The 50,805-nt window shown below is 42.1% G+C and overlaps 4 protein-coding genes and 1 non-coding gene across 5 annotated transcripts; 2 read left to right on the forward strand and 3 right to left on the reverse strand.

The window, feature by feature from the left end:
- Window positions 1-4,980: 4,980 nt before the first annotated feature.
- LOC144541772 (beta-galactoside alpha-2,6-sialyltransferase 1-like) lies at window positions 4,981-19,253 on the forward strand. Its single transcript, XM_078286701.1, has 7 exons — window positions 4,981-5,187; window positions 6,109-6,471; window positions 8,018-8,282; window positions 9,422-9,519; window positions 12,915-13,016; window positions 15,299-15,473; window positions 18,539-19,253. Exons 1-7 carry the CDS (start codon window positions 4,996-4,998, stop codon window positions 18,808-18,810), a joined length of 1,467 nt encoding a protein of 488 aa, XP_078142827.1. The 5' UTR covers window positions 4,981-4,995; the 3' UTR covers window positions 18,811-19,253.
- A 5,242-nt stretch (window positions 19,254-24,495) lies between these two features.
- Window positions 24,496-28,829, reverse strand: LOC144541725 (uncharacterized). The gene is made up of 4 exons (XM_078286430.1): window positions 28,269-28,829; window positions 27,513-27,718; window positions 26,768-26,888; window positions 24,496-25,177 (listed from the first exon to the last, which is right to left on the reverse strand). The coding sequence occupies exons 1-4, from the start codon at window positions 28,761-28,763 to the stop codon at window positions 25,022-25,024; spliced, it is 978 nt and encodes a 325-aa protein (XP_078142556.1). The 5' UTR covers window positions 28,764-28,829; the 3' UTR covers window positions 24,496-25,021.
- Window positions 28,830-30,572: 1,743 nt separating this feature from the next.
- LOC139933534 (uncharacterized) lies at window positions 30,573-36,961 on the reverse strand. Its single transcript, XM_071927642.2, has 4 exons — window positions 36,372-36,961; window positions 33,883-34,088; window positions 33,575-33,695; window positions 30,573-31,497 (listed from the first exon to the last, which is right to left on the reverse strand). The coding sequence occupies exons 1-4, from the start codon at window positions 36,864-36,866 to the stop codon at window positions 31,342-31,344; spliced, it is 978 nt and encodes a 325-aa protein (XP_071783743.1). The 5' UTR covers window positions 36,867-36,961; the 3' UTR covers window positions 30,573-31,341.
- A 6,467-nt stretch (window positions 36,962-43,428) lies between these two features.
- Window positions 43,429-43,825, forward strand: LOC144541775 (histone H2B 1/2). The gene has a single exon (XM_078286716.1). It carries the CDS (start codon window positions 43,442-43,444, stop codon window positions 43,814-43,816), a length of 375 nt encoding a protein of 124 aa, XP_078142842.1. The 5' UTR covers window positions 43,429-43,441; the 3' UTR covers window positions 43,817-43,825.
- Window positions 43,826-49,614: 5,789 nt separating this feature from the next.
- trnav-cac (transfer RNA valine (anticodon CAC)) lies at window positions 49,615-49,687 on the reverse strand. The gene has a single exon. It is a non-coding gene; the product is annotated as a tRNA-Val (tRNA).
- Between the last annotated feature and the right edge of the window lie 1,118 nt (window positions 49,688-50,805).

The raw sequence follows: 50,805 nt of genomic DNA on the forward strand, positions 1-50,805 counted from the left end.
CAGAGGGGTCGTTAATATTAATGAGCCTTAAAGACACGGCGACAGAAACAGCCTGTTCTTGGTAAGGCTCAGAGAGATGCTGGAAAATGAACGTGGAGAAATGGATTGAGAGTGTTTTTGGTTCATGACACCACACACACAGCTTTGAATGGACCTCAAGACACAAAATAAAACTCTGGAGAGTGGAGGATATGGACCTTTAAATATCTACACACATATCTGAACCCAGAAGCAATTGGTGGAAGAACAAGTCATACAAACAAATAACACAAATAAACCATGTCACTGGTTAGTTCAGTTCAGTTCAGTTCAGTTCAGTTCAGTTCAGTTCAGTTCAGTTCAGTTCGGTCTGTCGGCTCAAAGCAACAATGTGCTGAAGGAAAGAGGAAAGTTGGCAGAAGAGGCAGCAGCCTGTCGAGCCTCTGGCTCTGTAGCTGCTGCCTGTATATAAATAATGTAGCAGGAACATATTGATTTTAGAAGTCCTCTGCACCAACATGCCCAACCATGTGTATGTCAACATGTGTGTGTGTGTGTCTGTGTTTGTGTGTGTGTGTCCGTGTGTGTGTGTGCTGTATATGTAACTAAGTGAGGAAGAGTTGCTATATAAACCCATAGACAAGTGTTAAATGGACCAGAAGTGGGCCAGAATTGATTGAATTCATCAATCATCAGAGCCTATAGAGTGTTTGATCGCACATACACACACACACACACACACACACACACACACACACGTTTGTACTGTACTTGTGAGGACCTTCATTGATTACATTCATCCCCTAACCCTGAACCTTTAACCCTCACCACTACATGCCTAACCTTAACCTTAAAGCTACAGTATGCAACTTTTTGATTTTAACCTAACCCTAACCCATTATGATGTAGAATGGCATTATGGAATATAGGCTAATTTAATTTTTAATTTATCAAGTGTCTTTAGTGCCTGTTTAAAAACTAGCAACAACATTCAGGATCAGTTTCATTTCAGAGTTTCATTTGAAGACTTTATTTTCTTAGAATTTATTGGATAATATAATATTGAGTGATCAGTTTCATGCAGCAAAATACAATAAATAAATAAATGAGTATATATCATTTTGGAATGAACCTCTTTAATTTTGCGTGGTGATTTTTGGGGGATTTGTAGCATTTTTCTATCCAACGCAGTCTGCTGCTAATTCATGTTGTCAGCTATAATTTGTAATGTTACTGTTACTCTGTCTTTATGTGTGTGTGTGTGTGTGTGTGTGTATCTGTCTGTCTGTGTGTGTGTGTGTGTGTGTTCAAGCAGGCAAGTCTTCTATTTCAGCACATGATATCGTTTACATATTATTTATATTGGCTTATGGGTGGAGAGTCATTTTGCACGATGAGAACAATGGTGTAACGGTTGCTTTTGTTCCCAGCTGAAATATGCGTGTGTGTGTGTGTGTGTGTGTGTGTGTGTGAGATGTGACTTCCTATACGCCTCACTCAGACTTGGCCATTTCTAACAACATCCGCTCCCTGCAGTTGACCCCAGTTGATCTCTATTCTTGTAATGAAAAAGCAGCTTTGCATCAGAGGCCGGCACGTTACACAGTGTGCGGCTTTTTAGTGCTTTGTATTATTAAAAACCAACAAAGCTGCCAGGGGAAAAAAACCCCCAAAACTAAACAAAAAAAAACATGTCGGTAGCATTGTTTTTTTTTGTTTGAGAAGAACAGTCGCCGGGTCTGAAGCTCAGAGGCGAGCAGTCGGCCCGGCTGGAAGAGACGGAGCAGAGTCGTCATGACAACAGCAGACAGGGAGTCAGACATGTTGGAGGATATCAGATCCAGATTGAGGGGCTGTTATCTTCTGTAGCAGGAACATGGATTGTAATAAGTTGACTTTACTTAAAAAAAGTCAGGAAACCGATTGCCTCAAAATTTCCAAGTAAAGTAGATCATTAATTTTAAGTTGGTAAAGCTGAAAAGAACTGTATTTAGGCAACTCATGTCATGGCAGTAAACTTGAGTATAGTTAACTCCAAATCTTAGGTTGACTATAAAATGTCAATTCAGACAACTTAAAGATCTGAGTTATGTTAAGTAAGCAGTACTCATAAAAAAAAGTTATCCTTACAGTAAACTTGAGTATAGTTAACTCCAAATCCAAATCCTCTCCGCACTCGTTTAGCACTTTCAGGCACATTTTTACGTTGTTAACATCCTTTTGTGCACCTTTGTGAGAGACACAGCGTTGGGAGGTGTTAGGACAGACCTCAGATACTATCCGCTCAGAGCTGAAACTGTGTGTTACCAGCAAAACAATTTCATCATGACTCAGGGTTCTCATCTTGGCCACAATAAAGTTTAGTAGTTAATCTTCTACTATCACTTTACCATCATTACTTCTGAATATATCCGGTTTAATTCGAGAGAACGCACCACCCGCAGCACGCCGTGTTGCATCAGCCGCCATCTTGTATCAGATCAATCACTGGACTCCTGTCACACAGCTGTTTACTGTGTGAGGGAACAGGACTGTGACAGAGTGTGTACTGTAGTACAAAGGGTATGAAGATGCTCAGATAAGCGAGCCTCACACATGCTGCTACAAAAGCTTTGCATTCACAACTCTGTTGCACAGGAAGCCTACGTCACTTCAAAAAAAGCAGAAAGCAATAACAGCAGTAAATCAATAAACTCCATGTCATCCCTTTTACAAATACTAGTAGTTGTCAAGTTAAGTTTATTTATGTGGCCCCTTTTCCCACGGCACAGTCAGTCAAAATCAAGTCACCATCATTGCCAACTTTTGCTAGCAATGTCAGCCTTTTACCCAGAAATGAGCGTAATTTCTCTCCAACAACATCCCAACATATTACTCTTACTACTCTTAATACACTTATTTACTATTTCTTCATCGCGGTTTGAGTAAGCGAGTGAGATTAAGCAGCGCTGGGCATCACCAAACCGCCCACCTCCTGTTTCCTGTTGTTGCAGCGCAGCCGGCTGAGCATCGCTGCAGGGACGCATGCTTTCAATTCTGAAAGATCTCAGTCTTTTCTGATCTGGCAATTTCTGCTAGCTGTCAAGAGATCAAGTGTCAAAGTGGCTCTAAATGTCAGAACAGGTCAATGAACGGGGAGTCTGTAAATATACATTAAGATCCGGTCAAAGCCGGCAGTTCTCAGATCAGACTCGGCTGCGGTGCGTTGGTGCGATGTTTTTAATCCATTTTTGTCATGGGAAATAAAGGCAATTTTTTGTCTGTGAACTGCTGGTTTTGACCGGATCATAATGTATATTTACAAAGGCTTCCCATGCATCAGCCTGTTCTGACTGTTGCCGGTCAACACAGAGTCAGTATCATCTTTTCATCACTTCTTAAAACACACTTTTATAATCTTGCTTTTATCTAATTGATTTTTGGATCTTGCCCACTTTTAATATTGTGTTGTTGCTCATGTTTTGTTTTATCTGATTGATTGATTTATTATTCTCATAATGTTTCTTCTTTCTTCTTATTTTTATCTCCTCATTATTCAACTATCCATGTTTTTATGTCTTCCTGTAAAGCGCTTTGTAAACTCTGCTTTTAGATCATTTCTATATAAATGGAGGTTATTATTATTATTACTACTATCCTTATTATTATTATTATTATTATTATTATTATTATTATTATTATATCATTACCCTCGAAGAGAAAAAGCTGCATTTACACTTTGATTTTCTGTCTCAGCCTCATTCACTTCCATTCAGTCTGACCGGCACTCTGCTGCGTGCCTTCTGCATGAACGCAAAGGATTGTGGGATAAAAGGCAAACCGCTGATGCCTCCTTGGTCTCTGCTCAGACAGCGCGGGTCTCTCTTCTAATCCCTTCCCCCCACCGCTCTCGCTCTCTCTCTCTCTCTCTCTCTCTCTCTCTCTCTCTCTCTCTCTCTCTCTCTCTCTCTCTCTCTCGTTCCTCCTCTAACAGCTCGGTCTGAATCAAATCATCCTCCACTCTCCCTCCATCAGCGATCGCTTTCTTTCTTTCTTTCTTTTTTTTTTTCTTCCCTCAGAAAGACCGCCCTCCTCCTCCCTTCTCCCTCGCTCCATGCGTCATTTGGCCCGGGGCAGTCGAAGCATGTTTCCCTTTTTCTTCTTCTTTCATTCATTCATTCATTCCTCCATTCCTTCGTTCTTTTCAGTCTTTTCTTCCCGTCTCAGTGGGATTCGATGTTTGTGTTTTGCAGAGTTCAAACTGCTGAGTGGTTTTTGATCTCATCTTGTGTCTTGATGAGGTAATCCCCGTGTTCTGGGGGTTTAGTCCGCAGATTGGTCGTGCGGTGTCACACCGAACGAGCCTGCATGCTGATCCATTGCATAACAGCAGAGGATGAACTGATGACCTGAACTCTTCTTCCTCCCATCCATCTCCTTCCCTCTCCTCCCTCTGTGATCTTCTCATCTTTTCCCCTCTGCTTTGCACTTCTCTTCCCCTTCTGCCCTCTTTCTGTCTCTTCTCTCCTCACTTCTCTCCTCTCCTCCTTTCCTCTCCTCATCCTCTCCTCTTTATTTTCCTCTTTACTCTCCTTTGCTCATATTTCTCTCTCTCTCTCCTCCTCCTCTCCTCGAGTTTCAATCCAAGGTTTTTTGGTAACACTTTATTTGAAGGGGGGTGAATAAGGCTGAGAGATATGTCCCTTTGGTTAATGTCAAGTTGTCATGACAGAGACATCTAGAACAGTGTCAACTTTGCATTGAAAGTGACATTATCAACCGAATGACACTTAATGACAACAGTCGTAAACATTCATAAAGTTTAATTCATGACACTGCATTAGAATATCACCAAGTGCGTTGCTTAGCTTTGATCTTTGGATGAAAGCATGAAGTATGGCCGACATCAGCTCAAACTAAAGGACAATAACAACAGACCCAGTACTAATAAATTGTTGATTAATGTTCAGGAAGCCCAATTATTCCCTTCTGCACCTCTGAGCCTGTGCGTCTGTCCTCCAGATCCCTGGGGCGGCGATGGACAGAGTCAGCCTGCTGTGGCGTCTGAGGCGCCGGGCTCGCCGTGGAGCGTTCTGCATGGCCTTCTTCTGCGTCTCCATGGCTCTGCTCTACGCCCTCTGTGCCGAAAACAGCGTGCCGGTGACCGACGCCATCTTCGGCGTCCGGGCGCGGACCCGGGCCCAGCCCCGAGCGCACTCCGTCATCAAGGTCTGTAATGTAATCTGATGCAACGGGCAGCTGCTTGCAGTGTGTCATCATCCTTGCATTTGACCTTGTAGTAATATTATATATTAGAATATATTGTAAATATTGTAATAGAGAATCAGTATATTAGTATGGTAAGAGAAAATTGTTGCAGCAGGAATCAGGGAAAAATGGAATATAAGCACGCACATAGAATACAAAATAAACAATTAAAGCAGTAAAAATCAGAAGTAATATATAATATAAGCAAGTGTGGGATTTTATAAACATACAAAGTAGAATGTATAGCTGGGAAAATGCAGCGAATATGGATTATACATACAGTATATAGATTTGCATACAGTTTAGTGAATTAGAATATATTCAATGTATGCTGTAATTAGTAAATATGAATATATTGTAATATGTGTGTGTGTGTGTGTGTGCAAATAGTATCTCTAGGCCTGTAGCTCTATATCTGTACATGTGAAGAGATGACAATGTCAAAAGGCTGATACACACATGATGAGTACATGTGTGTATGGTGTGTGTGTGTGTGTGTGAGTGTGTGTGTGTGTGTGTGTGTGTGTGTGTGTGTGTGTGTGTGTGTGTGTGTGGTATGACTTAAGTCACTTTCAGGGACACACACCAGACTTAAGACCAGTTGATTGGGGACAAAAGCCGTGTCCCCAATTGGTAAAAAGCAGATTTTTGGGTCAGTGGTTAAGGTTAGGGTTAGGGTATGTCTCCAGGAAATGAATGTAAGTCTATGTAAATACCCCAAAAGTGACTTAAGTAAGACTATGTGTGTGTGTGTGTGTGTGGGTGTGTACCATAAACATTATGGTAAACAGGCACACACACACACACACACACAGAACTCTTACAGTCAGCAGTGTATGAGCCTCACACCTGCTGACCTCGTCTTCCCTCCGTCTCCCACAGGTGCTGAGAGGCGGGGCCAAGCCCATGTACATTGACCCTCAGAAGCTTCCAGGCGTCGTCCCCGGCAACCCTCACCGTCCAATCCCCGTCCTCTCCTCTCCCAACCGCACCCAGGAAGCCCGGGACTCGCGCTCCAAGCGGAAGTCGAGGGAGCGGGAGTCCTCGGGGTTTTTCGCCTGGCTGCTGCCGCGCCCTTTCACGCGCGCGTTGGAGACCCTGTTCGGGGGCCGGCGCCGGGGGGAGCTGAGCGGCGGAGACGCGGCGTTCTTCGGGCCTCACGGGAGTCTGGGAGAGGTGTGGGACGACGAGATGTCCAGCAGCATGCTGGGAAGCAGACTGAGGAAGGTGGTGCAGAACTATCAGGTGAGGGAGCGAGGTGGGGCGGAGCAAGGTGGGGCGGAGCAAGGCACTGACAGTCAGGGTCGGGGGTTCATTTCCCACTGAGGCCCCCATGATGGAAACATATGCAGTTAGGATAAAAGTGCATGTTATTGTCATGTTTTAGTATTTCATTTGGCCTTTGGAGATGGGGGGAATGGAGGAACAGTTACAATCTTATCTTATTCATTCATTTATATGTGCTGTCCTGTCCTGTCCTGTCCTGTCCTGTGCTGTCCTGTCCGGTCCGGTCCGGTCCTGTCTTGTCCTGTCCTGTCCTGTCCTGTCCTGTCCTGTCCTGTCCTGTGCTGTGCTGTCCTGTCCTGTCCTGTCCTGTCCTGTCCTGTCCTGTGCTGTCCGGTCCGGTCCGGTCCTGTGCTGTCCTGTCCTGTCCTGTCCTGTCCTGTCCTGTCATGTCCTGTCCTGTCCTGTCCTGTGCTGTGCTGTGCTGTGCTGTGCTGTGCTGTCCTGTCCTGTCCTGTGCTGTGCTGTCCTGTGCTGTCCTGTCCTGTCCTGTCCTGTCCTGTGCTGTGCTGTCCTGTGCTGTCCTGTCCTGTCCTGTCCTGTGCTGTCCTGTCCTGTCCTGTCCTGACCGGTCCTGTCCTGTCCTGTCCTGTGCTGTGCTGTCCTGTGCTGTCCTGTGCTGTCCTGTGCTGTCCTGTCCTGTCCTGTGCTGTCCTGTCCTGTCCTGTCCTGTCCTGTCCTGTGCTGTCCTGTCCTGTCCTGTGCTGTCCTGTCCTGGCCTGTCCTGTCCTGTGCTGTCCTGTCCTGTCCTGTCCTGTCCTGTCCTGTGCTGTCCTGTCCTGTCCTGTGCTGTCCTGTCCTGTCCTGTGCTGTCCTGTCCTGGCCTGTCCTGTCCTGTCCTGTCCTGTCCTGTGCTGTGCTGTGCTGTCCTGTCCTGTCCTGTGCTGTCCTGTCCTGTGCTGTCCTGTCCTGTCTTGTCCTGTCCTGTGCTGTCCTGTCCTGTGCTGTGCTGTGCTGTCCTGTCCTGTGCTGTGCTGTCCTGTCCTGTCCTGTGCTGTCCTGTCTTGTCCTGTCCTGTGCTGTCCTGTCTTGTCCTGTCCTGTCCTGTCCTGTCCTGTGCTGTCCTGTCCTGTCCTGTGCTGTCCTGTCCTGTCCTTTGTTTCTCTTTACTTCTCTTTAATTGTCTTTATCTCTTTTCTTCCCTCAGATCTACATCTTATTCCTCACATTCCTCTCTTCCCTTTCTTGTCTTTCTGAATCTGCTCTTCATCCTATGTTTTTTTTACCTGAGGCAATGAATAATTACAGGATTGAGTTTTCTGGTCCAGTCATATCCTCCCTGTCTTCTCTCTTCCTCTCAATGTTCTCCATCTATTGTTTCCCCCTCGGGTGCTGAGTAAGTACAGGGTGATGTTCTCCTGTCCTGGTGGTGTGTAATATCTTTATCTTTAAATTGGGGTGGGGAAGAACAGGAAATCATATAATTTCCTTTCTTTTTTCTCTCTGTTCTCTCTGTTCTGTTTCCTCCCTCTCTCTCTGTGTGCTCGTCATCCTCCGCTCCCCCCAGGCGATGAACAAGTATGGGGTGGAGGTCTCTGGCCCAGGCGGTGTGTCCAGCAGGCCGAAGCTGAGCGGTCCGCAGCTTCTCTGCCAACTGAAGGACAAGGTGGAGGTCTCCACTTTGACCCCTGACCTCCTGCCCTTCTCCTCGCTGTCCTGGGCCGCCCAGCTGCCACCCAAGCCGCTGACCTCCGACCTTGGGCCGTACAAGAGCTGCGCCGTCGTGTCGTCGGCCGGATCGCTCCGCTACTCCGGACTCGGCAAGGAGATAGGTGAGATATTCAGCAGCCAAAGGGTCGGTTCTTGCTACCAGTGTTGGGGAAAGTTACTTGAAACTAACTAGTTACTTTACTTTGTTACTTGCCCTAAACAGAGTTAGAATTTATTAAAGTAACTTGTTAAAGTACTTTCATGTCACCCACTTAATATCATGCCTTTAAAATACTGTACGTCTTCTGCTGATGTCATCACTATTATTGTACAGAAATCATCACTAGTCATCAGGTTTGGGACTGAGCCTTAAGTAACAATCTACTGTTGTCTAAAGAAAACATCAAGGCAGCTTCCAGTCACCTGGTTCCACAGTAAATACTCAGATCACGGAAATGTTAACTGATCCGGTCTGGTCTCTAAATAAACGGCAGACTGCGCTCACAAGCTTTCAATTCATATCTTAGGTATGACAGTGAAAGCGAAACTGACAGTTAACAATATAATGTTCTGACCCTTTTCTTTGATCAGTTCTGCAGTTTATTGTTGTTTTCATTCTGAAAGCGAGTCGTAAACAACAGAAGTTGCTGGAGACAGTTTCTTTAGAGTTCCAAACCAGTTACCATAAACCCAAGTCTTCTGAAGCCAAACGGTTGCACTGCGGGTTCAAAGGTCCAATATTCACCTCAACATGTCCTAGATGTTCCGTGCCAACCGTCCCTACAGTAGCAAGCAGATGTTGCCTTCAAATGCTGTCGGAAATATTGAAATTACAACTAGAGTGCGCTTGAACGACCCAATGAAGTTGTAATTAAGAATCCAGTTAATTGACTTTTTTTTCAGTTGTTCTTGTATTTTGTTCTCTAAAGTAAGGCTTTATGCCAAATGTGCCTTAGCTGTTTTGAAACGTAATTCTGAGACAAAAGTAACTCCACAGCGATGTCTTTTTGAGTAATAAAACACAGGTAAAGCCATTAAAGCTGTGTAGCGTGTTACCTCTGACAGTTTACACAGTAGGAATCGATAAGGGAATCGATAAAGAATCGGATCGATAAGAAGATTCGAAAATGCCGCCGGAATCAGTGAAATCCTGACGATGCCCCGCTCTAACACTGAGCATGTTGTTGGTCAGCAGGTTGTTTACAGACATGGATGCACATGTCTCGACAGTCATTTCTTTTCCTCTCTTCCTGACTGGCAGACTCTCATGATGCCGTGCTGCGGTTCAACGCTGCGCCCACGGTCGGCTACGAGAAGGACGTGGGCTCCAAGACCAGCATCCGCCTCATCAACTCCCAGGTAGACACACCTTACCTGGCACATTCAGCTGCAGCAAGATAGTACTAGATCAGGGGTTCTCAAACTTTTTCAGACAGAGGACCTCTTATAAGGGAGAATTTTTTCCCCCTCTTGACCATAACACCGAAAAAAAGATCTCCCTCAGAACCTTTGTTTTGCTTCACATTTCGGCCTCTTCTTGCAGTTTACAATCACAGCAGCTGACCTTGTAAATGAATGAGTTGTGTGGGCCGGTCTGTCTCTCACTACAGTTCCTCAGTTCCTGGAGTGATGGATGACAGACTCTAAGATCATTTTCCACATGCGAACGTGCCCTGTGTTTAGTCTTCATTGCGGTCAGAGTGGAGAATGACGACTCCGCTCTCAATAAAGCCAAACTCGATATAGCTGTCATCGTATTTTCTTATTTTAGCCAATCTGGCCTCAGTGTCGCCTGACAGGCTGTGACTCAAATACTTTTCCATGGCTAGTGAAGCGAGCTAAACAGCGGCATGGCAGCGGTGTCCTAACCCACGTGTGATTGATCGACAGCAGCAAGATCGACATGAAGTGTCACAACGTATCAGAATCTCTATTGGCTGGAAACGAACAGGTGGGAGTAATTGGCTCAAAGGTACGCTTGTTTTATTGCACAGCGTGGCGCAAGCAGATATGCTCCCCACATGCAGATATGGACTTTTTTTAATGACGCAGCACAATTTTATCAATTATTTATCAGTTTGATCAGTTATTTTGCGGATCCCCTGGCCATGTGTCACGGACCCCCAGGGCTCCGTGGACCCCACTTTGAGAACCGCTGTACTAGATGATGTCTTGGTGACACAATGTGTTTATCTTATGTTTACAACATTTTACTCTGATTCTGATTCCTAAACCATGATTTTCTAAACTTACAAAAAACACAGAAGCAAAAACAAAACGTAAATGTCATCTCATGTTGGCATTTTACCTTTGGAAAGCTGAACCTCATTTTCCCAACTTTTTAGAAGGTGGACGACATGTTTGAAACACTGACAAAGCTAATTTAAAATGTAAAACAAGCATGAACACACATCATTACTGTCCAGTTTGACCTTCAGATACATTTATGGTGCATTGAGATACAGTGAAGGTCATGTAGCTCAGTGGGAAGAGAAAGGTAGGAACAGGCAGGTTTGGGTTCGATTCCCTCCGGGACGAGCCAGACTGAACATGCAGGCGCTCATGACACTCTAAGACATTTTGGATAAATGTATCTACTGAATGGCGTATGTATGAAGAGCCATTTATATAAATATAAAAAAAGATCTGATTGGTCAAAGTCACGTTCCAACCACACTGATAGTTCCCATAATGCACGGCTAGCTGGTTGCTGTGCTAACCTTTATGTAGTCGGTAATCGTCTTGCTTTCTCCTGTTCCTGTTCTTATGCATCCTCACTAATTTGGAGGAAACTTTTCAGGCAGCGGCAGCCATTTTATAAATAATTACAACACATATTACCCTTGAGGCTGTTCTTCAGTGTGATTATGGGCATCGAGGGACGTGTTACCAAACAATTATCTAACTTTTACCGTTTGAAACTCTCATCTGCATTTCATAGCTGTTCTAACTGCATCGGTCCCCTTCGGCTTATCTTCCAGACATTTTTCTGTAAGCATATTCTACAGCTTTTTTCTAAAAATGTCAGCTGTTTTCCAGACAGGTTGTACAGGTGTGTGAGCACACGCTGCAGCAGGGAGAGAGCTGTGGGCGGCGGCTCTGACTCGGGTGTTTTAGAGGTTTGTAGGCGTTCATGGATGAAAAAGTTTCACAGTGAGTGCGAGTCGTCACACCGACCTCTGGCCAGGAAAGCTTTTAGCCAAATGTGGCACAAGGGTTCGGGCACTTAGATCATTTTCAAACTCAAAGGTTTGTCGTGACTTTTCAAGCACCCTTCTTGTGTATTTATTCATGGTCAAAACTAAAGCATTCAAGCACTAAAGTAATCTGATTATTTAAAAAAAAACGTTGTGCTGTATTCAACTTTCCTGCAAGAAAAATTGCTGTTTTCAAAGTTATTTCTGCATTGGATTTTGCCACCATGATTCTCCATGATTTACCGGCTATTTCAGGATCCATGAAATTTTAAGAATGATAAACCAGAGTGTCTAACTCATAATTTTGACGTATTTTGTGGTTTCAGAGTGAAGAGTGGTTTTGAGGATAACAGAATTAATCTCCTCCATGTGCTAATGCTGCACTTGAATGCACTTTAATGGAGCAGAGATTATTTTTAATCTGGGTGCATTTAGCATTAAAGAAAGTTGTTAATGATCTGACTGTCCCAGGCCAGAAGAGTAACAGACTGTGACGTTTTAAACAGGCCGGATAGGGAGAATCTGCATTAGTGCTTTCTTTGAGTCAGCATGGGCCAACCTGGTCCACCATTAAAACAGTTTTATTGTCCCATGGTCTACGGGCTGTTTCACTCTGCCAGGACTCAAGTGGAAACACTGATTGTGTTCAGTCTGGGTTTATTTAAGAATCGCTGCAACAAAGGTCAGAAAGCTGGAATTATGTGTTATTTGGTCTGATGAGTAGTGAGTCGGCTCCCTGTCTGGTGCAGCAGCTGCAGTGTGTTGGATTATATTGTTACCTGGCTGCACCCAGTTCTGGCTTTACCAAGTAGTACCCATAATCCTTTGTGTTTTGGGGTGGTTTCCTGTAGTTGGTTGGATTAACAATCCTATTATGTTTAGGGTCAATTTGACCCCATTCAACATTTAATGTCTCCTAAGACCATGCATGATTAACATTATTTTTCCAGCTTGATATTTCATAACTTTCCCTAATTTCAAGGGGAAACTGGTAAAGATAAAATTGAATATGACGACGTGTTTTCAAGCTCCGGTACACACTTTGTATACAGCCGTGTTGTTTGGGGTCATTTTGACGCAATTCAAAAACGTTCCCATGCTTTAGGGTTTGAGTTTTATCTCACCTGAAGATTTTCTGCCAGTGAGGTCCAGTCAGCTCTTTGAAAGACTATTTTGGTGACTAATTTATTTTTTATTGGTGTTTTTAGTAGTACTGTTACAGTACAGTAGTACTCTTATACACTTTATGAATCCCGTCCCCCTCAATGATTTTAAATCAATGATATCTCACTTTTTCTACAATGTTTGCGATTACTTTTTATAATTTATGTTTCTGTCTGTTGTTGACTGACATAATTATACTGTGTATTTTCTTCATCATCTTTGTGATCCTTTTTTTATTTTTTTGTAGTTTTCTTTTGAGGTCTTGAAAACAAGACATAAAAACAAGACCTCAATCTCAATGATATCATAAATAAAGGATAATGAAATGTGTTGCAGTAGTAGTGATAGTATTAGTAATCATTAATAATCATTATGGATCATCTTGTCTTGTAGGTGATGGCGTCTGATGACCATCGTTTCCTGTCCAGCTCTCTGTACAGCTCAGGTGTTCTGGTGGCCTGGGACCCCGCCCCCTTCTCCGCTGACCTCACCCAGGTGACGCCCGTCCTCTCAGCCGTCTGACAGAACAACATGAGGTCGAACCTTTCTGACAAACCTTGTTTTCCTGTCAGTGTGTGGAGGGGAAACACACAGAGCCACAACATTCAACCTTCAACTCAAACAAGAACACAGTTTTCATAATATGTTGTTATGGCCCAGTAAAAAAACCAAAAAAAAAAACATATTAAAACAGATTTGGAAACAGTTTTGAAGCTCCACATGACAGTCGGTTACTTGTTGGAGGAGTAGACAAACCTCCCAGCTGCAGACAGATGTGACCGGCTGTGGCTGCAGGATGTTTTCCCTCCTCTTCCTCGGGGGCGTATAGAGCATACAGCTGTGCAGCTAGGCCTGTACATTTATATTTTAGGCATTTAGCGCTTTTTAATGCTTGTGTCCAGAGTGACTTAACAATGAGCGAGCAGCAGTGGCTTAGTGTCTTGCTCAAGGACACTTCAACAGGACGCATGCAGGGTTCTGTTCCGTTTTGAAATATCCCCAAAATCCCCAAGTCCAATGAATCCTCTTCTCGGATCCCCCGTCACCCCTGATTGCATTGTTGATTTTGTTATTTTCATAGGATTTGTTGACGGTAAGAAATGCATTAAAAAACACCAGCGTTATCCTTTAAGAATACAGTGTGATGCAATATCTGTGGCACGGGCCTGTGGGCTAAAGAGCGATGAATAAGCACTTATCAACCCAGCATCATGTAAAAGTTATCGAGTGTCGCGCTTTTGACATTTTCTTTGTCCTTTTTTCCCCAACAAATTATGTAAAAAAGTTACGATGAAGGATTTGAAAGGATTGAAATTTGATAAGCAGATTCCTTCCTTGATTCACATTCGATGAGATACTTTCAGACCCCAGACATCACTGTTGATGGACACAGTGACTGTTTGGAGGGTTTGGAGTCTTTCAGTTACAGGACGGCCTCCAGCTTGCCGTCCAATCACAGCACCAGTTAGCAGTGACTCACACTGGAGGCTAAACGTCTTCTTTCATCCTCACTTCTCTCATCTCTCTTTCTGTTTCTCTTCTGTTCCCCTCCATCGCTTCCTCCACTCTGTTCAGCCTCAGTGCTTCACTCCGCCAAAACCCTTTTTAGTGATTGCATTTAACGTTGAATTAACTTTTAATTCAACTTTTAATTAATTGCCTCAACTCATTAATTACCTTAATTATATAACTCAGTTATATAACTGATGTGACATGTTTCTTTTTCTGACTATTCCTCTCTTTACTGAAGCCTTTTTATTGTTTTTGGAGTAAAGCTGCACAATATTGAGAAAAACATACTGCAATTATTTTCATTCATTAGTATTTGGATTGTAAGTTGATGAACATTTGAGTTAACGTCTCTTATTTCCTGGTTACAAGGCTAAAAGCACATTCATCAGAATTAATATGCAGTATCATAAGAACCAAAACACTTTTCAAAAGTTGGTTTAGTGAAACTACTGAAGCAACTGCTGAACAATACAACCTTTGAATGACAGGAGTAAACCCAAATAGAGTAAAATGAACACCATGAAAAACATAAAATACCAAAAAAAAACAAAAAACAAAACTGAAATAGCTCAGAATATATTCTAAAATGAATGGACACAGCAGAGATGCAGATCAGCATAACAAGGTTTCTTGGTAGCATTGTGTGAAAGTGAATAATCTTTATACAAATAACAGCAGGTTACATATCACACACTGCACACAGCAACTTTCAGTTTGAACTTGTTTGACGGTTCAGAGTGAACCTCAGCTCACTTCCTGTTTGCGGGACAGATGAGTTCAGCTCTGTCGCCCAGAGGTCAGACATCTGGACTTTATTTCTACATGTAGCCTGATTGCTGTATGTTTTTGGGAGTTTCATGGTTTTACAATAGAGGCATTTTAGATTCAGCCTCTGTCTTTCTCCTCACTCTCTCAGTGCAGAGACTGTAAAACAAATGGAGTAGTGAGTGTGATGTCACCATGGGTTTATGAACGGCCGGGTTTACGATCGCCGCCATGTTGACATTTTTTGTGAGGCCGGGGGTCGACACAGAGCCGCAGCTCCACCTGCTATTGGTCTGTAATCGGCGACCTGTCGATCAGGAAAACAACCCCGTTTTATATCCATTATAGGACATACATTAGAAGAAGTGAAATTAGCTCTCTATCCCAGACTACAGACAGACTACCCAACTTGAGGTTTTCAAGTGTGTAGTAAGTAGTTTTATACTCTTTGATCTTAAGATGTGTATTATCCTCTAAAGAGTGACCTGTCCCTCCCACAGTGGTACAACAGGACAGACTACCCCATCTTTGTCCAGTACCAGCGGTACAGGAGGCTGCACCCCCTCCAGCCTTTCTACATCCTGCATCCCCGCTTTGAGTGGCAGCTGTGGCAGAGAATCCAAGACAACATGGCAGAGCCCATCCAGAAGAACCCGCCCTCCTCCGGCCTGCTCGGTATGTAAAGCGTCGACGCTCTTTTCACCTCTTTGTTTGACTAATTGTGCTGTTGCGCTTTATTTTTAGCATCTCATTACACACCCAAGGCACACAAAGGACAGATTACAAGGGACAAAAGCAGTGTGGCCCTTCATTAATTATCCTCTGGTCTTATGACTATTACAAATGAAAGGGAGGGTTCAGTATTTTGCAAGCCTGTCCTATTAATCACTAACCAAGCTCCCTGTTAGGAGATTCAGAAGGCTTCCATGTCTTTATTGTCTGTATTTTGTTTTAGAAATAAATGCTCATGTTAACCGAGGACTGACAGAAGTCTTACATATTTCCTTCAAGTACGCCTTCACCTCAAAGTTATATCAATATCTGCCTTTCTTCTGTCTTTTCCTCCCTTGTCAAATAAAGTGAAGTTTACTTACAGTAATGGATGCTATAAAACAGGACTGCCCCAAAAAGCTTTACAGAAATCAAAGTACAATATAACAAAAAAAAAGAGAGACACAACGAGTAGAAACTCCAAGAAATGGGTTTTGTGTGTGTGTGTGTGTGTGTGTGAGAGAGAGAGAGAGAGAGGATATGAGAGCACCTGGGAAAACCAGGACAGTCTGCAGAAGAAGTAAGTGAATGACAGACTGCAGGGAAGTAAACAAAAAGAAAGGAATGGCTGATAAAGTGGGACGGAGGCAGGCTGTGGGCTGCGCTGCTTTAATGGGACAGAGGAAGCCGGCTATTGGCCATACTCCTGTTAAGGTCATATTTGGGTTAAAGGGGAATTCCGTCTCTCTCTCTTCAGGAAGTACTGTGATCACAGCAAAAATACTGGTGGATCTGTGTGAGACAAAATAACCGTTTCTTTTACAAAACAGTCAACACTTCAAGATTATTTGGCTCATTTGGATGGAGACGCTCAAATCAGCTCTAAATTTGATTTCAAATGGCCAGGTTCAGGTCTTACATCCAAACTTCCATTAACATTGCATTGGACTGAAAAGTGGGCGTGCCAAATTACCATCCAGAGTATGTAAGCTGCTCTGGCTCCGGAACCAAATCTAACTATTTGCCTATGATCACAGCACTCTCTGAAGGGTGGAGAAAGACATATTTTACAACTAAAAATGGGCCTTTAAAGGTCCCATATCATGTAAAGCAGGGCTCCCCTCTCCTCTGTGATGATAAAGGAGTTGGATGGTCTATCTAAACATGGTGAAAGTATCAAAACTAAATCCACACAATCCATATTAGAAAAGCGAGCCTCTAAACGAGCCGTTTGGACTTCCGTAACTTTGTGGCGTCACAAAGGTTCGCTCATTATCATTTCTGTAAGAAATAATAGACTAACAAAGTGTTTTTTTCAAAGCGGTTGAGCGGTTGTCATTGTTTATTACCGGTAGGGCTGCACGATATATCGTTTCAGCATCGACATCGCGATGTGAGCATGTGCAATAGTCACATTGCAGGACGCGCGATGTCAAGTAAGGCAATAACTCAAACACGTCATGCTACAACTTTTTTGCTGCTTGATACAAAAGGAAAACTCGCAAGGTTCTCATTTTCCATGACTAATCTACAAGAAAAGTCTGTCTGATATTACATAATTTAAGGGTTCTTGGGTACACGAAGTTTGATCAGTTCCCAGTGTGCTCTGGTGAAGGGGTGCACTTCATCAATTTATCATACAACCAAAGCAGGCCCCACTAGTCACCTACCACAACCTGAAAAGGAGCGCTGCCTGTTTTGGTTGTTTGACAAACTGATCAAGTGCACCCCTTCACCAGAGCACATAGTGAACTGATCGCTGTGCATGCAGAGTCTGCGTATCACCTGCCTGTAAACATGCACGCGACGCGGCTACTGTCACAGATAATGTCACCTGGATGCTAGAGGCAGGCGTTCAGTTACGTGAGGCGGCTTTTGATTGCGTGTATTCCCGTTATCAGCGGCACCTCGTCCCGGTGCTGGTTAAAAGTTAAAAAGTTACTGTCACAGGACTGGTCCGTGCCCTAATGTAAGAAACACTTAACACACACAACACACACACAAAACTTGCAGTATCCAGATCTATCTGTACTTACATCTTGCTGGCATATAGATAAATCTGTTTGTTGCTTGAGTTTGAGAGTTTTACCATCCTCAGCCGCGCTGGGAGGCCTGTTTATCTTCCACCACGCAGATTAAGCATACATTTGAACATCGTTAGAAATGGTAGATTACATGTAAATAACACAACTGCGACACACAAGTCCATTTGTAAAGTTTATTAAGAAACGTGTTGTTTTTCCCAAATACCTCTCCACCTGTTCTCTCTCCAATCCTTGTAGTGGAGGAGTCCAAGCTGATTTCTGGAGGGGTGGCAGAGGGCTGAACCAAGTGTGGTAGAAGTAGGAGGGGGGTTTGTTTTGTTAGAAGAGGATAGACTTTTAAAGTACCCAAATGATGAAAATTATGATTGTTAATTGTATATCTGTACATGAATAACACACTGCATGTATCTAGTGAAATGTCCTGTATTTTTTCATATCGCAATATATATTGCAGAAAAAAAAGATATCGCAATGTCAGTTTTTTCCAATATCGTGCAGCCCTAATTACCGGAGAGTTTTCCCTACCTGTAGCCGCCGGGCCGCGGCGTCTCACGTTTCACTCTTGAAACGGTTAGCCAATCAGAATAGAGGGTCGTTAATATTAACGAGCCTTAAAGACACGGCAACAGAAACAGCCTGTTCTTGGTAAGGCTCAGCTCAGGGTGCTTTTTGTAGACATCGAAATGAACCCATAATGCTGTGTGAGTCTGAGTGTACGCAGCTAAAACCAAAGTGGAAGCAGTCAGATGTTTCCATGCCACATGAACCTGTTTAGGTTTAATACGGGAGAAAGCCGGGCATCCTAACAGGTTTCTCATAATCTGAGCATGAGCTTAACCGGATTATTATGACGTTTATACGTGTCAACCCAAAACCAGGTTAGCTGAGTGACTTGACCTGAACTCTCTGTGCGTGCAAACGTAGCCGCTCACTTCTCCTCGCTTCCTTGTTTCCTTCCCTCCTCTCCTTTGTTTCCTAACCCAGGCACGGTCCTGATGATGTCCCTGTGTGAGGTGGTGCACGTTTACGAGTTCCTGCCGTCCCGGAGGAAGACGGAGCTTTGCCATTACTACCAGCGGTTCTACGACGCGGCGTGCACGCTCGGCGCCTACCACCCTCTGCTCTACGAGAAGAACCTGGTCAAACGGATGAACCGGGGAGCCGACCGCGACATCTACACCCACGGACGCGTCACGCTGCCGGGGTTCAGCAGCCTAAACTGCACACAAACTCCTGGAAGTAGCCCCAACCACTGACTGACTGGCAGATTCAAGGCAGCTCGTACACAGGAAGCGTAGCACACACACACACACACACACACACTCACACACACCACAAATGTACACAGCAAAGCAAAATCAGAATGCAAACACTGCATGAAGAACGTGTTGCGACTGATCATTTCACACCCGACCCCGAGACAAAAACAAAGCGAGGACAGACGCATGCACCTGTTACACACTGCCATGCCAAAAGGGAAGCTGTGCCACTCACTATAAATATTGTATATTGTCACCACTAGCGGTGACACTAATATACCAAACACTGGAATACACACGTGTTCCTTGTCATAGCGCACAGACTGAAATCCCATCAACTAGATGTGCCTGCTTTTACAGAGTATACACACACACACATATATACTTATACTATGTCCATATGCAAACCTTGCATTGACTGCTCATTCCTTAACCCAAAACTAACCTTAACCCGTACCCTAACCTAAACCCGATCCAAATTCTGATCTTAACCCTAAATGCTAAATCCTAAATCCTAAACTCGCCCCTTGAAGAAGTGAGGATCGGCCAAAAAGACCTCACTTTGCAAAACTGTCCTCACTCCGAAGGTCTGAAACACAAACTGATTCTCACAAGGACAGCAAAACAAGAACACACACACACACACAGCTTGTACCTTTGTAATGTGTATATATACTGTAATGTGTTAGTCATTCCACTGTGAGGCGCTGCAGTCCTGCTCTCTCTCTCTTTCTCTCTCTCTCTCCCATTCATCTGGTTTTTACTTTCAAACCAAACCACAAAGCCACTTTTTTTTTTTTTTTTGTTTGATCACAAGTGAAACTCCGTCCTCTGGCAGGAAGGCTGTTTCCGAGTGTCCTCCTCAGCTAACTGGATCGGTAGAACAGCAGCAACGAGTTAGCTGTCCTGAGGGGAACAGTGACACTGAATCATGTTGTGTTTCTTTGTGTCATGGTGGCTCAGGCAGGACGTCTCCAGTGAAGTTACGTGGCAGGGAACGGTTCAATTTATACTTTTTTTAGGTGAAAGTTCTGGCAGGTTCTGGCTTCCGAGCTCGACTTGTTTAGCACCCGGATGCACTGTACCACTCCTTCACTGCCGATACCACTTCCAATTACTAAACTCTTAAGTATCGGCTGATACTGAGGACCAGTCAGATCCAGTACTGTTCCTAGACAATACAAACTTAGTGTTAGTTGCGGATTAGACTGAGGAATTAGTAAGGATTTCGTAACAGTACGTTTTTCTCCGAGAGATCTGACAAAGACGGAAAATTAAGTTGCTTTGCTTTGATTGCTGACAAAGCAGCTTGGATCTCAGTTTTTAAGAAATTCTACTTCCCTTTTTGGTGAACAGGCCACGGTGGCTGGTGGACTTACCATCCCAACGTCAGACTAAACTGATCAAATGCAAATTGGCCAGCTGACAATGTGGCAATGTGGCAGAATTAACTCACCAGCCACAGCCAAAACAAACCATCCACATTTCATTTGACAGGTGGATGTTGAGGTTAAGCCCTGCCTGTGCAAGCTCTGTATCCATGTAATATCCCACGCCAGTAGTAATAATAATAATGATAGTAATACTAGTAACAATGATAATACCTACAGTTATATAGCACTTATACAGGCACTTCTCTTAACAAACCTATAAAGTGTGTATATAAAGTGATCAGAGAGCAGGAGGCAGCTGCTGATGAATGTCTCTGCATGCCTGCCTGTCAGCTGCAGCACCACACACACACACACACACACACACACACACTTGTGCACATCTACAGAAAATACACACCACACATGGATACACACCTAACCAAACCTATTCAGTGAAGGAAATACTGTCTGCGATAGACTTGACTCCTAGCCTCTCCTTATCCGCATCGTGATCCAACTAACAGTTTGTCAGTCTGGTCAGAATTACATCAGACACACGAGGAAAAGACATGAACAGATGTGTTGTACCAACCTCATCACAACAGTAACAATCTATTATCTATAATCACTTTAGCATCCTTATATAGTGTATATATTGTAGCAGTAATTACCCAGGAGGCTGGTCTTTACTGTGATACTGTGACTCGGCTGTGTCTTGTACCGTGCAGATTTCAGATTTAGTTAACATTTGTCAGAGGCAGAGCTGCTCTGGAGGCAGAAATAATCTGATTGGTTGAGTTAAACCTCGGTGGGCGGAGCCAGAGAACTACAGCTTTTCAGGCTAAGTGACATTAGACTGAAGCTCAGTGAAAAAGACGAAGTAAGAGAGGAGGAAGCTAATATTATGAAGCCTAGCGCTCTGCTGCTAACTGGAAAAATACAATCTATCATACTAAATTATCTAGGTTAGCTAGTTAGCTAGCTGACCTTCAACATCATGAATGCCATGGAATGAATGAAAAAAAATCATTGGCATTCATATTTATATATAAATATTTTTGACCAGAGTTCCTTCTTTGCTTGTCAAGTTTGCCAGTTAGCTAACTTTAGCGCTGAAAAGCTGTGGTTGTTTGGCTCCGCCCATCGAGGTTTAACTGAACCAATCAGATTATTTCTGCCTCCAGAAATGTTTATAGAACTAAAACTCCAATCTTCTTGAGCGTGTCCACATCACCGCTGAACCCATTATCACAGTAAAGAACGTCCTCAAGGGTATTATGGCTTTTATACAATGATTGCCAACGCATGTGAACTGTCTGTAAAGTTTTCTCCACAGTAGTGTACATAAGAATAAACAATGGGAGAAAGCAAGAAAAAACAACTTCCCTGGCTACCACAAGAGTTGGCTTAGCAACCAGTAAAGCCCAGCTAGTCCTGCTTTATGGGAATCATCAGCACGGTTAGAAGAAATCTTTGACCAATCAGATTGCTTCACCGAAACTACCTGTTGTATAACATACTGTAATATGTACCGTCACATGCCACTCGCACGCAAACAGACAAGCAGCTTGGATCAGACAAAGTTTTACATGAAGGATTCAGCATGGATGTGATCGGGAAATCTCCATTTGAAGTGAATGGCAGCTGTGAGTCCCAAATACCTGATATTATGGAAAGTAGAAAGAAAAGAAAGGAGGAGAAACTAAAATGCTGTCCACTTTCCATGAGGACAAAGACAGCTCGGCACATCATGCGCTTCATCTCAGTCAAACTGCCGATTGAATCTACGAGCTGGAACTGCGTTTCCAAGAACCAAAATGGCACTTCTATTTTTTACTAATCATATAACTTGGGTTATATTTTTACTGAGATGTCAAACTTAATTATTTATTTACTTTCAGGAGGCGAACAAACTGAAACACACAGCTGATGTCATTGTATTTGAGAGGAAAACAAGGATAATGCTGCAATGATTCCTCCCTTGTCATCCCGACTCCTGCTTGCTGACTGTCAATCATCAGTATGTCGTCTTCTTCTTGTTGTGATCTTTGCACTGATGAGGGCAGAGGACAGGGAAGTTGGTCCCATTTTTATTTTCTTTTTTTATCCTGACTCAAAGATGCGCTTTTCCTCTGCCTTCACTTTATGCTCCTGGTTTCTGAGAGTGCCGGACGCTCAACTCCAGTTCTGTTTGATGAGTTGTTTTTCCTCCAGGACCACACAGTTAACCTGATGAAAATGGCATGAAATAACAAAATAATATTTGTTTTTATTTAGCGATCATCAATATGCATGACTGATGTACATACTTTAACATGTTTTACAGATTCAAAACTAAAACGTCAAGATATAGCTAGAACCTTTTCACAGTAATGATTCACAGTGTGTGATCCTTATTATCCCCCAGGTGTTTGAGTACAAGTCAACAACGTCTACAGGCTGTAAGGAGATAAGTAGATAGTGGACAATGAGGAGGACTTTTGTCTTCTTCGACCTCTTCTGACCCTCATCTCCCAGTGCACTAGTTGTCTTTTCACTGCCTGACATTGCCATAAATACAAAACACATCACTTAGTCTGACTCACATGTCAAAGGGCGACTAACCAATCACACAAGGCGACAAACCTGACATTTCAACATTTTACCGGGCACCAGAGTAAAGTTTGCTCTCAACACATTGACCTGTGTTATAACTGAACTTGATATGGCGAGCCAAGTAAGATGTGCAGTAAAAGCCTTTCCTTGTTCCAATTCTGCATTGTTTTCAGTGTTTCCTCCACATCTTCTTCACTGTGCTGGAGCTCACTGGCAACTTAAAGCTGAACTCTGCAACGTTGCTCTTTGGCGGCACCAAGTGGCAGCAATAGATACCTGCTCAAATGTATAACTTAAATAACCAGAAATCATGCAATGTGACGTCAGTAAACTGTGCACTCCTCGGACATAAATGTATTCTTCAATTTAATTTGTGCAAATAGGCTGAATCTGAGGCTTTCCAATTAGTGGGGACGGGGCGCTGTTCTCTGTGTCAGCCCCACTTTGTGATTTAAGCTGCAACACAGGTGGATTTTAACGTAAGATGTATGCATGATGCAGCTTCAACAGCCCAAATTAAGGTGTGCAAGTCCTTGACAAACACCTCTAGGTGGCAGCGTTGTCACTGTATAATGTCAAGGTTGGCCTGGACTGTCTGGACCTGGTCTTGTTCATAACAGTGCAAAATGTGGATAAATTGCTAATTCCCAGTACCGGCACCAGTCCCTGTTGCAATCCAATACTGGATCTTATTGAGATAATTACATATACATTGACAACTTAACTGTAAATGCCAAATATACAGTATGTTTGCTTGTTTTAGGTGAACAATGAGGCCAAATGAGAAACTTATGTTTTTTTTACATTTGTTCCAGCAAAACGGAAAAATATCCAGCACTTTTTTCTTTTTCTGTGTTTTTTTTTTTGCTCAGTGTTTGCTTGGGAAACACTTCACACACCGCTGCCTGCACATCACATTCCAAACTCACACAAGCTGTAAGAGACATTCTGTATTATCAGCGCTCTGTAAACTGTAAACCTGCTTCTCTGCCTCCATGCCAGGAGTCCCAGTATATTTTTGATCCTGCATCCCAGAGGAAGACTCAGTTTGCTCACTTGAAGAGTTTCAGAACCAATGCTGTAGATGTTAAAATGCAATTAAAAGTAGTTTCAAGCATCTGCAGCTTTAGGGTGAATTATTATTGATGTTGCATTTGAATATTACTCTCTGTGTTATAAACCCAGATTTTCTCTTCCCAAAAGTCTGCAGTGCTTTACCTGGATGTCAGTGCAGAGTTTACATGATGTTTGATCAATGTCCTTCAGGTGTTGTGTCAGTCAGCCAAATATCTGTGTATGAGCAGGAGGTGTCGACACTCTGGAGTGAAGCACTTCTGGACGTCGGGACAAAAGTACATTTAGAACGATGGCCATTGACACATAAATATCTAACGACAGTGTGGCTTTGGTAATCATTATTGCACTGTGATTAAAAAACAAACAGAACAAAAAAACATGTTTAATGATAAACTAATGCAAGTCTGTCTGTCACAGAATCTGACCAGTTCAATGCCTCTGTCCAACAATCTCCTCCTCCTCCTCCTCCTCCTCCTCCTCCTCCTCCTCCTCCTCCTCCTCCTCCTCCTCCTCCTCCTCCTCCTCCTCCTCCTCCTCCTCCTCCTCCTCCTCCTCCTCCTCCTCCTCCTCCTCCATGCATGAAATGTGTTTACACTGAGGAAAGATCTTAGCTGGTACAGAGACACAGAAAATCTGCTTTTTTCAATACTTTATTGTTTTTACATTGTCATGATGAATACATTGCAGGCAGAGAGACAAGACCCACACACACCATCCCGGTAGGTCAAAGTGTAATGTAATGTAATTTGCCAAAACGTGGATGTCATAGCGGTCCATGGGTCTGACTCGTCGGGCTAGGCAATGAAGCTAGACAAATCGGTGTAAGCTCTGTTTTAGCTAACATTAGCTAGATTACTGAAAACAGAGACAGTCACTTGCATCAAGTCATTTCAGTGCTGTGCAAGTTTAACTTAAACTATAGGTTGCACTCTCTCTCCTTCCTTCACCTCGTCTTTCAGCTCTAGCTGCAAGGCATTGCTTGCCCTCTGCAGGTGCACTCTGTTCCAGTCAAACTGTTTTTCTTTGTAAGCGCTTTACCTTTCTTTTCTCCACTGTCGGTGGGTCACAAGACCCCCTCCAGAGGATCCATACTCAGTCCTGAACTCTCCTGGACTTCATCCACAGGAATGTCCATAGCTGAGATTGCAGATATTTGCGTGTAGTTAGTAGAACGGTGTGTGATAGTAGGGCCACCAGGCTTCGACAAGCTCATTAGCTTCCTCAAAACTATCAAAATCTTCAGCAGGTGAGATGGTGGGATGTCCCGGCTCACAGAACCTGAGGCAGTCTCTCAGTCTCTGCATGTCAAAGTCCAGTGTCTGAATAGAAAGGGAACAAAATATGATGAGATACAAAAGAATAGGACAGGATGGAGTTCAACTGTTCCTACTCCTACTTTCAGAATCCTACTATAAAATGAGGAAAACTCTGTCCTTCTGTCTGTCTGTCTGCATCCATTTTGCTCCTCAACGGGTCGGCCAATCAATCTGAAACTGCACATGGGCATTGAGCATGATTGAGCTTGAAAAAATGATTAACTTATTACATTTTCAGTAGAAAAGAGGAGGCCTGGATCACGGTGATGGCAACCGTTATTTCATCCATTCCACTCCTCCAACTTTCAAATTTGTCAGTTACCATTGCCCACTGCCCTCTTTGCCTAGTCACTCATACTTTTTTCATAATTTTGCCAGCAATGAGTTTGCCCTAAAAATTTGCTTGTGTGTTATCAACTTTAGATCCACAGGCTTGGTATAAGCAAACAACAAAATATTTATAATCTTCTAAATTCAGAAAAAACAAAGTTATACTTTAGTGGCCTTTTCATCTTAAATTACATTGGGAGTCAATGTGAATTATACAGGAAGTGATTTATTTATTTATTTTTTCTTAGTGTGAGCTGAATGTTGGGAAACACTTCACACACCGCTGCCTATACATCACATTCCAAACTCACACAAGCTGTAAAAGACATTCTGTATTATCAGCGCTCTGTAAACTGTAAACCTTCATGCCAGGAGTCCCAGTAGATTTTTGATCCTGCATCCCAGAGGAAGACTCAATGTGAATTATACAGGAGGAGATGTTACCTTCAGCTCCCTATAGGATCCAGAAGTGTTTTCTCAATGCTCATACTGGCTGCTTCTGGCCGTCAGTAACATTAACCACAGTAACTTCACTGAGCAGCATAGATACCATGATGGTAAGCAGCAAAATGATTCATTTGGCTGGTATTTTAACTGAGGAGCACTGCAGTAGGAACCCTAAGGCCACATCCACACTAATACGTTTTCGTTTTAAAACGCATAACTCTTGCTACGTTTACGCCTAGCATCCACACTACTCTGGCGTTTTCGGACCCCTAAAACGGAGACTTTTGAAAACGCTGCTGACCCCGTTTTAGTTCGAAAACTCCGGGATTGCGTTTTAGTCTGGACGGGCGGAAATGGAGACTTTTGAAAACGATGACGCAGACGCCCACGTTCGCTTCCTGATTGGGTCTTATCAGTCACGACGTCCGCCTCGACCGCCTTATACTCGTGTGTTACTTTCAGTAACAGTTCCACCTCATCGTCGGTCCAAGCAAAGAAATCTCCGGTCGTACTTTTCGCCGTTTCTGTTCTTCCTCCGTAGTATTTTCTGCAACTAAGCAACCAACCGCAGAGTAGACAATCTGCTTCCTGTTTACACCGGCACGCACATGCCCAGTGTACGTGAATGGTCATGTGATATGCGTTTTCAGGCGTGTTAGTATGGACGGAGATTATTTCTGAAACGCTCGTGTGGACGGAGATCGTTTTTTCCACACTAATACGAAAACGTATTAGTGTGGATGTGGCCTAACCCTAACTCATAGTCTTTACCAGTAACATGTAACTTCAGTTTGAATGGAAAGTGAGTCTTCATACCTCGCTCTCTGGCATGTGGAAGGCTACAGCCACATTGTCCCAAACATAGAACTGATGCTTTGGCTTGGACAAGAGATGAGCTACCATCTGGTTCTGATATGGCTTCTGGACCAACTGGAAGCTGAGAGAGAGAGAGAGAGAGAGAGAGAGAGAGAGAGAGAGAGAGAGAGAGAGAGAGAGAGAGAGAGAGAGAGAAATCATCATTCTTGGCTAGTTGAGAATTCTTGAAGTCTGGGAAGTGTAGAACCACAGAGCGTATTCAACAATTGTATAAGAAGAAGAAGAAGAAAAAGAGAAAGAAGAAGAAGAAAAAGAAGAAGAAGAAGAAGAAGAAGAAGAAGAAGAAGAAGAATATGCAACAACAGACAAAAGAGAGAACAGGCCAGCATGTGAACACACAGAAGCCTCCTCTGCCTGTTGAAGGCCAGCCAGACTGTTGTGTTCTCTTCCCACAACAGTACGATTTGCTTTGACGTGGTTTGTTTGTTGTTGTCTTTGTTGTGTCTTTCCTCGCAGCCCCATCCTGCACACAACTGATGCTGTCCAGGCTGTAAGACTTGGACAGAGGTAAAGGAGAATAAAACTACAGTATATTTATGCATCAAATGCCCTGAGTCTTTATTTCACCTCTGATTAACTTGACTTCTTCCCTCCTAAGGGCAAGGTGGGAGACTTTGAAACTTTGACTTTCCAACAAAATCTCTCTCTCTCTCCGTCTCACACACACACACACACACTGCAGTACCTGTGAGTCTCACACATGGCCTCAGGCCTCCAGATGAAGTGTCCGTCCTCGTAGGCGCAGACCGCATCAGGGCTGTCAGTCAGAAGAGGATAGTCTTGGAACAGCTCGTTATAGAAGTGGCTGTGGACCACCACAGAGTGCATCACTTCCTGTTTGTACAGGACGGTCTCATACACTCGGAGGATCGGCTCTGAGCCCACACAAAACTGCAAAGGCAAAACGTGTATTAATGGAAGAGCCGATTCTTTGTCCTTATTGTATGTAAAGAATGTTGCAAGTAAAACTTTGTATTTCTATTTATAGAAACACTATATACACATGTAAACACTGCAGTACTGATAACACTGAGAAAAAAAAATGTGCAGAACATTTGGCACTTCTCTGCAGATAAACAATGTTTGTCCTTGAGATAATACTTATCCTGGTGTGTGTGAGTCCTCATGTTCGCACTTTGCTCCTTCTCTAAAAAATTGTATGTTGATTCCTCCCTTTGTGGAGTCTAGCTCACTCTTCAGCAGATGTTCTGGTCTGTTGGAGACCGCTACTCTTCTGCAGATCACTGATGAAATCATTCTTGTACTTTGACTGTTCAAGTGTTCACAATAGATTGTGTTGATAAATAACTTATTTTATGCATACTAGTACCTGCTTGCAGTAACTTTACAGTGTCTACCTGCTTGATGTAACTGTACAGTGTCTACCTGCTTCATGTAACTGTACAGTGTCTACCTGCTTGTAGTAATTTACAGTGCCTACCCTCCTGCGGTACGCTTCCAGCAGGTCCTGCAGGGGGAAGGTAAAGCGGTACGATCCGAGCCTGGAGGTCTCGAGGAAGGCAGGGGAGGTGGCAAACCTCCCCAGGAACCTCTCCTGTCCCCGGGCCTGCTCCTCTGTCCGGTCTGGGTAGGTGTCCTCAAGGAGTCTCTTCTCAGCCGACTCTATCTCCTCATATCCCACAGACAGGCTCCACCACATCAGGTCCAGGGTCTCTGGGTCTTCGTGGTCTTCCGCTCCCTCCTCTGGGTCCGGTACACGAAAGTTCATGTCGATCGCAATCCCATCTATTCCACTTCTGTCTGTGTCGTGTCTCAGATGGGAGACATGAAACTCCGGTCGGGGGGATGGTGGGATGTTTTCTTTGGAGAGGTACTGGTTCCACTGTTGAGCTTTCTCTTTCAAATCTTTCAGCTTCAAGTGCTGACCTCTAACAAAGTGCTCCGTGTGTCCTCTCCTGTTAACACGTGTGTCCATGTTTAGATGAGCTGAAGGGACTGATGTCAGCAAAAAGACAAACGAGGTGTAGTTGATGCTGCAAAAAAAGCTCTCACTTACTTCTGGTTTTGATCCGAGTGATCTCAGAAAAACCAGCTGCCAGACGGTGGAAATGTAATCCCCTCCTACTTGTAACGTTTCCTTGACCAAATCTAACACGCCCCTGTTTCTCTTAAAGGCACATTACCATTTCACCTCACGAGGGAAAAGTGAGCATGAGAATAGAAAAACAAAACACAAGAAAACATAAAAAAACCAAATATATGACTGGAGAAAACACTGTTTTCAAATATGACAATTTATCTTTCTCATATGAATAGATTACATTGTAAAAGAAGAAAAAAACGCAAGGGAGTGAGCTTGCTGATGAACAGGAGGCGTGGTCAGTATGGCATGTTGGGATTTCTTAAAATGTGGACATGCAGAATGGAATATGCAGTAGTCGATTTGAGGGGGGGTGCGAGGGGATGCCAGCCCCCTTGAAATACCAATTGTCAAAAACCATCCCCTTTTTGAAACTGCCATCCCCCCCTTTCATCCCTCTTTATGGCACTAAGACATCATTCAATCAAGAAATGTGTAAGCCACTTATTATTGATATTTATTAATTTTAGAGAATTTTGCGCTTCTGGAGTTTTCAGCAAATCCGAGGGCGGGGGACGGGGGACGGGGGGCGGGGGGCACGCACCCTCACTCCGGGATGGACTGGCCATCGGGAGTACCGGGGGAATTCCCAGTGGGCCGCTCTATCTGTGGGGACCGTCTTGTTCATAACAGTGCAAAATGTGGATAAATTGCTAATTCCTGCTTCTCTTCCTCCATGCCAGGAGTCCCAGTATGTTTTTGATCCTGCATCCCAGAGGAAGACTCAGTTTGCTCACATGGAGAGTTTCAGAACCAGTGCTGTAGATGTTAAAATGCAATTAAAAGTAATTTCAAGCATCTGCAGCTTTAGGGTGAATTATTATTGATGTTGCATTTGAATATGACTCTCTTTGTGTTATAAACCCAGATTTTCTCTTCCCAAAAGTCTGCAGTGCTTTACCTGGATGTCAATGCAGAGTTTACATGATGTTTGATTAATGTCCTTTAGGTGTTGTGTCAGTCAGCCAAATATCTGTGTATGAGCAGGAGGTGTCGACACTCTGGAGTGAAGCACTTCTGGACTTCGGGACAAAAGTACATTTAGAACGATGGCCATTGATACATAAATATCTTTTTTTTATTTTTATTTTTTTTTATTGGTGAAATAGCATTAAAAAAAAGAGTGACATAGAAGATAAACAAGATAGACATAATGGACAGACATACAGACAATAACATAAAGCAGTTACGATGATGTATGTGATGATATGATGAGAGTCCGGGAGCGGAGATTACAGGTTGGCATGTGTGGCGGAGAGAGAGAAAAAGAGGTAGTGTTAATGTTATAGTGATAATAAATATATGATGTAACAGCTGCTGATACATAAATATCTAACGACAGTGTGGCTTTGGTAATAATTATTGCACTGTGATTAAAAAACAAACAAAACAAAAAAACATGTTTAATGATAAACTAATGTAAGTCCATCTGTCACAGAGTTATATACATCTGACCAGTTCAGTGCCTCTGTCCAACAACAGTCCACAACTTGTGGAGCTTAATGTGACTTGCAAATTTTCAGAATTTTGGACTAAACGATGCAGTAGACTTCTTCTTCTTCTTCCTCCATGCATGAAATGTGTTTACACTGAGGAAAGATATCAGCTGGTACAGAGACACAGAAAATCATCTTTTTTCCATACTTTATTGTTTTTACATTGTCATGATGAATACATTGCAGGCAGAGAGACAAGACCCACACACACCATGCCGGTAGGTCAATAACTATTGTTTTCGCTGGGAGACATATTTTGTATTTTGTCAGTGCGTGGATGTCATGGGAGGCGTACCAAATACCAAACCTCACGAGATGGAGGTCGCGCACTGTCACACACACAAACGTTGCGCAGCCACGGTGGCCTCGCGAGGTTTGGTAATGCGGAAGTAAATACAGATGCAGATCGACTCGATTTTCATGAAATAAAGGATCAATTTTTTTTTTTATTTCCACTCAGAGCGATCGTGTGGCGTCAGAAGACTTGGATTATGCTTCACGAGCTGTATGGAGTAATTTTATGGTTATTTTTGGTTATTTTTGGAACTCTAAAGATCGGTCCTCCAACGCTTCAATTGTTTTGGAGAAGGCTGCTACGGAGCCGTGCTGGGAAGCTCCAGGACTAACAAACTAAACTAGAGTTTCAACTAGCATGGGGGTTAGTAGATAATGACTGAATTTTCATTTTTGGGTGAACTATTCCTTTAACTTATTAGAAAACTATAGTTGTCCCTACAAGTTGGGCACAACATTCAGCTTAAGCACATACACAGAAGCTCAAAGCAGTCTTGTGGTTAATAAGGGTGCGCTTCCTCTCTCCTTCCTTCACGTTGCATTCCCTCTGCAGGTGCACTGAACTCTCCTGGACTTCATCCACAGGAATGTCCATAGCTGAGATTGCAGATATTTGCGTGTAGTTAGTAGAGCGGTGTGGGATAGTAGGGCCACCAGGCTTCGACAAGCTCATTAGCTTCCTCATAACTATCAAAATCTTCAGCAGGTGAGATGGTGGGATGTCCCGGCTCACAGAACCTGAGGCACTGTCTCAGTGTATGCATGTCGAAGTCCAGTGTCTGAATAGAAAGGGAACAAAATACGATGAGATACAACAGAATAGGACAGGATGGAGTTCAACTGTTCCTACTCCTAATACTTTCAATACCTGAACCTTCTCCTTTAGGAAGTTCTCGTCTTAGAAGGTGAAATGACTGAATGTCAGAAGGGATTGGAACAGGCGGTCCTATAGCTAAATGCGTAGAGCAAGGTACTAACATGACCTGGGGTTGGGGGTTCAGTTCCCTGCGCTCCTCAGTGGGTAAAGCACTAGGAGATTGATTCCTACTGGGACCAGTCATGTACTATAAAGGCCTCTGGACAACAGTATCCACCAAATGGCATAGACTTGAAAAGCGTGCTACAATGGAACAGTAGGTTAGACATGCTGGTGCAGATTCCCATCAATGTTGGGGGCCAAAATATTGCTGGTGTACCGACTGTCACAAATCCAGTTAACGTTGTAGCCACTAGGTGGTGCTCATCTGTTTGTGTGACATGTTCATTAACCTTTGACCTCTGAGGAAGCCATTTTGTTTGAGAGAACTGTTTGTTTTAGAAGCTGCATGCTGCACCTATGACGCTGGTTGCCAACCGCCGTTAACAGACAAGAAGAAGAAGAGCTGCATGCTGTCTGGCATCATCTTTGTCCATCCCTGTCGCCAATTACTGAAGCATCATCTGGAAGTTGATGTTCATATAATGTGTTTAAGTATACCTTTACCTGGATATTGACGTAATTTAATGAAAAACGTTGTGTTTATGTTGGTAGAGATAGATGGCTGGTTAGTTTCCTTCTTGTTATCCATATTGTATGGAAGCCTGGGCTGGTGCTATTTAGCAGATTATTGTGTTGTGTGAGCTGTAATACTTTTACCATTGGCAGACAGAGTATATTTGATATGCATCAACGAGCATTTTTTATGTTTGTTTTTAATTATTGTTTCAGTTTTACTCATTCCTATACACATTGTGACAACAGACCTGTGATGTGGAATAAAGCCATCATTCAACAACACTGTCTTGGAAGAGTTTATCTATCTGTCCAGTTTAAGAAGGGCGACTGGAGCGGGGCAGAGAAGCTGGAAATGTTTTCTCACTGAAAGCAATGTATCAGTTTGAAATCCAGACATAAGAAAATTGGTCAGGTGACCTGTCCTCAGCCCCAAAATATTTTAGAAATAATGGCTGACGGTGCGAGGTGCAGGACTACAACTGCTGCTAAATAGTAAACACTAGGAAATAATATCTGTGATACTTTTTATATAACATTTAAGCTAGCAAGCTAGGTAGCTGTTGGATGCCAGAGCCATACATATAATACACGCCTATAACACACGTTATGAAACTGCAGTGGATAATTTGTTATGTTATGTAGTTTGTTATTATTTTTCACTCTTCCAACTGTCAAATTTGTCAGTCATATTGCCCACTGCTCAGTCGCTCACTCATTGCCACCAAATTTTGCCCCAAATGTGCCCTAAAAAATTGCTTGTGTGCTATCAACTTAAGATCCACAGGCCTATAAGCAAACAATATAATATAATATATCTTTATATAAAATCAGAAACAACAAAGTTATACTTTAGTGGCCTTTTCATCTTAAATTACATTGGGAGTCAATGTGAATTATACAGGAGGTTTTTTTTTTTATTTTCTTAGTGTGAGCTGAATGTTGGGAAACACTTCACACACCGCTGCCTGCACATCACATCCCAAACTCACACAAGCTGTAAAACACATTCTGTATTATCAGCGCTCTGTAAACTGTAAACCTTCATGCCAGGAGTCCCAGTAGATTTTTGATCCTGCATCCCAGAGGAAGACTCAGTGTGAATTATACAGGAGGAGACGTTACCTTCAGCTCCCTATAGGATCCAGAAGTGTTTTCTCAATGCTCATACAGCTTCTGGCCGTCAGTAACATTAACCACAGTAACTTCACTGAGCAGCATAGATACCATGATGGTAAGCAGCAAAATGATTAATTTGGCTGGTACTTTAACTGAGGAGCACTGCAGTAGGAACCCTAACACTAACTCATAGTCTTTACCAGTAACATGTAACTTCAGTTTGAATGGAAAGTGAATCATCATACCTCGCCCTCTGGCAGGTGGAAGGCTACAGCCACATTGTCCCAAACATAGAACTGATGCTTTGGCTTGGACAGGCGATGAGCTACCATCTGGTTCTGATATGGCTTCTGGACCAACTTGAAGCTGAGAGTGAGAGGGGGGGGAAGAGAGAGAGAGAGAGAGAGAGAGAGAGAGAGAGAGAGAGAGTGAGAGAAAAAACATCATTCTTGGCTAGTTGGGAATTCTTGAAGTCTGGAAAGTGCTCTCTCTCTCCCTCTCTCTCTCTTTCTCTCTCTCTCTCTCTCACACACACACACACACACTGCAGTACCTGTGTGTCTCACACATGGCCTCAGGTCTCCAGATGAAGTGTCCGTCCTCGTAGGCGCAGACCGCATCAGGGCTGTCAGTCAGAAGAGGATAGTCTTGGAACAGCTGGTTATAGAAGTGGCTGTGGACCACCACAGAGTGCATCACTTCCTGTTTGTACAGGACGGTCTCATACACTCGGAGGATCGGCTCTGAGCCCGCGCAACACTGCAAAGGCAAAACGTGTATTAATGGAAGAGCTGATTCTTTGTCCTTATTGTATGTAAAGAATGTTGCAAGTAAAACTTTGTATTTCTATTTTGACACTTTACAGATACTGATTACATTTTTTTCCAAACTAGTTTTGTTAAAGCAGACCATTACGTCTCCTGTATGATACCTTTGTACAGGATCATGCAAATGTGAAATGTGTCATAACTAACGGTTGATTACAACTGATGAGTTTATGGCCAAAAGTGTCACAACTGAAACAGTCACAACCAAAACAAATAGCCTTTTTCATAACCAACACAAATGGCCTGTTTCGGTTGGTGACACTTATCCATCTATTCTTATAATTAAAGACAATAAATATGCAAATAATCAATTTTCATATGATTTTTAGAACCTACATGTATTTTTATTTATTTTTAGAACTTACTTATTATTACTATTTTAAGTAGGATATTCCACTGCACATTGCTGGATTTTTTCTGCCCAAATTAAATAGATGAAGGATATGTAAACACTTATAGGGTTACATGAGAGGTATTATTATTTGGTAGTGGTAGTAAATATTTAAGAGCTGTCACAACCAACAACGCAGTCACAAGTGAAACACCTGCTTTTTGTGCAAATGTAGAATAACACTTTTGCACTGAATTTTCACAAAGTTCATTAATTTGATTTTTTATTTGATTTAAAAATTCAAGCAGAAAAATAACAGCAGTTAAGATACATTTTTAAAAATGTAATTTTCAGTGAGGTAAATTAAAATTATCAATTGGGTGTACAATTTTAGTTTTATAGCAGGCTTCACACTAAGTTTCGATTGTGACAAATTTGGAACAGTCAGTAAATTTATACTGATTCTGAAAATATGACATGAGATTGCACTGTGCATCTCGCGGATTTCTGTCCCTCAGACAGAGTGTAACACACGTCTTATAAGAGGTTTTTGGAAAAAGAACACAGATTTCAACTTTTTTTCCAACCCTCAATTTGCACAAATTGAACTATAGAATGATACACCGCAACAGGTAGGCTACTTCAAGATAGTTTTACAACGTGTTTTACAACATGATGTTTCCTGTACTTTATGTAATAACGTTGCTGCAATGTTACATTTTACCGGGTATTCTAGATCGTTGTACAAAGTCTGTGCAACTTTGTTGAAATGTCATAATAAAACAGCTAACCTATATCCTTTACAATATCTGCAACACTGTTGATATGTCAGAATACTACGGAAGCGTAATGCATTCATTTGAGAAAAAAAAATTTGCCCTGTTTTTCTGAATTAACAAGATAATTATCTCAGAATTCTGAGAAAAGTTTTCATGGAAAAAAATAATTCTGCTCTGTTTTTCTGAGATAATTATCTCGTTAATTCAGAAAAACAGCAGAATTATTTTTTTTTTTTAAATGCTGTTTTTCTGAATTAATTCAGAAATAACAGCCCCTAAAGTCCCGAAAAGTGATTTTTTAAAAATTAATTAACAAGTTAATTATCTTGTGGGAACAAGTTATTATCTTGTGTGCACAAGATAATTATCTTATCTATCTTGTGCACACAATATATAAAATATCACACAAGATAATAACTTGTTCCCACAAGATAATTAACTTGTGCGCACAAGATAAAAAAAATATCACCTTTCGGGACTTTAGGGGCTCCGTAGTAATGCATTCACAAATTTGCCCTGTTTTTTCTGAATTAACGAGATAATTATTTCAGAAAAACAGAGCAGATTTTATTTTTTTTTTTTTTAAAGCTGTTTTTCTGAATTAACAAGATAATTATCTCAGAATTCTGAGAAAAGTTTTCATGGAAAAAAAAATTCTGCTCTGTTTTTCTGAATTAACAAGATAATTATCTCGTTAATTCAGAAAAACAGAGCATTTCAAAAAAAAAAAAATTCTGCTTTGTTTTTCTGAATTAACGAGATAATTATCTCAGAAAAACAGAGCAGAATTACTTTTTTCCATGAAAACTTTTCTCAGAATTCTGAGATAATTATCTCGTTAATTCAGAAAAACAGCATTTTTTGAAAAAAATAAAATAAAAATCTGCTCTGTTTTTCTGAGATAATTATCTCGTTAATTCAGAAAAACAGGGCAATTTTTTTTTTCTCAAGTGAATGCATTACGCTTCCGTAGCATACAGTATTCAAGCTGGAAAAATAATGTTAATCAGGTTTTTAGAGACTTAAATATCGAATGGGGTCCAATTGACCCCAAACATAATAGGAGGGTTAAACTGTGGTGATAAATAACTTCTAAGTTACTTACCCGCGTGCGATACGTTTCCAGCAGCTCCTGCAGGGGGGAGATAACGCGGTACGGTCCGAGCCTGGAGGTATCGAGGAAGGCAGGGGAGGTAGTAAACTTCCCCAGGAACCTCTTCTGCTCCCGGGCCTGCTCCTCTGTCCGGTCTGGGTAGGTTTCCTCAAGGAGTCTCTGCTCAGCCGACTCTATCTCCTCAGGTCCCACAGACAGGCTCCACCACACCAGGTCCAGGGTCTCTGGGTCTTCTGGGTCTTCCGGCCCTTCCTCTCGGTCCGGTGCACGGAAGCCCATCTCAGACGCAATGCCAACTATTCCACTACTGTTTGTGTCGTGTCTCAGATGGGAGACATGAAACTCCGGTCGGGGGTATGATGGGATGTTTTCTTTGGAGAGGTACTGGTTCCAATGTTGAGCTTTCTCTTTCAAATCTGTCAGCTTCAAGTGCTGACCTCTAACAAAGTGCTCCGTGTGTCCTCTCTTGTTGACACGTGTGTCCATGTTCAGATGAGCTGAAGGGACTGATGTCAGCAAAAGAAAAACAAAGTTAATTTTATACTGCAAAAAAAGCTAAAAAATGTCTTCTCGCTTAGGCTACTTCTTATCCGAATGATCTCAGAAAAACCAGCTGCCATACGGTGGAAATCCCCTCCTGCTTGTAGCATTTCCTAGTTTCAACCACCAAATCTAACGCGCCCTGTTTCTCTTAAAGGCACATTACCATTTCACCTCAGGAGGGAAAAGTGAGCATGAGAATAGAAAAACAAAACCAAAAAAATATATGACTGAAAAACAAACTGTTTTCAAACATGACGATTTATCTTTTAAATAGATTACATTGTAAAAGAAAAAAAAATGCAAGGGAGTGAGTGTGCTGATGAACAGGATGAATCAACTCGCCCACTCTTCAACAGCGATTTCTCAATCGGAAAAACGACCAGGCCGGGTTTTTCATTGGCGTTTCGGCAGAATAATATTTGTTGAAATCATTCCTTAACCAACAGATTGTCTTTGCAAAGACGATATTTTTTGTCCAAAACAATCGACATTCTTGGTAAAGTTGGTAAATCTGCCCAGCATCAGTGTGACTGAAAATGACGTCAGAGCGGCCGGATATGTGAGTCACTAGTGATTGTTTCGGGGAAAATCAACATCCCCTCCACAGAAAACTGCTAACAAGGAGGAAATGTCAGACTGAATAATGGATTCGGAACAAAATGGCCATTCGGTCTGAATATCAAGCTTTAGATCAGTATGGCATGTTGGGATTTTTTGAGATCACATGCAGAATGGAATAGTTGACCAAAGACTGTAATTTGAAAAAGTTTAAATGAATCTTCATGCATCAAGAGGGGGGAAAAAATCATGATGCAAAAAAAAAAAAAAAAAAAAAACATTAAAGCTGCAAGCAGCGATGATTGGGCCCTCGCACTTTGCGCACATTGGGGTGTGCTGCAGCCGCGGCGGCGTTACTGGACACTGACCGGTCGATGCGGCTCTGAATTCAGTATAAAACATGTCATTTCCTTTTGCCAGTAGGTGGTGCTATGACTATGATTTAAAATCGGCTTGTAGATGTCTTCAGGGCAGGACTGTCATCAATCGTGTGAAGTTTGGGGCAGATTTGACCATGTACGGTGGAGTTACAGAGCACTTCCTGTGTTGCCAGTAGGTGTCTCTATGACTATAACTGAATATTGGCATGTAGATGTCTTCAGGCCGGGACTCTCATCAAACATGTGAAGTTTGGGGCAGATTTGACCATGTACAGTTGAGTTACAAGCCACTTCCTCTGTTGCCAGTAGGTGGCGCTATGACTATGATTCAAAATTGGCTTGTAGATGTCTTCAGGCCGGGACTCTCATCAAACATGTGAAGTTTGTGGCAGATTTGAGCATGTAGAGTCGAGTTACAAGCCACTTCCTGTGTTGCCAGTAGGTGGTGCTATGACTATAAATGAATATTGGCAAGTAGATGTCTTCAGGGCGGGACTCTCATAAAACGTGTGAAGTTTGGGGCAGATTTGAGCATGTACAGTTGAGTTACAAACCACTTCCTGTGTTGCCAGTAGGTGGCACTATGACCATAAGTAAATATTGGCCTGTAGTTGTGTTCAGGCCGGGACTGGCATCAAACATGTGACGTTTGGGGCAGATTTGACCACGTACAGCCGAGTTACAAACCAGTTCCTGTTTTGCCAGTAGGTGGCGCTATGACTGTAACGGAATATTGGCCTGTAGATGTGCTCAGGCCGGGACTCTCATCAAACATGTGAAGTTTGGGGCAGTGGAGTTACAAACCACTGTATGTACAGTGGCGTTACAAACCACTTCCTGTTTTGGCAGTAGGTGGCGCTATGACTATAACTGAATATTGCCATGTCGATGTCTTGAGGCCATGACACTTATCAAACATGTGAAGTTTGGGGCAGATTTGACCATGTACAGTCGAGTTACATAGCACTTCCTGTTTCGTGGCGAAACATGGAAATTCGACGCCTCACCACGCCCACGCCGTTGGACGAAAACTCAAGCTTATACTAACTTTTAATCGTCAAGGTCTGTTATATACGCTGAGCAAGTTTGAGGTGGATCTGATTAATCTCCTAGGAGGAGTTCGTTAAAGTATGACCCCTGTAAATGGCCAAAAATGCCACAATAAATGCAAAATTGCTGACTTCCTGTTGGGTTTAGGTCATGGCACCCTATTGAGGTTTTTTTAAGTCTGAACATGATACATGTGCCTACAAAATTTCGTACATGTAGGTGAAACGTAGCGCGAGGGGTATTTTTTTTTAATTTTGTAGGGGGCGCTATTAAGCCATTTTGCCACACCCATGTGCAAGATGCATAAAACATGTAATTTTTCAACACTCAAAGTTGCGTGCGTTTTCGAGCACCTTTAGCCCCTCAAAAATGCGATTCATTCGGCAGAAAAAGAAAAAGAAAAAGGAAAATAATAATAATTCCTTGAAATACAATAGGGCTTCGCACCAGTCGGTGCTCGGGCCCTAAAAAACCAAGCTACCTTCTCTATCTATGGAAGCCGAGAACGGCCATGCTTGCAATTATTTTTTTTAATGCCATTATCTCGAGATCACGAGAAAACGACTTTTGTTATCTGGAGATAAAGACATAATTAACTTGTGATCTCGAGATAACAGCATTAAAAAAATAATCACTGCATTAAAAAAATAATAGCAAGCACAGCCGTTCTCGGCTTCCGTACTATCCTGCCAATTTTAACCAATTTTTCAATAAAGTTTGTTTGTCTGTTTGTTAACAGTTTTTGGGTATAATTAGCATCAGCACACTCTGCTGAGAAACCAGACTGCTGACACACAGAGGCTTTTTTAAGAGACAAACACGGAAAAGAGTAAATTCCGCTTTGTTGCACTTATTCAATTCTTATTCGAACATATCTAAATTTATTACACTGAGAAAATACTCTCCAGAAGTATATTTTTGAGTTTGTGCTGTGGTAGACATAAGTCAGACGCCACAAACCGGTGGGACAACATGCAGTTCATTATTATGGTGAAGTTATATTAATGAAGCTACTTATTCGCAGCTACTAATTCGTGGGTTGTCTGCGGACAAATCGTTTTTTTCCGAACAGGTTTCCTCTGTATTGAGTGTTCTTTGCCTCATATATTAGAATTCTTGGTAAAATACAAATTCTCTACCAGACAGGACCTCGACTTTTTAATAATTATATTTAGATGTTGACCCAAATAGGTTTGCATAGTTTGACTGTTGTGATTGCACTTTCTGCCGATTTGCTGTGGCCCTACCTCTTGATTATCAAAATGTCTCAAGAATCGGACACTGGGGCATCATAGACGATGTAACGGAGCATCAAAATCCAGAATTAGCGTGTAGCTACATTGTAGCGTGTAGAGTCGAAATGATCAAATCTAGAATTTAGTAAAGGTATGAAATTATGAAACTTTGATCAAGATATCAATTTACACTCGGGGCAAGACTTCGTAGATGAGGAAATTAGACCTTTACTTTTACTAATCAGTCTAAAGATCATTAAATCTTTTCAGTTCAGGGATTACTTTACTCTGCAAGTAAGGAAACACATAACAACTTCTCTGTAATAAATGGGAATATTTATTTAACTATTCAAGCATAACAATATTCAATGAGATAAGCAATATAAGGTACGTGTATTGATCACCAGAATGAAACACTGAAACTATAGACTAAAATAGACATGAAATGCAATGAAACAAAATAAGAATGAAAGGGAAATGATAATGAAATGTGGGAATAAGAATTGGCAGCAGTAAATGGAGGTATGTATGGATCAATCAACCAGAGAAACGAGGCGGAAAGCTACGGGGCAACTAGACTATAAAAGCCTAATTTCTCCTGATCTATTTAAGTAATTTGAATCTAAACTTTTGCATCAACTCTCAGCAGTAAAGACGTGGATAATCAGAGCCTACTTTGTTCAGTTGAGAAGTCCTGCCGGTCGGGTTGTCTGGTCCCGCTGAGCTCGGAGAGACGGACTCGGCGTGGCCGGTTACCTGGCAACGGCAGATGCTGGTGGAACAGCTGGATTATCGTCATGAGGCTACCGGCTTTTCACAGCTGTAGACAACAGGCCTCTCTGGATGTGGAAACACAGCGATGTCGTACCAGGGTTTGACTGCTGGTCTTGGAAGAGTTGAAGTTTCTAGCTCTTCTAACTGTTGTAAAAACTAAATGATCTCGTTCCTAAATAGCTTCGAAAATGATCTTCGCTCGGCCGAGCGTTGATAACTTCTTGACTATTAGACGCGAGGTTCAAACTTCTTGCAAGCGATTCTTAAGTTCATCTGGAGAAGACGTCTCTAACTCCAGGTTCAAACTCTAAGTTTCAGCTAAAGTCGAATTGTAGCTAACTTGTTGATCTTGGCTTCAGCAGGTTTCTTGGCGAGGGCAGAATGTTGAACTGTCTGTAAAAACCAGATAAGGAAGTTTTATAGCTCTTTGAATTTCCAGGCTTGGTTTGCCATGCAAATCACGCTTCGCGCTCTTTTTCTGTTACGCCTTGTTTACTAATTAATTTCTTTGTTTGAGAAGATTTCACCCCGAACCGAGAGGGAACTGCCAAAGAGTGAGCAGCAGCGTTGCCAGATGGGAAATGTTAAAGTATCGTACCCGAGGCTTAAAATTATCGTATTTTGAGGAAAATTATCGTATGCGGGTCATAACCAAGAGAACAAGAGCTTACCGTTGTGCAATCTTCTAATAGGCTACTCTATGTGTCTGTAACCCTGATTTCTTGGTGGGTAGCGTGCTCCAGTCACTCTGGGCTGTGGCATCAGTACGGATCCACAGCGGACCTCTACTCGTCGGCACATCACATGTTACTGTTACCGTTACACACGTGTCCCCCGTAAACAATAGAGAGCCTAAGTCCCTCCCCTTCCGCTGTCCCCCATGGGACCTTATTTCGGAAAAAATATGTACGGTAGTCAACGGCGAGAGACAAATAATTGTTTGATCTCGTTTGAATTGTGCCATGACTTACACATATTATGTTTTGTCATTTAAAAGATAATTTTGCAAGTCAAGAAAGTCGCCGTTTGTCGTAAAACAGTAAAGTAACGTTTAGTTTTGTGTGAAACCGCTCAGTGAACTACATCTCTCGTCTCGCACAACATACGTCACCAACACCAACATGGAAGGAAACATAGGAAACACACAGGCATCGTTAACGTTAGCCCCCACTGTACTAAACCTATCCTAAACCAGTTTAAATCCGTTCTTCCTGTCTACCTTCCAGGTTGTGTATAATACTCCTGCTATCTGAGAGGGACTTAGAGAGCGGCTCTGGGTCGCTTGTGGAGAGAGGAAGTTATGACGTCACTTGCGCAACTTTTGGGTGTGTAGTCTTTCTAATTACGTATTTTTACAGTCTTATACTTCAACAGTTTTACGACAAACTGCGACTTTCTTGACTTGCAAAATTATCTTTTAAATTGACAAAACATAATATGTGTAATTCATGGCACAATTCAAACGGGATCAAACAATTATTTGTCTCTCGCCGTTGACTACCGTACATATTTTTTTCCGAAATAAGGTCCCATGGTGGTCCACCGGAAGGGAAGGGACTTAGGCTCTCTAACAATGATAAACCCTAACCCTAAACAATGATAGGTGGGGACTAAAATCACTTTGTCCTTAGGCAAAGTATGAGCCAGTCTCATGCTGCCACCTACTGTTAGGGAGTAGACATAACAAGTTTGCTTACTTTTTGGCTGTTCCAACAGCGACTCTGCCCTCCTCTTCTCCTCTCCCCTGTCCTCACCTTCCTGTTCAGCACTCATTTACTTAACTTTTTTTTCACAATTCACATGGATGCAGCAGTAAGCTATCTCGACTCTTCTTCTTCTTCTTCTGTTTTGTTTCAACGGCGGTTACTTTCTCAACTCGTGCAAACTCTTCAAATGAGCGAGCATGATTGGCTGGAAAGACGTCACGTGAGAAGAGATGTGTAAACAGTACACAGACGTAGGATCCATATTTTACTATCCGATAGCATAGACTACTAATAGTAAGTGTCACAACATGATCAAATTATCGTACATTATGGGATTTTTGGCATTATTGATCGTATATCGTACAGAGGGCAAAAAGTCCCTCCCCTTCCTAAGACAAACAGAAGAAGTTTGATCATTTCACATCAGTAGCTACTGTTTAATTCGTCTACAGTGCGTGAGACTGACAAAGATAGACTATTTAACTGTCGCTGGGATGTTCAGCAACATGATGCCTTCACCATAACGCAGAGACTTTCTGAATTCCATGCACCTAAGCTGCGTTTAAAATGTTTTCATAGTAATCTTCAGAAGCCGAACAACAACACAGCCATATGCCTACTTGACGGGGAATATCAGATCTATCCATTCTAGTTCTGTGGGAGAATTCCTCCTGCAGCCGCTCTACAGTCACGCGCTGAAACTCAACCAATCGTATAGGAGGAACAGCACAGCTGAATTTGCATCAGCTGCCTCCAAAACCATCCGCTCTGCTCCTCTCAGCTCATTCTCTGCTGTAAAGTACCGAGATCTCGTCATGCCTGAACCCGCCAAGGCAGCGCCCAAGAAGGGCTCCAAGAAAGCCGTGACCAAGACCGCCGCCAAGGGCGGCAAGAAGCGCAGAAAGACCAGGAAGGAGAGCTACGCCATCTACGTGTACAAGGTGCTGAAGCAGGTCCATCCCGACACCGGCATCTCCTCCAAGGCCATGGGCATCATGAACTCGTTCGTCAACGACATCTTCGAGCGCATCGCCGGTGAGGCGTCTCGCCTGGCTCACTACAACAAGCGCTCCACCATCACCTCCAGGGAGATTCAGACCGCCGTCCGCCTGCTGCTGCCCGGTGAGCTGGCCAAGCACGCCGTGTCCGAGGGCACTAAGGCGGTCACCAAGTACACCAGCTCCAAGTAAACCGCTTGGAACTACATCCACCCAAAGGTCCTTTTAAGGGCCACACACTACTTCAACAAAGAGCTCGTATACTCATATATTTGATATGGGAAAATCTGTTCTCTGAAGTCTGGTTGCATTGGTTTTAATATAACACGGAGTAGGATATACATCAAAGCAATCCAGCTGTTGTGGCACAATTTTGCTGCTGGAAGCATTTATCCATTGAGTGGATCTTATGTTTACCTTCCAACTCTGTATAGTGTGTATGCACACACATATTTACATACATTTGCAGATTAGAAGCTCTAGATTTCATGATACATCTGTCTTGTGAAGGGACTATTCTTTATGCAATTCATACTAAACACATCTGATATGACAGTAATATTCAGTATATCACGCTGTATATGAAAGCATGACAAGCTCCAGCAAAGATAGCAGGGCCAGTTTGTGTTGTGGTGGCCAGACATGTTCAAGCTGTTTTTTCACAGTCCAGAAAGCATTTTTTTTATTGTTAAGAACCATTTGTTGTATTTCGCATAGGCTTCGCCTTCAAACAGCTTCACTATTGGTTGACTTACCAGTTCAGCTACTGTAGCTTTACAATTCTAGAATGAACTATGACTGTAATTTTAGTCAGGGCAAGGATTTCTTGAGTTGGACTATAAACGGAGTCCATCAATCAGTTCGTATCCTCCTTCCTTCCAGCTGAATCTTCCTCAGTCTGAGTTCAGGTTCCTTTCTGCCTCCATAAAGCTGTGAGAGAGAAAACAGATTCCTCCCCGTCGGGGAATTGAACCCCGGTCTCCCGCGTGAGAAGCGGGAATAGTAGAGCTTAACTCTCTTAACTTTTCCAATTCATTCTCTATGGTAGTTCTTATCACTACGGATGTAATATATTTTTGGCCACAAGCGGGTTTTTGGTGGCGCTGTTTCCACATTTTGGATAAGAGTAAGAGACTCCGTTTACAGAGTGAAGAGAGTGAGACAGACAGAGCAGCGGCAGCATCGAGCAAGTTGTTTTCTTATTTTCCGACACATTTTACAACGACAACAACAACAAAAACAACAACAAAACGTCAAACTTATCAAACGTAAGTCGGGCCGATTAAATTAACGTTACCGCGTAATTCAACCTAAGCTTCTTAGTTACGTATGAGCAAACTATATGTTTGTTTTAATGTTGTCTTAGCCTTGACAGGTTGAAACTCGATTTTTTGTTAGCTAGTACATTAACGTTAGGTGAGTATATATCACGTATTAAGTAAAAAATCACCTTTTTAGAACTGCATATTAGAATATGTGATTAATGTCCTCTACTACGTTGTGCTTTTAGTGTGTTTTAGTGTTACCTAGCTACCTGTGCTGCCGTTTTTAACTTAAAGTTTAAGTTTGATTATCATGAAAAGCGCGCCATACATAAAATGTATTATTATTATTCATAATAATAATTGTTATGCCTTGTACAACTAGAGGCGTTGTCAATTTCTCTCTTGCTGACACTACCACCATGAACATCCTGTCGTAGTTTATTTCTTTGTCCCTTTGATTGTGTCTTATCTTGAAGAATCATAATCAGTCTGAAGCCTTTAATGCCATCATGCTACCATTCACCAGTTCTCAGTGTGAATATCTTGCTACAGTCGTATTTCGGGCAAGCTTAGTGTACATTAAGAATGCATAAACAGACACTACAGCATGTCTATCCTATACATGTAAGATGGGAGTTTGCAAAGTTTAATTGCTATGACGAAAGGAATATTTTATTAGCCTGCTGTTATTAGCTGTTACATTAATACATTGTGTCCTCCTATCTATCTATCTATCTATCTATCTATCTATCTATCTATCTATCTATCTATCTTACTGTATGCCTGCCTGTCTGTGTAATATAAATATATCTATGTAGTATAAAATTATGTTACCTAGTCATTATGAATGTAATTCTGTCATTTTTATTATTACTGTGTAATATGCATGGTGTTTTGCTGTGTACAGGAAAGAATGAAGAAGACCATCAACTTCTTCCCTGGAAGGATGAAGATCTCTTTCAGGAAGGGTCCATCGGGCCATCTACGGCAGGACCCCTCTGATGAGGCCATGAGGATCAAAAATAATCCTGCGCTTCAGGACAGGTCTCCCCCTCAGAAACATGACCTTGTGAAGACCGATGCTCTCACTGTGGTCCTTCTGCCTCCACACCTACATCTAGAACTCTAGGTGAGCTCACATAAATATGCAAACACGTGTTGTATGTGAACGTTTAATGTACTTAACACATTATTGTTATTGTTTAATCTCCTAGCGATGGAGGAGGATGAGGAGCTGGAGAGAGGGATGTTAAATCTGTCTCCATCTAAATTTGTCACTGAACTACGTAGGTGGATCTAATTTATCCTACTATAAAATGAGGAAAACTCTGTCCGTCCGTCCGTCTGTCCATCCGCATCCATCCTCCCGATGCATAAGATGAGGTAAAGACAGATGCATAAGGCCTAAACAGATGCATGAAGCATAACAAACTTGAATGTGTGGGGAAAATGACACTGAATTTTTTTCAACAGCATGTAGGACAAATCCAACAGCTACTGTTTCCAGACCTGCTGAGCCTGAGGACCCCACTGTGACCATTTCTTCTGTGAAAGGCATTTATTTACTTCTCACTTTAATCCATCTTTTATGCTATTCCAATTGTATTATGTTTCATTTTAAAAATCTATTTATCCCGTAGCCACAGCGAAGGCCCTGTTGCCGGTCCCCCCTCAGCTGCTTGCCATTGCCCCACAGCTTGGGATAGAGGAGCAAGCACCCAATGTGTGGAGACAAAGTATGGCATTTTCACATAAGTAGCCCTCTTATACTACCAGTATACCTCACATAAACATCAGTTACATTCTGATTAATCCAAATCCATTTTTAATTGCGTTATCTACAGTACTCATGTGATAAGTAATGTTATGTAATGTTAATATCTGCTTTCTGGTTTGTTTGTTTTTTTTCACTTTTGGTGCAACTTCTTTTCAAAGCACACAGAAAGCCAGTCTCCCAACAGCAGCCCCATCTCTTCCTGAAGGTAGATGTTTCATTTTCTTAAGCGCTATGATAAAGAATATGTTAAGCAATGTTCATTACTTTAATGTCTTTATTTCACTTGCCTCTCTGGTTTGTATCTCACCATCCTAGATGCATCATCGCATAATGTTGCCTCTGTGGAAGCACAGGAAGACACAGTCCTTGTTGAAGGTATTTATTTCTGTGACATTGTTTTACAGTCATTCATTTGGAGCTGTCTTTTTTTCATTGTGTATTTAGTGTTTTTTTGTGTTGTATTGTGTTTGTGTTTTACAGCTCTGCCATGTCCAGCCCCTCCTGTCGAGCAACCTGGAGCCTCTGTCCCTTCACATGCCCCACATCAGCCTGCAGCCTCTGTCCCGGGGTATAATAAGGATGTTGCCCAGTGGAACTGCTCTCAACAGCAGGCAATCTGGATGAAGACTGAGTTGGAGGCACTGGGGCTATGGCCAGGGTCGCGTCCAGTACGCCAGTAGTAGTACTACAACTAACATTTTTTTTCAATATCAATTGATCTGTCGATTATTTTTTCATCCTCAAATGTCTTGTTTCGTCCTACCAACATTCCAAAACCCAAAGATATTCAGATTACAATTATATGAAACAGACAAAAGTAAGAAAATCCTCACATTGGAGGAGCTGCAACCAGAGAATGTTTGGCATTTTTGCTTGAAAATTACATAAAAGATCAATCATCAAAATGGTTGTTGATTATTTTCTGTTGAGTTACTAATCAGTTGACTAATCGTTTCAGCACTAATATTGTATATATGTTTATGTACGCACTATTTACTGTATAGTTACTGTATATATCACTTACTGTTCATTAGTTGTATATATAATCTATTTTGGCGTGTACATTTTTGATTTTGTGTGTTTTGTTCAGAATTCAGCTGTGTGTTTTCAATAAAATATCTCAAAAGGATTACTGTGGCTGTCTTTACTTAATAGGGGTAGAAAATTAAATAATCACGACATTTTTATTCATATGCTCAACTGTACACTTCCATCAAAGGAATAAACATCCATTGTTGTGCCTCCATTGTTGCCTCATAGGCAAAATATAGGCCAACCCTACTGTAATATGATACTGTCATGATGCCATAATATCATACTGTCATAACATTTGGAAATTAGTGTCTTATTTGCATAATTATTATGGAATGTCAGCCTGTTCTTCAAATTTAATTTGACAAATAGCAGCATGTAAAAGTAGTAATATCTAAATTTTAAATCACAAGGTTTTAATTTCATTCTAGAAGATTAAATATCTTACCGAATGATTAGTTGTGTGAATAGCATTCAGTGATCTTTACACAGACTATATAATGTTTATCAAAAATAACAAAGTTAAGAAAATGTATGTATGAAAAGAAGATAACCTAATAATATTTAATAATGATCATTAGTTAATAGTAATGATCATCGTCACTCTGGGCCAGGACACTGCTGAAAAGGATTGTCAGCGTCATCTCAAGACAGACTACGGGAGTAAATATTTACATATTTACTATAAGATGGTGCATGGTAGCTGTATAAAAAACGTCAAAACACCATCAGAACTTTGTTCCAGACGAGATTCGATCCTCTGCTCGCATGAGAAGACAGCAAGAGCTTACTTCATCATGAAAGCCCTCTACAGCTATCCGCGGCTGGCCCCCGCGTGACAGGCGGGGATACTGACCACTATACTAACGAGGAGAGGTGCTCAAAACTAGGACCCGGTCACGTGGTAGTAACACTGCTCTAAACCCATTCATTCATTCTCTGTGGGACTTCTAAAATACTACGGATGTGATATATTTCTGGCCACAACGTGGGAGTCTATGGGCTGGTGGCGCTGTTCCCACTTTTGGATGTTCATCTAAATGATGCCTTGAATACGTGTCGTATTTTTTTTAAGTACACCAGCTCCAAGTAAACCGCCTGGAGCTACATCCACCCAAAGGTCCTTTTAAGGGCCACACACTACTTCAACAAAGAGCTGATTCATTTACTTACTTAGTATAAATGAACTTCTGATGAATGCATGCTTTTAAATTGTAACTTTGGACTATAGTTTCAGTTTAGTACAATACAAGGCGCATGCACTGCCATGTAAAGCCCAGATCGCTTCTTCGTTCAAAATTGAATGACATGTCCAAGGGCCGAGGGCGGACACCAGCTCCAAGTAAACCGCTGAACTACATCCACCAAAATCCTTAAGCTAAGAGCTCATTCATTCCCATAATTACTATAGAGAAATCTACATGTTAATAAGTCGTTGCTATTGGTTTTAATACAGCCTAACATTAACTGCACACCAAAGCAATTCACGCTGCTTTGACACATTTTTGCTGCTGGAAACCCTTATCCCTCAGTTACAATGACTCACAAAGTCTACAATAACATTTGTAGATTGGAAGCTCCATAGATCTCATGATGCATCTGTCTTCTCCACTACCCAGTATGTGAAGGGACCTTTCCTTATGCAATTCATACTAGACACATCTGATATAACAGTAATATCTGTCAATGTCTGTTATCAGTCCTGAGCTCAGATCCAAAAAGACAGTTCGAACCACGGTCTCATTGTACTAATGAGGAGAGGTTTTAGAGAAGTGCTATTTTGTTCTAGATGCAAAATTAATTTGGGAAGTGTTTTGCAGAGATCAGACAGGAGAGATTTCTGTGTCTGCTATGATTTTATTCAGAGAGTTAGCTATTTCACTGCCTGTCCAGCTCATTCAAAGATGAAATAAGGATGTTTCCGCCCGGTTTCGAACCCGGGACCTTTCGCGTGTGAGGCGAACGTGATAACCACTACACTACAGAAACTATTATATCAGTTATTCTGCAGCCACATAGCTCTCTTTGTCCAGACACATGAGACAATGAGACTGAAAATCACAAGTTTTTCCTGTGTATATATGGAGATCCAAGGCTCTTTCTTTCTTTTTCTTTCTTTCTTTCTTTCTTTCTTTCGTTTTTTTGTTTTTTCTTTCTTTCTTTCCGTCTTTCTTTCTATTTTAACAATTAAAACTGAAAAGTAAACTAATTAACCAAAATGCCATGAAATTGCATAATGCTCTACTGTCATATGTAACTGCTCATACTAAAAGTTAAATTACACAATTACCAGTAGGCCTACTATTTTGGTTTCTTCTTCTTTCTGTACATGTCTCTGTTCTGTATCTTAAACCTTCAAATTATAACTTACATAAGCCTATGTTTATATAGCCTACTACAGTATATTGTCACTTTGATTGATATATTACTTTACCCTACAATGAATACTACTTTAATAGGGGGTAATCAGTCCATGTAGTGGTTTTCCTTTTTTTGATTGAGACAGTAAGTTGGCTGAAATATTTATTATTTACTATTTATTATTTTAAGTTTAACAACGCCCTTTCAGAATCTAGATCAGTCAGCCCAGGTGCCCCACAAGGCTGCGCCAGCTCACTAGTCCTCTTCACGTCATACACAAATGAGTGCACAAGCAGCCAGCCTGGGAACTACATAAAAAAATTCTCTGGATGATACTGCTATCCCCATCTTACTGCACAAAGATAAAAAAAAATTAAAAAAAACATCAGCCTACCACTCCGAAATGTCATGTGATGTTAACTATCTTATTTTAAATGCAAATAAGACTGAGGAGACTGTATTTGACCCTAGGGCAGTGGGGGGTCATGGGTCGATGGTCGTACATGACAAAGAAATACAGTAGAAATACAGCTGGAAGACCCATGTTGAAATTCTGTGTTCTCGACTTTGTGCCTACCTCAATTAAGTTTCTGAATAGTAGGCTAGCGTAGTAGGCTATGGGGCTATGTGCAATCATTTCTCAGTAATAAGCTATGGCGGTTGTGTGTTCAGTGCAATAGTTGCAAAGGTGCATGATGCAACGGGGTTGTGCAATGGGTTGCTTTTAATTATTTTATTGGTACTGT

Source organism: Centroberyx gerrardi, chromosome 11 (assembly GCF_048128805.1).
Source record: "Centroberyx gerrardi isolate f3 chromosome 11, fCenGer3.hap1.cur.20231027, whole genome shotgun sequence".
Lineage (NCBI taxonomy): Eukaryota > Metazoa > Chordata > Actinopteri > Beryciformes > Berycidae > Centroberyx > Centroberyx gerrardi.

Bases quoted from the DNA above. Each gene is read 5' to 3' on its own strand.
- LOC144541775 (XM_078286716.1), top strand. From the start codon at position 43,442: ATGCCTGAACCCGCCAAGGCAGCGCCCAAGAAGGGCTCCAAGAAAGCC.
- LOC139933534 (XM_071927642.2), bottom strand. From the start codon at position 36,866: ATGGACACACGTGTCAACAAGAGAGGACACACGGAGCACTTTGTTAGA. The intron at 34,089-36,371 runs GTAAGTAACTTA...TTGCCTTTGCAG, and splicing joins TGGAAACGTATCGCACGCGG to TGTTGCGCGGGCTCAGAGCC. The intron at 31,498-33,574 runs GTATGATGATTC...CTTTCTATTCAG, and splicing joins TCCACCTGCCAGAGGGCGAG to ACACTGGACTTCGACATGCA.
- LOC144541772 (XM_078286701.1), top strand. From the start codon at position 4,996: ATGGACAGAGTCAGCCTGCTGTGGCGTCTGAGGCGCCGGGCTCGCCGT. The intron at 5,188-6,108 runs GTCTGTAATGTA...CGTCTCCCACAG, and splicing joins GAGCGCACTCCGTCATCAAG to GTGCTGAGAGGCGGGGCCAA. The intron at 9,520-12,914 runs GTAGACACACCT...CTTGTCTTGTAG, and splicing joins TCCGCCTCATCAACTCCCAG to GTGATGGCGTCTGATGACCA.
- LOC144541725 (XM_078286430.1), bottom strand. From the start codon at position 28,763: ATGGACACACGTGTTAACAGGAGAGGACACACGGAGCACTTTGTTAGA. The intron at 26,889-27,512 runs GTACTGCAGTGT...TCTCTCTCTCAG, and splicing joins GCCATGTGTGAGACTCACAG to CTTCCAGTTGGTCCAGAAGC. The intron at 25,178-26,767 runs GTATGAAGACTC...CTTTCTATTCAG, and splicing joins TCCACATGCCAGAGAGCGAG to ACACTGGACTTTGACATGCA.